General features: G+C 36.2%; 4 protein-coding genes across 4 annotated transcripts; 1 reads left to right on the top strand and 3 right to left on the bottom strand.

Moving 5' to 3' along the window:
* Positions 1–13,303: 13,303 nt before the first annotated feature.
* On the bottom strand, positions 13,304–17,267 carry LOC104225540 (receptor protein kinase TMK1-like). The gene is made up of 2 exons (XM_009777365.2): positions 14,782–17,267; positions 13,304–14,061 (listed from the first exon to the last, which is right to left on the bottom strand). The coding sequence occupies exons 1-2, from the start codon at positions 17,096–17,098 to the stop codon at positions 13,532–13,534; spliced, it is 2,847 nt and encodes a 948-aa protein (XP_009775667.1). The 5' UTR covers positions 17,099–17,267; the 3' UTR covers positions 13,304–13,531.
* Positions 17,268–20,200: 2,933 nt separating this feature from the next.
* LOC104225548 (pentatricopeptide repeat-containing protein At4g31850, chloroplastic) lies at positions 20,201–24,617 on the top strand. The gene is made up of 2 exons (XM_009777374.2): positions 20,201–23,866; positions 24,151–24,617. Exon 1 carries the CDS (start codon positions 20,418–20,420, stop codon positions 23,784–23,786), a length of 3,369 nt encoding a protein of 1,122 aa, XP_009775676.1. The 5' UTR covers positions 20,201–20,417; the 3' UTR covers positions 23,787–23,866; positions 24,151–24,617.
* Positions 24,618–33,953: 9,336 nt separating this feature from the next.
* On the bottom strand, positions 33,954–51,861 carry LOC104246649 (translation factor GUF1 homolog, chloroplastic). Its single transcript, XM_009802508.2, has 22 exons — positions 51,517–51,861; positions 50,735–50,911; positions 48,923–49,009; positions 47,872–47,928; positions 47,625–47,690; positions 45,958–46,020; positions 45,556–45,600; positions 45,300–45,400; positions 44,889–44,985; positions 44,177–44,248; positions 43,497–43,651; positions 43,354–43,411; positions 42,584–42,664; positions 42,396–42,482; positions 41,057–41,128; positions 40,824–40,958; positions 40,426–40,499; positions 39,392–39,479; positions 38,099–38,176; positions 35,656–35,731; positions 35,244–35,284; positions 33,954–34,377 (listed from the first exon to the last, which is right to left on the bottom strand). Exons 1-22 carry the CDS (start codon positions 51,754–51,756, stop codon positions 34,282–34,284), a joined length of 2,046 nt encoding a protein of 681 aa, XP_009800810.1. The 5' UTR covers positions 51,757–51,861; the 3' UTR covers positions 33,954–34,281.
* A 2,853-nt stretch (positions 51,862–54,714) lies between these two features.
* Positions 54,715–60,260, bottom strand: LOC104246651 (ammonium transporter 3 member 1-like). The gene is made up of 5 exons (XM_009802510.2): positions 59,978–60,260; positions 58,768–59,135; positions 56,999–57,284; positions 55,783–56,031; positions 54,715–54,989 (listed from the first exon to the last, which is right to left on the bottom strand). The coding sequence occupies exons 1-5, from the start codon at positions 60,258–60,260 to the stop codon at positions 54,715–54,717; spliced, it is 1,461 nt and encodes a 486-aa protein (XP_009800812.1).
* Positions 60,261–72,089: the final 11,829 nt, after the last annotated feature.

Genomic DNA, 72,089 nt, shown 5'->3' with positions numbered 1-72,089 from the left:
TATAAGTGAATAAAATTTTCAAGAAAACTGGGACGACACAAGCAGTCGAGCAAATGCATAATAGAAAGGGGATATTTGTCTAGGAGCATTGCATCTCAACGTGTAATTATATATGTGTTAAATTCTCAAAACTAACAAGTTTGTTCATTTCCAGAATTCAAGCAGTTAGTTTCTCTAAAGAGTATACTGGCATATTATCATTATCACACGAGATCAAAAGGACGAATACCCGAAAGTATGTCTATCCCAGATGTTGACACAGGTATTGAGCTAGAGGAGATGGATGTCGGGAAAATGAAAGAAGAGATGTTTAAACTCAAACAGCAAATGGCTGAAATGTACCAGGCTTGGTCTACAGGGCAGTTACCCCTATCTTACCCAACTAACCCTGCTCCATCAATGACCCAAACTCAGGATAATATTACCACTGAATTATCCCCAAATTTCCCCATTTACCAACACTACCGAGGAACCACCTCTCAAACACCGCAGTCTCCACCTCCAAAACCAGTTTCATACTTTCCTCCACATGTGACTCCTGTTTTCGTAGCACCTCCCCCGGCTACATTCCACAAATCTCCTAGTGAGCCTACATTCCAGGCCCAGGACAACCAATATTACCCCCGGAGCCCACCCTCAAAGCCTCCGAAATCCATTCAACTGCTCCTCGTTTTGATATCCCAACCGAAATTGACAAGCCAGCCAAAAATGCTGAACAAGAAGAAATGTTCAGGAAGGTCAAAAGTCTAGAACAATCATTCCGAGACATGCAGGGATTAGGTGGGCAAGTCAGTGTAGCTTACAAGGATTTGTGCTTGTTCCCAAATGTACAATTACCAGTTGGTTTCAAGATGCCTAAATTTGACCTATACGATGGGCACGGCGACCCAGTAGCCCACTTAAGGGGTTTCTGTAGCAAGATGCGAGGAGCTGGGGGAAAGGATGAATTATTGATGGCTTACTTCAGTCAAAGTCTAAGCGGATCAGCTTTGGAGTGGTATACACGCCAGGACCATGGGAGATGGTACACCTGGGATGACCTGGCACAGGCATTCACATACCATTTCCAATACAATCTGGAAATCATCCCAGATAGATTATCTTTGACAAAATTTGAGAAGAAACATAATGAAAGTTTCAGAGAGTATGGTTTTCGGTGGAGAGAACAGGCAGCAAGAGTGGATCCTCCTATGAAGGAGAGTGAAATGGTAGACTACTTCCTCCAAGCCTTGGAACCAACTTACTATGCCCATTTGGTTTCAGCGGTAGGGAAATCATTCAACGAGGTAGTGAAGATGGGAGGTATGGTGGAAGAAGGCCTCAAGACAAATAAAATTATGAGCTATTCAGCAATTAAGGCAGCTACTCAAGCTATTCAAGGCAGGGTAGGAGAAATCGGAAGAAAGAAGAGAGAGGAAGCAGCGGTAGTTGGTTCAGGAATTTGGTCGGGACCCAGAGGTTCACCGCCTTACTATAATCAACAACGACCTCGCCAATCAACTTACCACCACAATTCATCCCAACACTACTATCACCTTACAGAGCCCCATTCTTCCATTAACCAAGCCCAAACATATACTCAGCCTCCGGTTCGCTCGCAATGGCGCGCACCGGCTCCCCAGAACACACATACACCACTGCAAAACACCTATTCACCACCAAGAGCCTACAAGAACCCTCCAGGGGTAGGTTTCCGGGGAAATCAGGCTTTCAGAAATGAAAAAATACAAAGAACATTCACTGAGTTAGGGGAAACCTATACTGCCGTGTTCCACAAATTAAGGCAGTTAGGCTTGTTGAGTCCTGTTGAGCCCAGATTGCCAAATCCCTTTCCCAAAAATATGGACCACTCGGTAAGCTGTGAGTATTGTTCGGGGGCTCTCGGTCATGATACCGAGAAATGTTGGAAGTTGAAACATGCAGTACAAAATCTTATTGACACCAACAAGATTGAGGTTCAGACACCAGAGGCACCCAACATCAATCAGAACCCGTTGCCGGCACAACTTGAAACCCACATGATTGAGCTAATGCACGAAGGAGGGAAGCTAAAGAAACCCTCACAAACAGTGATGATGATCCGTGTCGGTTCAAAATAAATGTTAACCAGTGGGAAAACGGTGGTATAGTTGGAAAAGGTGGATAACAAGCCAGTTATGGTGTTGGGAAAAGGGTCCAATGAGGCAGATGTACAGTTTGTGGGGTTGAAAGCAAAAATCAACAATTGAATGGCTACTCCTCTTCCTATACGAAGGGAGTCTTGGTAGTGGGCTCTGATTTTCTTTTTTGTTGTCTGGATTATTCCAGGGTTGTAATCCAAATCTTTCTTGTGCTCGCCAAAGTGTGAAACCTTGCTATCCCGTATTTTAATAAAGTGAAAGTTTTTTTTCCCTCATTCCTTATTTTGTTTTAATTTTTCTTCTTATTTTTGTCTTCTGAACAGTTCTCTTTCTACTGATTCTAATGACATGGCATGCACGACGGATCTTCAACCTAGTCTAAAAAAAGAAATCAATCAATCTGATTTCGAACTTATAGTACAAGATTGTGATGATAAGTCGGAATACGATGAGGACTAAGCCTTCAGAAAAATTAACAGAGAGTTGAGCCAAGTTGAAAAAAAAAAAAAAGAGCCCAACTCAAATGACACGGAAGCCGTCAATCTAGGGGATGCGGATGACATCAGGGAAGCTAAGATAAGCATCCACATGGAACCAAACATCAGGGAAGAACTAATCAAAGCACTTACTGAATTCAAAACATTTTGCATGGTCATACGACGACATGCCGGGCTTAAGCACCAATCTAGTGGTTCAAAAATTGCCCACTGACCCGGCATTACCCCCCGTCCAGCAAAATTCAGGAAGATCAAAACCAACGTGAGTGGGAAGATTAAGGAAGAAGTGACCAAACAGCTGAATACTAAGGTTATTCGGGCCGCTCGATATCCTGATTGGTGGGCTAATGTGGTGCCAAAAAAAAAGGAAAATCCGAGGTATGTGTTGATCATCGCAATCTAAACAGAGCAAGCCCGACGCTTTATGATCCACAGATATCGAAGGGAAATGCGTCGACATGGCTATCAATTCTGACGCAGTTAAGAGATATTATGATTTCTGGTAATTGTAATTGTTGTTTGTTTGTACTTAGCATTTATCAGAGAATGAAATGACGGAGGCAATTCTTTCTTCTATCCAAACACTTTGACCTTTGCTTCCCCTTTTGAGCCTTATTTACTCTTTCATACCCCTCTTTTGGAATCTGTAATGAAAACGAAAAAAGTAATGATAATAAGAACAAAAGAAAAGTCAAGAAAAAAAAACAAAGGAATGGGAACTACGTTTGACCTGATTCCTCAAAGAAGGATACGTAGGTGCCTCACGGCTCGGTCATAGTGTAACATAGTGTGCATAAGGTAACATATTGTGACAAAATAAAAATCCCCAAAGCAAGAAAAACTGGGGCAGAAGTTGGCGCTTGTAATTTTGGCAAGAAAGTTTGATTCCAAGAGTTGTACTATTTTACCCCTAAAAATTATTTTTGAACTTTTGATACCCCCTTCTCCTTTCAGCCATACATAAAAATCCCTATTGATGTCCAAAAAAGACCTCCCGATCAGTATCTGAGAAGTGCTAAGTCAATGCAAATGGAAGTCGGGAATAACACTCTGATCCCCAGCAAAGAAGAAGATCATAAGCTGGAACTAAATTGATAGCCGAAAGAATCCCCAACAGAGAGAGTCATATCGGCAACACTCCAATTCCCAGCTGAAAAATAAAATAAAATGAGAGAGTCTTATCGGTGAAAACCTTCACAGGCACCATAAGGCGACAGGAGTTGAGAGAAATGAGAGAGTCTTATTAGTGAAAACCCCTCGAAGGGCACTATGAGGCGACAAAACAAGATTGGCGGGAAGGATCCGCAAAGAGTTGAGTGCCTGTTTATCCCCAGCAACATGAGGCCGTCTGGAAGGTTGATTGATACAAATAGACTGGGTTGATTAATCCGGAATGCGCGACATGATCGTTGGAATCGGTTATATCATTCAGATAAGTTCTTTTCTTTCCTTTTCCCTAGCATTTGTTCAGAAAGACTTCTTCTTTTTTCTATTTTTTGAAATCATCACTTTTTTATTTCTTGGTTTAAAAGACTTACCTTCCCAGCAGTTTGTTTTTGAAAAGGATTTTCAGAGCTTACTACCAGTTGCCAAAATGATGCAAAGCAAAATGCGAATAGGACACGCCAAATATAAGGCGATAAAGAGAAAAGAAGTTGGTCGCAAGACCAAATGATGAAAGGGACCTAGATCCCAATAGGACCAAATTTCCAGGGGAAGTTGGAGAAAAACAGGAAAACAACAGTTGAGAAAATTGTGGACCTAATTCCAAGAGGGCCCCCGACAGATCATCGAGATGTAGGAGCATCCCCAACAGATTTTCGACCAAGTTCCAAGAGGGTCGGACAACATAGAGTGGGGAAGGGAGAAAGGGAAAAAACCATCCCAGTAGGAGTATCATAACCAACCACCGGGTTTTTAAACTAACAAATTTTGTTTGGTTTGAAACAGGTAAATGGAATGGCAGTGAAGACCATAAGGGAAAATGCAAACTGGGGCAGAAAATTTTCTTTTCAGTTAGAAAATTTTCTGGAAATCAGGTACCCATTTGGGGAAGAATAAAGATAGCACCAAGGAAGTGGTCTTTGAACCAGGGTTTCCCCCAACATAATAAGCTTCCAATGGAGGAAGTTGATCCCCAGCAGACAAAACAAAGAGATGACATTTGTGCTCAGAAAAGCAAAGAGCCATTATCCTCCCCAGCAGCTTCCAGAAGAATGAAGCATCAATTTGAAGGGATAAAATTCCCCAGCAGCGTTATCCTCAACAACGTTATCCCAAAAAGATAACACTTTTATCCCCAGCAGTAAAAAAAAGAAAAAAAATTGAATTTGAAGGAAGGAAAGAAAGGAGACTCCCCAGTGGTATTATCCCCAGCAATCAGGCATCCACCTGGAGAACAAGGATGAGTAGTTGAAGTATTAGTAATCAGGCATCCACCTGGAGAACAAGGAAGAGCAATGAAATATCAGAAATCAGGCGTCCACCTGGAGAACAAGGAAGAGCAATGAAAGAAACAACAATCAGGCGTCCACCTGGAGAACAAGGATGAAGAAAAGAAATAGCAATCATCTGGAGAACAAGGATGAGTAGTTGAAGTATTAGTAATCAGGCATCCACCTGGAGAACAAGGAAGAGCAATGAAATATCAGAAATCAGGCGTCCACCTGGAGAACAAGGAAGAGCAATGAAAGAAACAACAATCAGGCGTCCACCTGGAGAACAAGGATGAAGAAAAGAAATAGCAATCATCTGGAGAACAAGGATGAAGAATTGAATTAGCAGTCAGGCGTCCACGTGGAGAACAAGGAAGAACAGTTGAAATATCAGAAGTCAGGCGTCCACCTGGAGAACAAGGAAAAGCATCAAAACTGGGGCAGAAGATTTTCTGCCATGGTCGAAAATTTTCTCAGAAGAACAAGGAAATCAATTCAAGTTTTAAGAGATAGCAAGACAACAAGATTTGGAGAAAAACAGTCGGAGGTAAGACAATTCCAAGATGTTGAAAATGGGATCATCCGCCCTCGAATAGGATATTTGGGTTCATCCACCCTCGAATAGGATATTCTGGGTTCATCCGCCCTCGAATAGGATATTCTGGGTTCATCCGCCCTCGAATAGGATATTTTGGGTTCATTCGCCCTCGAATAGGATATATTGGGTTCATCCGCCCTCGAATAGGATATTTGGGTTCATCCGCCCTCGAATAGGATATTTTGGGTTCATTCGCCCTCGAATAGGATATATTGGGTTCATCCGCCCTCGAATAGGATATTTGGGTTCATCCGCCCTCGAATAGGATATTTTGGGTTCATCCGCCCTCGAATAGGATATTTGGGTTCATCCGCCCTCGAATAGGATATATGGGTTCATCCGCCCTCGAATAGGATATTTTGGGTTCATCCGCCCTCGAATAGGATATTTTGGGTTCATCCGCCCTCGAACAGGATATTTTGGGTTCATCCGCCCTCGAACAGGATATTTTGGGTTCATCCGCCCTCGAATAGGATATTTGGGTTCATCCGCCCTCGAATAGGATATTTTGGGTTCATCCGCCCTCGAATAGGATATATGGGTTCATCCACCCTCGAATAGGATATTTTGGGTTCATCCGCCCTCGAATAGGATATTTTGGGTTCATCCGCCCTCGAATAGGATATTTTGGGTTCATCCGCCCTCGAATAGGATATTTTGGGTTCATCCGCCCTCGAATAGGATATTTGGGTTCATCCGCCCTCGAATAGGATATTTTGGGTTCATCCGCCCTCGAATAGGATATTTCGGGTTCATCCGCCCTCGAATAGGATTTTATTTTTTAAAGTTGTTGAAATCAGGAGCCCCCTCTGAAGAACAGAATGGCGATGTATTGGTTGAAGAGAGGAATGACATTCATTTTTAAAGTTGTTGTTGAAGTTGGGAGCCCGCCCATAGAACAGAGGCATACATTTCAGTCTTTAATTTTCAAGCATTGAACTTGGGAGCCCGCCCAGATAACAGAGGCATACATTTCAAGTCTTTAATTTTCAAGTATTAAAATTGGGAGCCCGCCCAGATAACAGAGGCATACATTTCAAAATCAAGTCAGAGGACAATAAAACAGAGGGTTACAATAGGAATCCCCAGCAGGAAACAATAAAATTCCCCGGCACCGGGAAACAGAAGGTTGCAACAAGAGGTCACAGTACAAACTCAAGTACATGTGTCAAAAGAAGTAAAGCACCGAAAGAAATGCAAGCAGACAAGGAAGCAAGGCAACAAAAACAAATTGTACTCTAGCCTAGCTTCTTGTTTTTTTAAGCACGGTGTAACAAGGAGATCGGTAAGCAGTAGTAATAGCATGCAACAACAGTAACATTGCAGTCCAACGGTAGTCCCAGCTACCAAAATTTCTCGAACTACATTGACCTGATTCCTGTTTAGCCCAGGATATGTAGGAAACCTTTGAAGCAAAGGTTCGGTCAAATCTTTTTCAAAAAAATGCTTCAACGGAGTACTCGGATGGGCAAAAATCGCTCGCTTTATCTTTGCACGAAAACCCTTCGTGTCTCCGGGCAAAGAGGGGCAGCTGTAAGCACGTGATTTTTGCCCTATATGAGAATTACTCCCAAAAAATTCAAAAATAAAATGATTTTTCTTTGGTGTGCAATTTTGTGATATTTTGAAGAATTATTTGTATTTGTCTGTGCGTGTTTATTCGCTAAATTAATAAAAAATACAAAAATATGTCGCATTTTGCATGTAGGATTTAATTCTACAATTGTTAGTAATTAAAATTGTTTTACAAAAATTAAAAATTACAAAAATAGGCATCGTTTGCATTTTTAGCATTTAATGTCCAAATATACAATTTTATGCTTAATTAATACTTAATTGTGCGTTAATTGTTATTGGGAGTTAATTTGCGCCTTTATAACTTAATTTAGTTCTTAATAATAGTTTAAGTATTTTTATAATTTAGTTTTAGAAAAATAAAAGAAGAAAAGAGAGCGAAAATATAAAGAAAGTCGGAATTGGGCCTCTTCTTCAATTTCAAGCTATAGGCCCAAAAAATGGCCCAATCTACCCTACGACCCAGTCCATTTCGAACTGGGTCGACCCAGTCCATTAACCCAACACCCCTTCTTCATTTTTGTCCAACACAAAACAAAACCAAAAAAAAATAAAAAATAAAAAGTGAATTATCACTATTAATAGTTTTATTTTTTGTTTTTTTATATATATAAAAAAATCCGAAAATATTTTATTTTATTTATTATTTTTATTTTAAAAAATATATATATATATATAGTAATTTCGGAAATGATTTTAAAAAAATAAAAAATAAAAAAATAAAAAAGTAAAAGAATGTAGAAAATTTAAAAAAAAAAGTAAAAAGTTTTAAAAAATTTAAAAGTAAAAGAAGGTTGGAATTAAAAAATAAATATAAAGATATCTGAAAATTTAAAAAATTTAAAGTAATTGAAAGTAGCATTTTTAAAAGAAAAAGAAAAGATAGTGGTTTATTTTTTAAAGAAAAGTTAAATAAAGTGAGATTCTCTTTTAAAAAAATAAAAAGTGGGATTTTAAATAAGATAAAGTAATTAAAGTTGGAATTTTAAAAATAAAAGTAAATAAAGGTGGGATTTCTTTTTCTAAAAAAATAAAAGCAATTTGTAAGTGGGATTTCTTTTAATTAAAAAAATAATAAAATAATAAAAAACAAATCTGAAAATTTCGAAAATTTTGCTATAAATAGAAGAGAAAATTTAGGAAGAAGGGTGGAAAAAAAGAGAGGAAAAACTAGATAGAGAGAAGAAAAAAAGAGGGGGCGGAGTGAGAAGTATACACCCGATATACATTCTGTATACACTGAATATACAGGGGCAGAATTCATTTTGGAGAGTTTTGAAGTTGAAAAAAAATAGTTACTGCTTCATTGCCTCGCTTAAGATCTGAAATAGTCAGAACCTTCCTGCCTTTTACTTCTTCACTATACTTGGAGTCGTTTATAGTCTCCTGGGTTTTCTGCTATTCCTACTGTACTGGTTTGCGATGTTGCTGAATCTGCTGTTGCTGTGTTATTACTGCTGCTGACTTCTCCTTCTTTTGTTCTTGTACTGCTGTTTCCAGGTACACATTTGTACAATCTCGGCTTGAAGCAAAAAATGAAATATTAATCAGGCTTTGTTCCTGTTGAATTCCTCCTGTTTAGATTTGTGGTTGAATATAATTTTTCTTTCTTCGTATAAAGATGTAGTTGAATGATTAATGAATAATGAGGTTGCATATGTATACTTTCTTCATCTAATAATGTTAGTTTAAATTACGGAGAATAATTAATCTGTTTTGATATTATGGTCAATCTCATGTTCTAGTATTATTGAATAACAGAATATAAAATGAAAGCAGTTTTTCTTTGTACAAACTCGATCGCAATTTTCCATTCGCATTAGCCGTAAACTAATAACTAATAAGTTACGTTTTTCAGCATGTAAATAATTAAGAGATTTTCTTTTAGTTTAGAGACGAACTTAATAGAAAATATAGTCATTGTAGGTTTATCCTGTAAAAATAAAAATGAGACGAGCCTCGCCAAATAAAACGTATAGATTGCGGGGCCCTCACAAAATGTATGGTTTAATTAGAATTCGGAAGGACCGTTTAGCGAATTTCACGGTCTTCCCCAAAATAATAACGCGATAGTCTCTTTAGGCGCGTGTTTAATATTTTACTTTCTTAAGCCTGGGTGTGCATTTCATGTGACCCGAATCCAAATCCCAAAACATCAAATAAAACGTGTTCCGGATTGTGGGTGCATTTCATGTAACGCAGTCCAAAGACGTGTTTTAAGCGATGTTCATATTTCTTTTAAAAACAATAATAATAAAGCGGTTAAAAGATAAAATTTGCACATAAGTTCATATTTGTATAAAATCAGACAATCAAGCCGAATATAACAGTTGAGCGACCGTGCTAGAACCACGGAACTCGGGAATGCCTAACACCTTCTCCCGGGTTAACAGAATTCCTTATCCGGATTTCTGGTACGCAGACTGTAATATGGAGTCATTCTTTTCCTCGATTCGGGATTAAAATTGGTGACTTGGGACACCCTAAATCTCCCAAGTGGCGACTCTGAAATAAATAAACCAATCCCGTCTCGATTGTCCTTTAATTGGAAAAACTCCCTTGCACCCTCGCGGGTGCAGAAAAAGGAGGTGTGACAGTGATTAATAGTGAAAGAATTGTTATGCCATGATTAATAATGAAGGAATTTTAATCTAAGGGCATTTTTGTGTTTAAATAATATAATTCCCGTATTATTAATACACATATTCTTACATCACATTCTATTCTACACAAGCAGTGGCGTACATAAGATTTTTCATAAGTGGTGTCATATTTAAAGAAGTGAAAAATGACATCTTCGACACTGCTTCAACCGTGGTGCATCTGCCGGGTGTAAAACTTATACTTAAAAATACATTTTCTCCCCCTTGATTAATAGATTCATCTTGAATCAAGTACACTCATAAAGTAAAACTATTTTAAAAAATTCTAAAAAAAAAAATAAAGAACGAAATAATAAAAAAGTAACAAAATAACTTACATGACCAAAAAAAAGAAACGAAAGCCGGAACAAGAAACACTCTCCATTGCAAGAGATTCTTCTCTGAGTAGTGGATCAAATCCTTATCCTATTTTTTTTGAAAAAATAATATTGTATAGCCGCTGTAAAAATAATAACCGAAAAATAGATAAAATTTGTATATTTTTTGTGTATATATACAATATGTATATTATATACAAAAATATATAAATTATATAAACTTGTTCGGCTATCAAATGTAAATAGTTTTTGGCGCAAGCTAAAAGTAATAATACCCCTTTTTTTTTCCACCCCAGCCCAAATCCTCGAAACAAAATTGAAGATATGAAACCCCATAAAGCATGTTCTATCGGGTGAAATTCAAAAATAGCCAGATTTACAAGTGGCAATTGAAAAATAGTTATAGTTTCAAAAGTAATCGCAACTTAGCTACTTTTCATGTAAAGATAAATCTGAACGAAAATATTGTTCAAAATTCGAAAAATATTCCAGCATAATATATTGGAGTTCGAATTTTTTACATGTGAACTTCCAGCATAATATATTGGAGTTTCAGCATAATATACTAGTCCAGCATAATATGCTGGAAGTTCATACATAGGTGCATCAATCCCCAGTATATTATGCTGGAACTTTTCATATTGCAGCAAGATACAGGGGCGGATGTATAGCCGAAATTACGGGGCACGTGAACCCATGGTCCCTCCGTCAAACTAAGTATTTTATGTATATATTTTCTAGAATTGGTCGACTATTATGTATTGACACCTATACTCCATAAAAGTTAAATGGTGCACTTAGTTCAGTACTTAATTATTTACTCAAAGAAACAAGGATCAACTCTCACTTAACACTTTTTCTCCTTCTTTCTTTAGTGGTGCACCCATGTTCTTGAAATTCTAGATCCGGCTCTGACAAGATAGTGACTATTTTTCAATGACTTTGCAAACGATGACTATTTTTCAATTATCAGTCTGAAAACTGACTAGCCCGTGCTATTTTTACAGTTTTATCCCCCCAACCTTGCCTAAGAAAATCAGGTGCTACACCAACTGCAAAGAGTTTGATGGCAAGTGGTGTCACATTTGTTTATATTTGTACGTTATGTGGGATTTTGCAAATTACTTATATATATTTATATATATATACACGTTTAACAAAGAATTACGACGAATCGATATCACGTGACACCGCATCATTCCCATCCGCATCCGCCCTTGCACATAGGATATCATGTCAATACCTGCCAACATATAATAACTCTTTCATTTTTAATCACTGCATAATTATGTGCATTATAATCCTGGTATAACTAATAATTGAACCAAACAATCCATAAGAGGTACTTTCAAGTTATACACATTGAGATTATTCAGAATCTTTAGTTATATATTTAAAATAAATAGCAATGTTGCTCCTTGAGTTACTATTTTATTTCGATTTTGATCCATGTGTTGTTAAGCGGTATCCGTTTGATTTTTAACTAACCTAAATGTGTCATTTTTAGTCCTTGAGCAAATCAATGTTAAATTTGTTTAACTGAATCACTATATTACGTAACATAAAAGTTAAAAGAAAAAAGAAAAAAGAAATTTTTGTGAGAGTTTTTTTTATACCATAGTTGAATCTTCCACATCAACTATGAAAGTTTCTATTTGAACTTTAATATGCAAATGTTATCTTTTTTCTTTTTGTTGTAGAAAGTTTCAAAAGAAATGAATGATTATCTTAAGGATTAAATATAAGCAAAGATAGACAGTTAAATAAAACTAAATTAAATGTTAACTATTTTAAAAAGAGATTTAAACCTTTCAAACAGATCAACCACAAGTTTGAGTAAAAACTCAAATTCTTGGCAAAGAATTCAATGAATAACCTAAATCAAGAAGGAAATTATACCCACTAAGGGATCGTTTGGTATTGAAGACAAGTTATGCTGGGATTAGTTATGCTGGAATTAGCTATGCTGAGATTAATTATGACGAAATTAGTTATACTAATATTATTCTTTATTGACTGTTTGATAAGTCGTATTAATCTTGGGATTGTCAATTTTACTCTTGGGATAACTTATCTTGCGATTATTATTCCACTATATAGTAGGTATAAGTTATGGCAATACCATTTTTAATCCTGAGATAACTTGTCTCGGAATTAGTAACCAAACAAGGAATAAGACAGTACTAAATTTTTATCCCAAAATTATTTTTGCTTATCCACCATACTAAACGACCCTAAAAATATATCTTTATTGATGAACTCATGAAGTCTACCATTTACTCTATGAACCTCTCAAGTGTTCCCATTAACAACCATCCAAACTTGGCAATATTACCAAACAAATAGTACTAGTATTTTTAGGATTTCAGAAAAATGGCCTAATTAATCCCCAATATAGAAACCTAACAGGCTAAAAATAGAAAGAAGTCCAAGATGGAAAATCTAGCCAGAAAGAAGCTAATATTCATAGCCTTCTTGATCAACAATACACTCAAACTCCCTGTAACAACCTCGTTTGTTCCAAAAAATTTAGGTTGTTATAAAGAGCATATATTACAGTCAAACCTCTGTATAACAGACTCATTTGTTCCGATAATTTTTTGGCTGCTATAGTGAAGTGATGTTATAGAGGATATATATTAGTATAACATAACATAAAAACCGATTCCGAGAAAACATAGCTTTTGTAGTGAATGATTGTTATAGAAAGGTCCGACTATGTAGCATAACATGAAAGATTGGTTCCAAGAAATCTTGGCCGCTATAGTGAAATGTTGTTATAAAGGATGACTTTTATAGAAAGGTCTGACTGTAATATGCAGTTGACCCGTGAATCTCTGATCATAAGTAAAACTTTAAGTTTGACAGAAAATGCACGCTTTAGCCTTTAAGAAAAAGGGCAATCCGGTGCACTAAGCTCCTGCTATGCGCGAGGTTCGGGGAAGGACCAGACCATAAGGGTTTATTATACGCAGTCTTACCTTGTATTTCTGCAAGAGGTTATTTTCACGGCTTGAACCCGTGACCTCCATGTCACATGGCACACTTTAAGAAACAGCAAACTTTATCATTTGCAACAAATTAGGGGAGTCAAAAAGCAACAGAAAATTTTAAACTCCTATACACTACATCCAAAATTATGAATGATTAACCATTCCCAGATTCTAGACTACATTAACTGACTGGAGTTAAGATTAAGGAAAAGAGATAAAAAGGGAAAGTAAGATAATACAAAATGGAGTGAAAACAATGTTTGCTTTGAGTTACAGCAAAGAGCAAGAAGCAGGGAGAATGAACATTGGAACGTCGGACAAAAAAGCTTTGACTCATCTGCCATCAGAAGATGTGAAAGAGTCCGCGAAGCCAGAGGGCCGGGTTGGTATACTAGTTTGAGTGTTGTCCAAACTTGGAAGGTACGACGAAGAAGATGAATCCATGTGACTTCTACCTTCATAAGCCTGCCACTTCTTAAGAGCCTGAGGCAGTGACATGTCGAGATCAATACCATATATGTCCTCTGAGCATTGATCGGATGGTCTCCATAGCTCCACTAGAGATGAAAGAACATTAACAGCATGACCCATGTCGGGTCTTTGATATGGTTCCCTCGCACAACAGTGTCCAGCTAGCTCGGCTACAGTGTTGATGCTGGCAAGCGTTTCCTCATTGAGGTCAATTGTTGGGTCAATTGCCTTTCGGAATGTGTCCTTATTAATGTGCATTCTTCGGAACCACGTTACTAGATGCATGCTCTCCTCGGGTTGGCTTTCGTCAAGAGCCCTTCTTCCCGTTATGAGTTCCATCAAAATCACACCAAAACTAAACACATCCACTTTCGTTGTTACTCTTCCAGTCACTGGCAAACAGACGGAAGAAATCCCAGTTTAGCTTATTTCTTATCTACAAATCTAGGTTTAGCTTATGCCTTATCTATAAATCCAGGTTAAGCTTATGGCTTATCAACATTTTGGGAAACTCTTTCACGCTTATCGTAAGAAATATGAAGAAAAAACTGACAGAGAATTAAGTATACATAATCTGGTTTTAAGAGGAACTTCATTTCACGCTTTATCAGTACAGGGGTTTTTTAAACTCCAAGGCGGTGTCATCTCATTCCTTCGACCTTGAAGGAATACATTTACCATTTTTAACTAAGTAATCACAATGTCAAGTGGTTTAACACAGAGCAAATGAGTGCATGATTCATCAGTTCTTGCCGATGGATTTGAGCATAACTCAGCCTGACTAAGAAATTAGATAGAAAGATAAATTTCGGATACATACTTCATAGGAGAAGAAATACACTAATATTTATTAGACCAACTGGTAGATTTAATAAACTAATATCAAAAGGCTAGATCTTTGGATTAGACTTAACCACTAATCATCTAACATCTGAATGGTAGAACGATAGCTACCTATAACCAAGTTTTTCTTAGATCCACCCATCTAGGTTCAGTGTTCATGCTTTAAAGGTTGGCGATTGAAATCATTTATATATAACCACAAGCAACATAAAACGACATCAGGAAATTTAACACAATCAGATGCAAAAAGAAAACGGAAAAAGATATACCTGCATATTCTGGTGCCAGATATCCAAATGTCCCAGCAATCCTTGTCTCTATGGATCCTTTTCCTTCTGGAGCAAGTCGAACAAGGCCAAAATCTGCAACCTTAGCCCTCGTATCATCACCTAGAAGAATATTGGACGGCTTCAAATCCCTGTGAATGAAACTCTGGTGGGCCAAACTGTGGAGGTATTCTACTCCCCTAGCAACATCTAATGCAATTGTCAACCTATTTGTCCATTCCAGCGGTTTCAGCCCTTCCTCTGCCCAGTTAAAAAGATGGCTGCTTAGTGTCCCTTGAGGCATGTATTCATAAACAAGAAGTTTTTCATTCCCGTCAAGACAGTACCCGAGTAGAGCAACGAGATGCCTATGCCTAACCTTGGTCAAAACCGCAATCTCAGATTTGAATTCATTGAGTCCCTTCCCAGTGATAACTCCACCTTCCATTCTCTTGACGGCAATCTTCGTCCCGTCGTGCAACTCCCCTTTGTAGACTGTACCAAAACCTCCCCGACCTAGTATGTTATCTTCACTAAAATTATTGGTCACAGTCCTCAGGACTTGAATGGAAATCACCATATTTCCACCTTCGGCCATTGGAAGGTCACTTGTTTCACTAATAGAAACAGTATGAGTCTCACCAACTGCACCAACAGTGACACTAGATCCTGCAACTGTGACCTTCACATTATCATTGTCGTCGGAACTAGAATGGCGTGGATGGATGACCATTGCATTAGGATTCTGCAATCGAGTAAAACGCTTTTGTTTGCTTCTATACAGATAGAAAGCTGCTATCGCAATCAAACAAAGCACCAAGATGCCCCCAATTACAGAAAATACTATAATTTGTATCCAGCTTTTGGACTTTGTATGCGTAGCTTGTGCAGTTATGTCACCGCCAGAACCAGAGCCCGGAGAACCTGATGTACCAGGAGAAGTAGTGCCTTGGGAAGTTGAATTAGCATTGTCCTTCCCTATATCAGGGTTTCCACTAGTTTTCAAGATCACATTATTCCTAAAAGAGGGTAACTTACCATATATTTGGTTGTTTGATACATCTAACTCTGCAAGACCTGCCAAGGTCGTGAGTTCCTCGGGAATTGAACCTGTGAGGTTATTATCTGCAAGAACTAATCTTTGAAGTGACTTCAGTGAAGCAAATTCAGGAGATATTATTCCTGAAAGCCCCATATTCTGGAAATTTACGATGGTAATGTTCCCGTTATTACAAGTTATCCCAAACCAGTCTGCACAAGGATTATTTCCCTTCCAATTCTCCCCAAACTTCCTAGGATAATTCATCGATTTCACAATTGAAAGCAATGTATTGACTCTCGGATCACAATCGCCTGGTACTGGTAAACAAAAACTATTGGTATCTTTTACCAAATCCATAGAAACTGAATCTTTGAACTTGGGAACCGGTCCTTGAAACAAATTATTAGTCAAGTTAACAACTTTCAAAGATTCTTGATTCACCAAAGAAGTCGGCACTGGTCCCGTAAAAGAATTATCTCTAACACTCAATGTCTCCAAAGACTTTAACCCCGAAAAGTCGGGTAAAGGGCCTGAAAATCCATTGTCATTTAACCAAACCTCCCTCAAGAATGTCATATTCTGTAAAACATCAATTCCTCCACTAAGATTCTGTCCATTTAACCACAAAGACTCAATCAACGAACCCGAAAAACTAGAAGGCAATTCACCCTCCAAGTTATTAAGAGCTAAATGTAAGCTCACTAATCCAGGAAACTCATCAGCTCCTAAAAATTCAGGAATTTTTCCAGTAATATTAGCTGAATTTGCTGAAAAATCGTGAATTACTGAAGCATTTTTAAGGCTCTCAGGTATACTCCAACTAGCAAATGGATTATTATCAATATTAACTGATATTAATGAAGTCATACCACTAAAGAAATCAATAGGAATTGAACTAAACTGATTATTACTAATAATTAACACTTGCAATGAACTTAATCCATTTAAACTAGGCAAAGGGCCAGAAATTTTATTCCATTGAAGCTCTAAATGTTCAAGTGCAGTAAGTTTAGCCAGTTCTTGTGGCAAAGTACCTTCAAGATTTTGGTGCCCAATTTGGATCCGGGTGACCCGTTTGCCCACTGAACAACCCACATGGCTCCATTTGCATGGATCCGGATCCAACCAGCCCATTTCTTGAGGTGGATTTAAGCTTTTTTTCAAAGCCAACATCACTGTGGCATCATTTTCTTGAGATTTTACACCAGAAAAAAATGCAGAAAAAAAACCAAGAACCAAAAAAGCTACAAGCTTTAACCCAAGATGGGTTTTTTTCATCTTAAACAAAAAAAGATAGAAACTTTAAGCTTTTTTCTGTATGAAAAAACAAGATCCTTGTTTTTTTAGCAATTTTGAAAGATGGGGTTTTTCAAGATTTTAATTTAGAGGAGCATTTAAGAAATGTGGGGTTTTTGCAGGCAAGGAGGGAAACAGTAAAGAGTAAGCAAAGCTTTGAGAGTAGCAAAAGTTGACTGAAAGCTATAAATGGGGGGAGCTGGCAAGAAGAGAGTAATTACAAAAGTTGGATGATTCTTGCTTGGGAACATGGTCCCAGGCATAATAAGGACAACTTGCAATTCAATTTATGTTTGGCCATAAATAATTAATTATTGCAAAAATTTACCCGTTTACACTTAAAGGGTCCGATTGGTTGCCTGTTAGAGCTACGCAGATATTAGTTATACACGTATTAATTATGCAGGAATAAGTAATATAAAGATTAGTTATGCATATTAGTTATACATGAATTAGTTACACAAGGATTATTTTTTTAAATATTTAATTTGTTGTATTAGAAATTGATATACATTATATAAATTTTAAAGTTAAATACTTATTTACTGATTTTATCTCTAATAGAATGAGAAGAGGAATAGCTGAGCAGTGTGGCATCAATGCTCTCCAAATGGTTTGATACCGATCAATTTATCGAAAGAAGACTTTATGTGAAGTGATCGAGGTAAATTTGTCATTTCAATATTTTATACATGTATTCGTTATTCCATCTTCTATCTCGCATAAAATAATACACAAATTGGCTTATAACTTATACATGTATTATTTATTTAGAATGTAAAATGATAACCAAACATGGTATTAGTTATGCTGAATTTTGTAAAAAATAACTAATGGCTACCAAACATTGTATAAGTTATGTTGCCCCCAATACATGGATAACTTTTCTCCTTACCAGCTATCAAACCTTCGTTTGGTAGGGTGTATAAGAATAATGATGAATAAGATGTATTAATAATCGAGGGATTAGTAATGTATAGGTTAATAATATAAGCATTAGTTATACATGGATTATTTTTTATCCATTGTTTGATGTAGTATATTAAATTAAAATGTATTGCATAATTTTTAAGAATATTAGTCGTTTAACAAAATGCTGTTCATATTCTGTAACTGTAAGGGACTTTAAGGAAAATATAGTACGTCTTACTTTGCTTTTTAGTAATCAATGTCTCTTTTATACTCCCTCCATTTCAATTTAAATTATACATTTTCCTTATTAGTCCGTTCCAAGAAAAATGATATATTTTTATATTTGAAAATAATTTAACTGTAAACTTTTTATTTTACCCACTTTATTCATAATGAGAAGTTTTTATAGTCACACAAATGTCATAACCCCACTGTTTAACCAAAGAGTATAAAACCTTTTGTTAAACTAATTAGATAAGAAGATAACAGATAAATCCTAGTTAAAAATAATAGCTTCTAGATCTAAAATGTGTTTATATGGATAACGTGGGATTGCATTGAAACAGATTTAATGCGATGTATATTATGATACAGTTATGAATGAGAGGCGAATAATGACAAGCAATGGATACAATTAACGACACTAAATGTAAATAGAAATAATTCACTCAATATTGAATGAGGGGATGATTCCTCTCTCTAACAATGATGTAAGACAAATGAATATGAGAATATAAGAAGCATTCTCGAATCTGATGCAAGAAATGTGGAATAAACAACAAATCGAATCTCTTTGGATGTTTGTATTTTACTAGAGAACCAAATTTTCAAGAGAGTGCTTATCATATAGAATATTACATGCCCCTTTTATTCTCTCTACCTTTCTATTTATATGGGACATGCCCCTAACCTAACCTAAAGTACAAGTTCTCCTGAATATCTTATTAAAAACTAGCCGTTATTGCTGGCCTGAACATTCGACCTCAACCCTGATTAACAAATCGCCAATAAGTTCTTTTAATCATATGTACGACCTCGGCCTATTCGCCTCTTAGTAATTTATCCTTGTATCGGGGCATTTGCCCTTTAAGCTTTTAGAGCCATATATTCCAAAAAGTCTTCTTTTAAAAACAAAAAATAAAAATTGTGCGAAGTCCTTAATTAAAACAGATGGAGTATTTAGTAGCTCTCTTACTTTAATTTTTTACTCCCTTCGTCTCAAATTATTTATGGTATCTTCTGAAAATAGTTGTCTCAAATTATTAGTCATTTTAGAAATTAAAAACAAAAATATTATTTTTTCCTCTATTTTATCCTTAATTGTAGCAATTGTTCTTGAAGACTAATTCTCAATTATAGAGTAAATAGTCAATGATGAGAGATTATATACTAATACATAAATAAGGGTAAAATAGTTAAAAATTACTCTTAATTAAGATTTTTTTAAGGAGCGTGTAAAATGAAAAAACGAGAAATAATTTGAGGTGGAGGAAGAACATGATATATTTAAGACCACAAGATCCAAATATATTTTGGTACATTTCTATATTTTTAGTTTAAGACCACATGATTTGAAAGTTTTTATTACTTTTTAAATCTTTGAGTTAATCAAATTAAAATACATAAATTTAAATAGAGGAAGTATGTGGGGGTAAATTTGCATCAATAGTTATTTATTATTTGCAAATAATTCAATGTTTATTACTAATAAAGATCTGTTGTGAATATTGAACTTCAATACTAGAACTACTGGTAAAATATACTCTTTTCGGTCTACTTTAATTGTTTTTTTTTTTGCTTTTTTTTTTGTGGTCCATAATATTTAACTTTTTAGAATATAAAAGAGTCTTAGAGCATTGTTATATGTTCAATGAACAAATTAAGGCTAATATAATTAATTTTATTATTAATTAATTCTAAATAATGAATGCATTAAAACATTCGAAAAATTAATTAAAGTAAACCCGAGGGAATAGTATTTAAGTAAAATAATTATTTTCAATCACCAAACTTCTACCTTTCTTTTTCTTTTTCTTTTTTTTTTTAAAGAGAAAAAATTCCCAACTTTAAAATATCTACATCTTCCTCAAACCCAACCTTAATTTTCCCATCCTTTCCTATTTTTTTTTTTTTTTTAAATTTATTTCTACCTGAATTTCATTTCATCCCACACAAACCATTTTAAAATATCTCTAGTCATCCTCAAATCCTAAAATCCTAACCCACAGTTAAATTTCAGCTCAACTCCATAACCAACTCTTAAACGCCTCGCTTGAAGATTCAACTGAAAAAGCATTTTCTTTCCTCATGATTATACAATTCCTTACCTAGGAATTGTTAAAGGCATGTAAATTTCACTGATTATTCTTATTATTATTATTTTTCATCCATGGCTGTAATTGTACTTAGCTCCTCAGCAATTTGCTGCAATAATTTCAATTGTATATCTTTAACTGAGACTAGACAATCTACTAATAGTAGTAGTACACTACATTTATCAATTGGTTATAACGGATTAGTTAGAGGAGGAACATGTTCAAGAGTCTTGAATTTTTTTCCTTGTGGGTATGTGATTAATTGCAAGAAAATTAGGAAAAGAAATGTGGGGTCCTCAAGATTTGTCATAAAAAGTTCAAAAAATGATGTTTTGTTAGTGAATGGGAAAAAACCTAGAAACAACATCTCTGCTGAGGAAGTATTGAGGGACTTGAAGTCGATTTCGGACCCGAATGAAGCTTTGTGTTTGTTTAAATCTGTAGGGGAAATGCCTAGGGTTGTGCATACTACAGAGACATGTAATTACATGCTGGAGTATTTGAGGGTTCATGAGAGGATTAATGATATGGCTCAAGTGTTTGATTTGATGCAAAAACAGATAATATATAGGAGTTTGGATACTTATTTGATTATATTTAAGGGTCTGAATATTAGGGGAGTTATACGGGAAGCTCCATTTGCTCTCGAAAGGATGAGAAAGGCAGGGTTTGTGTTGAATGCCTACTCGTATAATGGGTTGATACATTTGATCCTTCAAGCGGGGTTTTGGAAGGAAGGTTTAAAGGTTTATAGGAGGATGGTTTCGGAAGAGCTTAAGCCGAGTCTTAAAACGTATTCTGCATTAATGGTCGCGTGTGGTAAAAGAAGGGATACTGAGACGGTCATGACATTGTTAAGCGAGATGGATGGTCTGGGATTAAGGCCGAATATTTATACTTTTACCATTTGTATTAGAGTGCTTGGAAGGGCCGGAAAAATTGACGATGCTTGTGCTATTTTAAAGAGAATGGATGATGAAGGTTGTGCACCGGATGTTGTTACTTACACGGTTCTCATTGATGCTCTTTGCATTGCTGGGAAGCTGGATGTTGCTAAAGAAGTCTTTGTCAAGATGAAATCTGGGTGCCATAAACCTGATCGAGTGACTTACATCACTTTGCTAGACAGGTTTAGCGATCGTGGAGACTTGGACTCGGTAAGGGACTTCTTGGACAGGATGGAGGCTGATGGTTATAAAGCAGATGTCGTTTCTTTCACCATACTTGTTGATGCTTTGTGCAAAGTAGGAAAGGTCAATGAAGCATTTGCTACATTAGATGTAATGAGGGAAAAAGGGATTTTACCTAATCTTCATACTTATAATTCATTGATTAGGGGCCTGCTAAGAACTAACAGAGTCGATGAAGCATTGGAGCTGTTTGATAGCATGGAATCTCTTGGAATTAAGCTTACAGCTTACACGTATATCCTGTTTATCGACCATTATGGGAAGTCAGGCGAGCCTGACAAAGCACTTGAAACATTCGAGAAGATGAAAGTTCATGGAATTGTTCCTAACATTGTTGCTTGCAATGCATCTTTGTATAGTATAGCAGAAATGGGAAGGCTTGGGGAGGCGAAAAGTATATTTGATGGAATTAGAGAGAGTGGATATGTACCGAATTCTATCACCTACAACATGATGATGAAATGCTATAGTAATGCAGGGAAAATTGATGAAGCTATTAAATTACTCTCTGAGATGATAGAAAGTGGCTGTGATCCTGATGTGATTGTAGTCAATTCATTGATTGACATACTTTATAAGGACGGTCGGGCTAGTGAGGCGTGGGCAATGTTTTACAGAATGAAGGAGATGAAACTGGCTCCTAGCGTTGTGACCTACAACACTCTACTGGCCGGATTAGGAAAAGAGGGAAAAATTCAAGAGGCCAATGAATTATTTGATAGCATGACTCTTCAGGGGTGTCCTCCAAACACAATCACTTATAATACACTTTTAGATAGTCTTTGCAAGAATGGCGAGGTTGATAAAGCCTTGACGCTGCTTTATCAAATGTCCGGACCAAATTGCTCTCCAGATGTTTTCACTTATAACACTGTCATTTTTGGGTTGGCTAAAGAAAAAAGGGTAACCGAAGCATTTTTGCTTTACCATCAGATGAAGAAGAAACTATATCCCGACTGTGTAACTGTGTATGCTTTTCTTCCTACTCTTGTGAAAGATGGTTCAATTGAGGATGCTGTTAAGATTGTGGAGGGTTTCGTTAACCGGGGTTTGAATAGGTCGGAGAGATCCTTTTGGCTACACTTGATGGAAGGTGTTTTGGGTGAAGCTGAATTAGATCATTCCATTTCTTTTGCAGAAAGACTTGCATCTAATCGTCTTTGCACAAATGATTTAATAATAGTACCTGTTATTAGAGTTCTGTGCAAGCAGAAGAAAGCCCTTGATGCTCATGCACTTTTTGTTAAGTTCAAGAATGAATTCGGAATTCGTCCAACACTAAGATCATATTATCCCTTAGTTGAAGGACTTCTGGATGTTCATCTTAAAGAATTGGCGTGGAATCTTTTCAAGGAGATGAAAGATGCTGGTTGTTCTCCCGATGTTTATACCTATAATTTATTTCTTGATGAACTTGGTAAGTCGGGGAAGATTGATGAACTTTTTGAGCTGTACGAGGAAATGCTCCACAGAGGATGTAAGCCGATCACGATAACTTACAATATTCTCATTTCTGGTTTGGTGAAGTCTAATAAAGTAGAGAGAGCAATAGATTTATACTATGATCTTGTAAGTCTAGGCGTTACACCTACTCCTTGTACATATGGTCCTCTCATAGATGGGCTATTGAAGGTTGAAAATTTCGACAAAGCAAAGTACTTCTTTGAGGAAATGGTGGACTATGGATGCAGACCTAATTGTGCTATCTACAACATTCTCATAAATGGGTTTGGGAAAGCAGGTGATCTTGAAGCCGCTTGTGACCTCTTTAACAGAATGAAGAAAGAAGGAGTTAGACCGGATTTAAAGACTTACACCATTCTTGTAGATTGCCTATGCACTGCAGGGAAGGTGGACGATGCTCTGCACTACTTTGAGGAACTGAAGTCAGCTGGCCTTGATCCTGATTTGATTTCTTACAACCTTATGATCAACGGAGTCGGGAAGTCTGGTAAAATGAAGGAAGCATTGTATCTTCTTGATGAGATGCAAAGCAGAGGAGTTACCCCAAACCTTTATACCTATAATTCCTTAATACTCAATCTTGGGATTGCTGGAATGTTGGAGGAGGCCGGAAAGATGTATGAAGAACTTCAGCGGCTGGGTCTTGAACCCAATGTTTTTACATATAATGCTCTTATTAGAGGGTACAGCAAGTCCGGTGATCCGGATGGTGCATATGCCATTTATGAGAAGATGATGGTTGGGGGTTGTAGCCCAAATACTGGGACTTTTGCTCAGCTACCTAATTAAAGCCGGTCCCTTCTTTAGGTTCTTCTTTCAAAGTGAAGCTTCTGAGATTGAGTTCCTAAACTCCACCTTGGGCTGCTAAGGTATTTCTGTGCATGCTAAATATTCAGGCGAGCCTGCTGAAGAATTTAAATTATTTCTGTGCATGCTAAATATTCAAAATATGCTTGCCAAAAGAAGTTTTTCAAGGCATAATTGCTATATTTTCTTGTTCCTCAAATCATCGTGTACCCTCCTCTCCAATTTATGGTGTTTCCTTTTCCATTGACAGAACAACAATGCGTACAAGCTAGAAGTTATTATCTTGTCAAAAATGATAGTTAGCTTGGCTAATCTGTTAACCTTAATTTCCTTTTCTTTTCTGCAGGGCTTACTTCTGCTGATCGGACGTTGTTATTTAAGAAGAGAGGTAGAGTTTATTCACTTGTTTGCAGCTCTTAGATGTGTGCCAGGTTTGTTAGGCTCTGCTGTGCACCTCAAAGGCTTCGGAATTCATTTGTAAGGCGCTCTGTAAATTCCAAAATGTCTATATAAAGTGTCAATATTTGATTGTTGTAGGTTTATCCCTGTGCATCTTGTAAGAATAGTCAACCTTCTTAGCAATAACTGTAGCATCTCTTATGCTTGGTCAGAATACATGGTTCCAAACTGTAGATAACCAGCCAATGTGGAGGGAAAACTCTTACTAAAGTTTTGATTCGTTCTTCGATTTGCAATGTTAGTCTTGCCAAGAAATGTAGAGATCTCCTTACATTGTGTTTTAAAGTGTACCAACTGCTGTTCCAATGTATCTCTTATCATCGATTCAATTCAGTTTTTCGATTCAACTTACAAGCTTTATTTTGAATCCATTTATGCTTTCCATATCGCTTCTGCATTTACAACTTTCTTGAGCCTTCAACATTTCCTTTTGGAAATTGACTGTTGCTTTCCTTAGTCGGACCTCCAGAAGTGAAAAGTATCCATCTCTGAGAGACATAGCATATCTCTTGGCTAAAATCGTTTGCAATGAAGATAAAGAAATATTACCACTGTATCTAATACAAACAGTATTTGCTCCTGAATTACAAAAGGCAAATAGTTAATAGGAAGAATGGTGCATAACTAGCACCCCAGTGACCACAATGCTCGTTATGTGGGTGAGACACACGTCATGTTTTTTGAACTCATAGGGAATTCAACAATTTATGTACGATAATTTTGTTTTCCGGCAAGGAATTCAATTGACTCCTCTTGCTTGAACCTGGCTATGCCCCTGACATTAATGGCAGGCTCCTGATAAAAATACTTAGTATCCGGCCCTTCTTCGAATCCCGCGCATAGCGGGCACTTAGTGTACCGGGCTGCCCTTTTTTATAGTTAAAAAGTATTTTTTTAACCCCATCAAGGATCTGTAGTATTCCCACTTACCCTTCACATGACTCGAACCTTCAACTATTAGTTGGTAGTGAGGGTGCTTAACCACTAAAGCAGACCTCAGTAGGCACTATAGCAGACATCACTCATCGTTTTTCTTTCCCTTCCAACTGCTGAGTATCTCATATATCCTTTTACCTTTTTTGTTGTTCAACAAATTAGTGATGGTGAGGGTATTACAGCAACAACAAACCCAAAACCCAGTGTAATTTCACAAGTGGAGTCTGGGGGTAATTTGAACGCAGATCTTACCCATAAAGTAGAAAGACTGTTTCCGATAGAATCTCGACTCAAGAACCGTGAAAGGAAGCAAGTGATGATGAGGGCATTTGTAGTCTTAAAAAGAAAAGGAAGAGACGTGCTGATTAGGTTAATGGTGCATAATGCTGCTCGGTGGGCCGGGCCTGAACCGGACCGGACCGGGCCCGCGGTCCTAACGGGCCTGGTGGGCCTGGTGGGCCGGTCCTGGGTGGGCCGGTCTTGGGGGGCCTCTGAGCCCGTCACGGGCTGGTCTCCATGGTTGAGCCCACGAGCCCGGGACCGTTTGGCCCGGGACCGGCAGGCGGGCCTGGGCCGGGCCTGGCGGGCCCAACGGCTATTTTTCAAAAAAAAAAAAAAAAAAAATCAAACGGCCATATTTAAAATCTAGCCGTTTGGGCTGAAAATATGACCGTTTTTTAAGTTAAAAAAATGGCCATTTGGCCCCCAAACTTTATTTTAACCCCAAACTTTATATAATTACACTTTTCCCCATTTCTCAACTATAAATACCCCCTCATTCTTTCATTTTTATTCACCAATTCATCAATATCTCTCAATATCTCTCAATCTCTCTCAATCTCTCTACTACAATTACTTAATTTATTGTTGAAATTTCGTGAAAAATTGTGAAGTTGTTGAATTGAAGTTTTCAAGTGTTCAACGATTTTCAATTTTCAAGAAGTTGTTCGGCAATCCGGTAAACTCGTTTCAACTCTTACGTTTTTAGAATATATTTTTGTGTGGTTTAGTTTGCATAATTATAATTAATATGGCATTTACTTTGAAAAAAATGTTTGGTAAAGGAAAAGATAAAACCGGTGAAAGTAGTGGCCAACCAACTACCCTTCCCCCGGCTCCCCGACCTAGAAAAGATAAGCAAGTTGAAAGTAGTCGCCAACCTAGACGTCCTCCTCCTTCCGTAATTCTTGATAGTGATCACCCTTGTTTTCAATTTACCGATAGTGAATTTTATCATAATGTTGCACCAGGTGATAGATTAGATGATGAAATTATGAATGCTCTTTATCCTAATGAAACCATCTTAGAAAATAATGAGGAAAATGAGGATGATGATGAAACTCAAGCACCGGATTTAGATGATACACCTACTAGTCCTCTTAATAACCCAAGTGATGCACCGGTCGACCCACCTGTAGAAACTCCTACTTTTAATAGAGAACCTGCTAAACGCTTAGAAACATCATTAGTTTGGAATTTTTTTACTCAAGTAAGAGAAAAAAATAAGGCTAAGTGTAAAACTTGTGGGAAATTAATGTCGCATAAATATGTAGGAGACCGTAGCGGCACAGGTAGTTTGACTAGGCACATAAAAACACACCCTAGAGATAAGGCTAGATTTTTTCAAATGAAAGCGCATCTAGAGGGGACAAGTGTAGATTCTGCGATTAACCCTAGTACAGGTTCAAATCTAGTTCAACCAGGAATTAACACTGTCACTGGAGGTATTTTATATTACGATCCAAATAGAGATCGTGAAGAATTAGCAAAGATGATTACTGTTATGTGCTTACCTTATACTTTTGCTTCTAATCCTAATTGGGTTCATTATATTAGAAGAGTGTTTAATCCTACTTATAAAGGTTGGCCTCGCGCAACAGTTAAGAGTGATATTTATAAATTCAAACATGAATATGAACAATATTTGCGTTATTTATTTACTCATATACCTAATCGGATTTCTATTACTACTGATATTGGTAGAAGTGGTAATGATTGTGATTACCTAACTGTTACAAGTCATTGGATAGATGAAGAATGGATAATGCAAACAGTTTATAATGCTTATCAACTTGCCTTAGAGCATGCTAGGCCAACTATTCCAACCCCTACTTCGTCTAGCTCACAATCCTCTAAAAGAGTTGCGGGCTTAAAAGCTCTTAAATCTTGGACGGAGTTCAGGGGGTCTCAAGGTGAAAATTATGATGAAACTTCACATCTAAATGAGCTTCAAGTTTATTTGTCTCAGGGACTTGAAAAGGAGAATCCAGACGGCTCTTTTGATCTTTTGGAATGGTGGAAGGCAAGGGAAAAACATTTTCCTGTTCTTGCAAGGATGGCTCGGGATATTTTATCAATTCAAGCTTCAACTGTTGCATCAGAGAGCGCTTTCAGTCAAGCAAGACTGCAAATAGGTGATCATAGAGCGTCTATGAGGGATAGCTTGGAAAAATCAGTATTGTTTAGAGATTGGATCCGCTCGGAAAGAAGAAACTTTGGAATTGCAGAAGCACAACCGGCGATAGATGAAGCTTATGAAGAAATGATAGCGGAACTTGCGGAGGATTCGGCTTCGCCCGGAAGTGGTGATGAACAAGCTTCTTTTCCACCACCACCAACGCAACCTCCTCCGAACCTTGAAGGATTTATGAGATTTGTTAGAGATAATACATAGAATAATATGTAACTTGTATTTTGGCACATCTTCCTTAGTTTTTTTCCTTCTAATGGTGGTATTAGTACCTTGTTGTGCTCATTCCATTGGGGGAAGGATGACTAAGAAAGATATGTCATTTTTTGGTAATAAAATTTATTGCTTCTACCCATGAGCTTCTTTTCGCAATATTTCTTTGTCTATACTTAGAATTATTTATAAGCTACAATATATACATAATATACAATATATATACTACAAGAAAATATATAAGAGAATATATATACATAAGATACAATATAATATACTACAAGAAAATATATTATGCGAAAATATATACATAATATACAATATATATATACTACAAGAAAATATATAAGAGAATATATATACATAAGATACAATATAATATACTACAAGAAAATATATTATGCTACAATATATACATAAGATACAATATATATACTACAAGAAAATATATTATGCGAAAATATATACATAAGATACAATATATATACTACAAGAAAATATATAAGAGAATATATATACATAAGATACAATATAATATACTACAAGAAAATATATTATGCTACAATATATACATAAGATACAATATATATACTACAAGAAAATATATTATGCGAATATATATACATAAGATACAATATATATACTACAAGAAAATATATAAGAGAATATATATACATAAGATACAATATAATATACTAAAAGAAAATATATTATGCTACAATATATACATAATATACAATATATATACTACAAGAAAATATATTATGCGAATATATATACATAAGATACAATATATATACTACAAGAAAATATATAAGAGAATATATATACATAAGATACAATATAATATACTAAAAGAAAATATATTATGCTACAATATATACATAATATACAATATATATACTACAAGAAAATATATTATGCGAATATATATACATAAGATACAATATATATACTATAAGAAAATATATAAGAGAATATATATACATAAGATAAAATATAATATACTTCAAGAAAATATATTATGCTACAATATATACATAATATACAATATATATACTACAAGAAAATATATTATGCGAACATATATACATAAGATACAATATATATACTAAAAGAAAATATATAAGAGAATATATATACATAAGATACAATATATATACTTCAAGAAGTGATATTTATGCATGACAATTTAGTGTTTTACTATTGTTTTGTTATTTTCTTTTTCATCAAGCACTTTAATAATTAGATATACATATATACTACATATATATTTTTAATATAGCCATGATACTACAAGAAATTGTCTAAAAAAAAAAAAAAAAAAGCCCGCTAGGCCCGCGAAGCCCACGAGCCCGGCCCGTTAAGCACAGGACCATGTGGGCTTAGGCCCGTCACGGGCCGGTTCCACCCATTAGGCCCACGAAGCCCGGGACCGCCAGGCCCGGGACCGCCAGAGCCCGGGACCACGAAGCCCGGGACCGCGAGGCCCGGCCCGTTAGGCCCACTAAGGCCCGGGCCAGGGACAAAATACAACATTAATGGTGCATTCACACGAAAATGTGTGTGTGTATTACTACCTACTCTGCCACCAAAAGCTCAGTCAAATCACTAACCTAAGTAGATATAAAATCCACGAAAAAGCAGAAATGACAGAACACGGGCAAAAAGAATTCAACCAAACAAATAAACAGTAAATTCAAAATTTATTCAGCAGCTCATAATGAGAATATATCAACTAAATTGATTAGAACCAAAAATTCTCTGCCTTCTCTTTAGGAAGAGAAGGAATAGTATTTTCGTCACCATTTTCCGGCCATAATTCCGGCATCCGGTGGCGGATTGTCGCAAACTTGGTGTCAAAAGAAGCATCTTCTCTTTGCGCACAAACCCCAATTGTTTTCATACTCAAATCTGTAACCAATTGGTAAGGATCTTAAATTTCATTTTGCGGTTACTGTAGCAACCAAGCATTCTTCATTAATTTCTTCTGATTCTTCACGTTAATGGAGTGTTGAAGAGTTTCATGTCTGCTGCGTCCTCTCCCCAGCCTTTGGCTGTGGGAGAGCCATCTATTAAACCAACATATGCTGCTCAGATCCAAACCAAATCACCAACATAAATTGCAATAAAAACAGTGTTGAAATCGATTCAATATGTACATGGCGAACCAACTTTTTGTTTTACCATGGAAGAAAGGCGTGAATTTGCAATGGAGGAGGGGTTACACCAATCTGTTGTTTTTAAACTATCTTCAGGTGCACCGGATCTCAAAGAGCTAAGAAATTTACTGCCCAAACATCTAGGAACAAAAGGTCGATGCCTCGTAGGTTCACTTGCACCAAGGCAAATTTTGTTAAGGTTCGATCAAAATGAAGATTATGTACGGGCCTTAGCTTGTGCAGTAAATTACCTATCATGGAATGGCAAAGAACACCAGTATAGAGTCTTTCCATGGACAATTGGATTTAATCCAAACGAAGAAACTACAATGGCAGTAGTTTGGATTTCGTTGCCGAATCTGTCGCCGGAGTTATTTGCTATGCGTTCGTTGCTATCAATTGCTTCTGCTGCTGGAAAACCTATAGCCATTGATAAAGCGACACAAATTAAATCCAGACCAAGCACAGCGAGGGTGAAGGTAATTTTGGACCTGATGAACAAGCATCCCAAGCGAGTGAGAATCTAAAGTTTGGATAAAAATTCTGGAAAAATTGTTGAAGTTTTTCAGGAAATTGTGTATGATAATCTACCTTTGTATTGTAATTGCTGTAAACATCAGGGCCACGATGAGAAAACATGTCGATATATATCGAAAAGGGCACACCAAAATGATGAGATTGAAGATGTAGAAGTTTTTCAAGAACCAATTGATCAAGGTCCTGTAGAACAATATCAAGGGGATTTAAGGCAATTGTTGAATGCAAGAAAGATGCAACAGGTTTTAGAAGGCAAAAGTGTGGATCCAGATAACAATTTTGAAAATAATTCCCTTGTTTATCATCAAGGAGCTGATGTAAATAAGCAGAATATTGCAGCAACTCAAGCTGCATTGACTGATGGTCCACGACCAGCTGTTGTTAAGGGCCAACTACAGAATGATCGAGATACTACAACTGCGCGTGAAATAATTGGAAAACCACCATTTGTTCAATCTACTGATGTTGCATTGAAAAATGTTGTTGCATTGAATACAAAGTTGAGTGATATCCCTGCTTCCACAGTATTTTCAAGGATGTATGAAGCTACTGCTGTTTCTTTAAAGGCAGTTGCTAATCGAACTGATAATTCAAACAACCTTGATATGTTTAAACATGTCCCTGGGCCATCTAGGATTCAAAGTGAAGTTGTGGTTTCGGAGTGTGCAACTACAGGTTCCCAAATGTCAGCTGGAGCAGAACAAGATGCTTGTGGGAGTTTGAAAAATGTTGTGCAAGAAAAAGTGGAGACCAAAACTACTGGGAAAGCAAATGGTAGTGCAGAACCTAAGGATACTTTTGTTGAATTAACTGATAAAACAACAAATGTTGATGCTACTAATGAGGAACATCATGTAGATGTTATGAAATTGGAGTTTGCAGCATCTGATACAAAGGGTAACAAGAGTAACAACTGGACAGTAGCTATTGAAGCAGCTGCTGCAGCTACTATTGTTTCGAAGCTGGATTGTACTGTTGCTTTGCAATCTCCTGTTGATCGAGCTGTATCTAGGAGTGATAAACATGATGCTGTGATTGATCTTCTTGAAAGAACAACAAATCCTATGGATACTGATGTTGCATTGAAGGCAGTCCGAGCTGATACCTCTAACCAGCCTGATATGGTTCAACAACAAGGTGGTGTGATTGTTTCTATAGGTACAGCTGCTGTAGATGTCTCTAATGCTGCCTTAGTTCAAGCAGAGTTTGCTTTAGAAGGGGCTGAATCTGAGCGATCAAAACCTACTGATGCTAGACAACATACAAGGGAAGCTGGACAACATATTACTAACGATAATTGGACATCGGTTTCCAGCAAAAAAAGGACTCCAAACAGCAAAAAACTAATGCAGATCGCAAAAAAGAGTCCAAATGTACCAAAAAATTCAAACTCATTTACTGCTCTTAGCAATGTGAATGATGATGATGGGAAGTTGACTGGAGAGAATTTACAGCTGGTTGAGAGTTATAAGGACCAGAAATTGGATCAAAATAGCTCATCGACTCCAGCGGCATTGAATAAAGCTCTTGTTACTGTGAATCAGAATGAAGGTACGACTACTTATCCAAATATGCAACTGCTGGCCCATGATCAAAATGAAGGGAAGGTAACTCCTACGATACATTTCTCCAGTCCACATGTGGAGAAAATTATCAAAGATTCACAGATTAAAATGATGTTGGATGCCAACCCTATGTTCAAACAACCGTTGGTCACCTTGAACACATCGATGTATGATATTCCCTCTCAATCTTGTAAGTCAATTGGTGAGCATGGGGGTGAATCTGGGCAACCATCAATCTCCACTGCCAATAACAAAGGAATAATTCAAGCAAAGGTGAGGGAGATGGTTATTAACTCGAAAGTGTGGAATGACCTACGAGAGTATGATAATGAGGAGGGCTGGGGTGACGGAATTGCTGGTTTTTCATCTGAAGAAGATGACCAAGAGGATGATTAGGATAGTGCAAGAGAGGACATTGATGCTCCAGTCAAGCCAAAGTTTCAGGGGAAATCGGCAGCACCCAAGAACAATTTGAATTGTCATGCACTTGCGGCACCTGCAGCAAGTCCCAACAGCAAGTTGAACCATAATGCTCCAGCTTTTGTTCCAAGAATTTCTGCAAATGCAGAAGCAACAAATTAGGGTCAAAAGGCAACAAGAGATAATGTGCAACAACAATGCTCAGGCGAAAATTTTGCTGGTGATCGAAAAGCAACATTAGTGCCAAACTCTGGGCAGAATCAAATTGTAACAACTGAGCCACTCATTTCATTGGAGGAGAGGAAACTTTTGGATGCAATGGTAAGCTCTACTCCTCTAAAATCCTTAAATCCTGCTACGCTTAGCACTGGTCCTGTAAGTAAGAGCAAGAAAAAAAATGCAAAACATTGGACAACAACAAAGTAAGACAATCGTGACAATGACACAAGGAGGAGATGCCTTAGTGACACTCGATATCGTTCAGAGTTCTCCACAACTTGTTAATTTGGGAGTGAATTTTTTGAACAAGGAGAAGAAGAAGCAATGTTACAAGAATGTCGTGCACAGGCATCAAGAAAAGGGGATCTATCACCAAGGCATAGCGGCAAAGGTAAAAAGACTCATACAAGGAAAAATAGTTGGGACGACAAGGTTAGTGATTTTTTAAATGTTAGGCGACCTCCAATGAGAAATGCCAAACAAAAGCAGGTCACCCCAACTACATAAACAAGGTCCAATCGTTCTAAAAAGAAATCATGAATTTTGAATACTTCTTGAAGAATTGGGAGTGTGATGAAAAAGAATTACAAATTGAAGAAATTACAAGTTTGGACAAGAAGGGACAACATTTTAATTCCTTCATCATTTTATTCTACCATTATGTTAGTATTCTGATTTGTAATATCATCACAGAATATGTTATAAACTCTGTGGTGATCACTGAATATGTGATTGTAGCTAGTTCTTTCGTTTTACATGCTTGCTAGTGAGGCTATTTTATGCCTCAATAGGATTAGTAAGGTAAGGTTTAACCCGGTTTGTGTTATATGGGTAACAATACCGGTGCTATTGTCCCCCCTTATTTCTACTTTTCCTAATTGTTGTATTTTTCTTTTCTGTTATTAATAAAAAAACTAACCTTAGGCGCTTGCCTAGCGGATTGCCAAAAAAAAAAGAATATATCAACTATTTGAATTATCAGAGGTATCTTACAAATAATTCTTCATCACTGCTTGATAGCAACAACAACAACAACAACAACCTAGTGTAATCCCACTAGTGGGGTCTGGGGAGGGTAATACGTATGCAAACCTTACCCCTACCCCGAGGGGTAGAGAGGTTGTTTCCCTGAGACCCTCGGCTCAAGAAGGAGACAAGAGACGATATATTAGTATCACTGCTCGATAGCAAAAGCTGTAAAATTACCTTGTAAAATAGTAGCACTTTGTTGCTAATTACACTGGTATAGATACCAAAACTAACTGTAATTAACAAAAGAAATTGTGTCCCTCTATTTACAATGTCACTACAATGAGAACTTCTCAATCTGAATTGCTATTCATTGATTGTAACTCTGTTTTTGACGAAACACAAATCGCTCAAAATTCCAGAACCCATGGCTATTCACATGATATTTGTATCACAATTTGTGACAATGTAGTCATCACTTTCTTAATTGCACTTTTCCACTGCCAAAAATCTTTACTGAAAATGAATTATAAGACCTCTTTTTCAAGTTTTAATACAGCCATGAATGCTTCCTGAGGTACATCAACTTTACCAATAGCTTTCATTCTTTTCTTTCCTTCAGCCTGATAAAAAGATAGAGAAATGAATCATAATGCATAAACTGTGTAACCCCAGTTTACATACAACAAATAAACAAAACCACCATAAGAAATGACATGAGTACGCAAGCATAGTTTACCAGCAAGAATTTCACAAGAAATATATTGAACAGTAAGCTCTGATTACCGCCTCAAACTAATAGATGGGGAAAGAGTCTGATCAATATAACCTGTTGATAAATAGTCTTGCGCCTAGGACATCAACTCTTTCTTCCAGATTAAAAATTTCAAGTAACTAATGGAATAAATCATAACTGAAGGCCCAATTGCAATTGGAAAGGATGACCAGGCTATTTGCTAAAGAAAAAAAAAAAAAAGAAACAAAAGCTAAACGATGATGCCCCCCAGGGCTTAGTTCAAGTGGCAAAAGTTGAGGAATTTGTGCCTTAGGGCACAGGTTCGAGCCCTGAGCCATGTGAACTAAGCCTGGTATTTAAGTGGAGAAGGGTAGAGGTGCCCCTTTATCCCTGAGTTTTGAAGGCTGTGGTTGGTCCTACCCGGTTGGCCCCAAACGGATTTCTCAGTCTTAAAAAGAAACAAAGAGCTAAATGATGATGTAGCACCACAAGCCAGAAGAGAGAGAGGTAAAGGAAAGAAAAGTAAATGGGGGAAAAAGAGAAGTAGGACCGAATCAACTCTGTAGATGCCGGAATATGCAAATATTTTTGTAAACGGATTTGATTTTCTTGCACAGCTAAGCATGACACTAACAACAGCATATGCAAATATTTTTGTAAACAGAATACAGCCTAAACATTCATTACGAGTAATTGTAACTAACAATAATATTACATAAGGCATTTGTTTCCCAGGAGAGGGGTGCAAGGTACCTGTTTCTTGAGCAGTTTCTTTTTTCTTGAGATGTCACCACCTACACGAACAAAGATGAAATGTAAAACAAATTATGAGATCATACCCATGTAAAAACATGTCTTAAGTTTTAAGAGAGTTTAAGATGCTGCAGGAAACATCATAAATCCTGGATCCTCTGCAGAAGCAGAATGAAAATTCTTGCAAGGAACTTTGATATGTATATCACTCTAAGAAACAGATCATTAAGATAAATGAAGACGAAAAAGAGACAATCAGGATATTCTGGAAAGCTTTCATTTCAAAACATGGAAAAAATACTAAGAGACCTTAACAGCTATAACATAAAAGGCACTTCATTGGCATGTGAAACAGTTCAATGCAACTCTAACCGTAGATTATCATACTGTTGGACTCATCTTGTAATCTTACCATAGCACTTAGCGAGAACATCCTTCCTGATAGCAGATATAGCCTCGCTGGCAATAACTTTTGAGCCAATGGTTGCCTGTCATGACAAATTAAGCATTCACTAAAACTAATATGCAAGGAATATGAAAGATCAAGACAGTATTACAGAATTTAAGTAACGACTTCCTATTTAGTGCTTGAACTCATTAGCAGAAAATAATAGCACTATTCCTAAATAAATCGAAGGCACTGTATCACCAAGTAAGAAAGCTTGTTACAAACCAAACTTGAAGCAATTTATTCAGATACGGATTTCCTTATTTCAACTAACTTCAGAGAACAATGCAAAAGCATCATGCAATGATTTAATAAGTGAATATCCCGATAACTAATTCCTTTCTATGGATAATTTATGTGGTGTTCATTTATAAAACAGAAACAATGATTTTGGAAAGAGTAAAATGGGAGACCTACGTCTTCCGGACCAGAAAACCAAAAGAAAAAACAAGTAATCAACAAAAGCAAAGGTACCCAATATCATTGTTTTCCTTTTCCATCTCTTTTTTTTTTTAAATTTTGATAAGGTATTATCCAATATCATTGTTCACTAAGGGAAGTTAACTTATGAAATAGACTAGTTGCTTTAGCCGTTAGGGATCATTTGCCGACTAGTTGGACACTCTAATTCTTTACCAAATGATGCACGCGCAGTCTTTATTCTCGTATCATGTCAACTCCTTGCAAATTAAAGCTTCCATGCATTTGCTACATTAGCTTCTGTCATATCCACGACATTACTACATGTTACACCATGTTAGCTATTGGTTTATTCAAGCGGCCATGTGTTTTGGCCCCTAAGTGCATAATTTGGGTTCGCCATATTGGCCTTTTTTCATATCTTGTTACAACAATAAAAGTCCAAATCGCATGAAAGCTCTAGTTCTAATTTAGTCTTTTTACCAGCATTAATTAAGTAAAAGGCTCAAATATCTTGTAAAATCCTCAACTACTTTTCCCTTATCAATTGGTTTTTGGCTGGAGACAGCTCCTTCAACAGTAAAGCAACCACTAACCAGAAATCAAATTGAAGGGACACATTGGTTCTAAGAAGTTCCTGCATTATCATTCTAATAGTATTCATGAGGTAACAGCAAAATTCCTACCGCTCTATTGCAGTTGAGCGAAAACAACTTCTCGTTCTACTCCATTTTGAATGTCTTGATTTGCCTTTGCATGACAATTTAAGGTGAGTTCAAAATGTAAATGGTTACTATAGGATAGAGGAATATGGGATGCTGCAAGTATTTTTTGTTACTTTGGGAGAAGAAAAGAAAAGGAGTGATATTCAAATGTGAAAGAAGCTGCATCTAACACTATGATTTGTTCAATATAAGGTAGAAACAGTAACATGCTCTAATCGGATGAGCAAGTACAGCCCGATCAACACGCACAACATTGCTTCACCTTGAATCCAGGCCTACGAGATACTTAAACACACAATAAAACATAGTTTAAATTACTGATGGCTTTACACTATAACGTGCATGCATGTGCCCATTTGTAAAATATCTTTTGGCTTATTAGTAGCACAGCGCTTCTCTTTTAAAAAATTCTGCTGCTCATACAAAAGTCTCCGTGGATTTCATATGCTTTCTGAAAGTACACATTCAAACAAGCACATACCCTTTGTAACACATAAATCAATATAAAAGTCTGAAAAATTAATGCAGCACTCGAAGTTCAGAGACAATTTGACTGCGCTCTAAACGACACAGCAAAACGGGAGTGGAGAGGAAGAAATTGACTTGTTAATGAGAACGCAAGATAATGTCATCAAATATAGCATCGACTTAAACTTAAATCTCTCAAAAGATAACTACTTCAAATGTATAGTACATTCTACCACCGATAAAAACACTACATTTCAACGTAAAACTCAAAAAGCAAAAAGCAAAAGAGTTTGTGGACTACACAAAACTCTTACCCAAGAAGAATGAAGACACCCCTGAAATCAGATTGATGTGAAATACATACCAAATAGTGACGCACTACTCTAGTGCAACACTCATACTAATTGATGATGCACTACTCTTCGAGTTCACTTAAATACTTCATGAAACAACCAGCAAAGAGCAACATGAAATCAAGAACTAACTGAATTCTTTTCATATAATGAAGGAAAACATTGTATAATCCGTGCACTAGAGTCTTCCAAATGGATGGCCACCGATATAGGCACTTTGGATAGTTGTAGGAGACTAACCAGAGTAATTAAGCCTTTCTCCCTAAGAAGCATAGTGATGATACTAACGCTATATATCATTGAATGAGAACTCCAAGAATAAACGAGAAATTTTTTTCCTCTTGTAATGAAGAACAACAATGTGAAATATGAAGGCTCTTAAAAATTACCATTATCACGAACAACATAAAAGATGACCAAGTAAAGAAAGAAATGTCGTACCTGAATTGGCACTTTAAACATTTGTCTGGGTATTAGTTCTTTTAGCTTTTGGGTTAAAGCCCTTCCCACAGAATATGCCTGAAAAGATGCAAGTGTTACTTCAAATCTATGCAAAGGCAATCATTTGTACCAGATAAGATGGAAACCTTTCACATTGGTAAACGAAGGAGAAGGGAAGATACCAGCGAACAGTAGACTCAATAAATAAATGTTTTTATTTTTGCACAATCTATGAAGATTTAAATTTGCTCGAACTCGGTGCAGGTGTCTCATACAGGTGCGGATCTAGAGGTCGGATCCTTCATGATCTAAATTTTAAGATTCGGGCATACGGATCCAGGTAGGGATACGGGTGCAAGGATTCGGCTAAAAATAATTCAAATATCTAAAATAGAGTTCCAGTCTATTAGAAACAACCTCTGTATCCTCACAAGGTAGGGGTAAAGTTTGCGTACACACTACCCTCCCCAGCCCCACAGTGTGGGATAATACTGGGTATGTTGTTGTTGTTGTAGAGTTCCAAAAATATGTCAAGGTATTCCAAGAATGAGAAAACATTGATCAAGAGGAGAATCCTAGAAGGAGATAAAAGGAAAAGGACTGACTTAGAAATTTCTATATACAAGGTATTCCATTTTCTTCAATTTCACCCTAGCTTTTATTTTAATTTCAGAAATCATTGTATATGTCCCAAATTTCACCATTGATTTTGGTCAAAGTACCCAAAATCGGTTGACCTGATCCGGTACGGATCCCACACCTACACCCACATTGTGCCGACACGGGTGCGGCACCGGAAGTGAAGAGCCCGAGCAACAATAGATGATAAACAGTCAAAAAGATTATAGGAGAAGACAGCATGGATTCCATCAATAACTAAGAAAAGAAAAGCAATAGATTATGCCTGCCAGTCTATTTTCAGGTAGCTAGTGAATGCTTGTGACTTGAAAAATCCTTCATGTCAACACATGGAAGACAAAAGTTCTATTCTGTTCACCTATATTCATGAGGCAACAACTCTAATACTTGTGCAGTTCTTCCGAGTTAAGTGCATAATGTGGCTGACATTGAATGAAAGCGATTTAGTTTTTACATCATGTCCATGAGAAAAAAGCTCCAAAATCTTGTCACGAAGAAAACACAATGCTAGCGGGGAAAAAAGAAGTATCCCAACACTGTCACAACTGTCAAGCAAAAGTGCAGCAGAAGAATTTTATGCAGTAGGTTCTTTTCTCCCAGATGAATTTGCTTTCCATTTTAACCACATATACATGTCATTAGACCCTTTGTTACCTTGTCTTTATGTACGATTGTTGCCAAGGGTTCGACACAATCACCATTAATGAGAATATCAAGCTTTATCAGATCACTTTCTGTATACCTGGCAGGCACAATCAGAGTAAATAGATCTCATTAGCAAGTTATCTGCAATTTTATGAACTTCAACAACAATCTTTGGACGCCAATTAGACATTTTAAACAGTTTTTCCCTTTCTCAAATATGGAAAGAAATCCACTAATAAGTAAATGCAAACAGAAATGGGATTTAACTGACAATCATCAAGCTAGAGAACCTTTTCTTCAAGCTAGAGAATTGGAAATTGGTACTTCTGTAAAAGATTGGAAAGCAAAGAACACATTAACTAGGTTCCAATTACGTCTTACAATTGGGATCAGTGTAAAGACCATTTCACGCATCCAGATACGCCATTGATTTAGCAGTGCATCGAACTAAATGTTTATTTAACAGTGAGCACTCATGACAATAATACCAACTGTACGCCTGATTCAGAATATCAAGCTAAAGGTTTGCCTTTGACACGCGCAGCAGAAATAGTGTGAGCTCTCTTCAGATAGATATCCATGGAGGGCAACAGTAAAAGGGCTCATAACTTTAGAATATCTACCTAACAACTTGTTACAAGTTGTTCATGGGAAGAAAATTGGGATCTTCTTTCTGCAATAAAATCATTTTGTACAAATTAACAATCTTTCTGCAAAAGAAAAAGAAGCTACATAGGCATTTTATGAGGAAAGAGATTTCATATATTCTCCTTTAACATTTAGAACTCCTCCTATTCCTCAGACATAAGAGGAAGAGGAAAGGTACAAAAGAAAACGTGAATACAGATTTGTCTCCCTTAGCTTGGAAAAAAAATGAACCAACTTTCATCACCTGAATCAATTCAACCGTACTAGAAGCATGAGACAATTTAAATTGAGAACAAGATATGTAATTAATATTTAAAAAGTGTGTGCAAGTTCCAAAATATTAGGAGATCAAATCATTGAAGATAGATTTGACACTGCATAATATGTTGTCTTACCCGATAAAGGAGTATTCCATGCTTGCATAACCTTTGCTTCTTGACTTTAGCTGATCAAAGAAATCTCCAACCATCTGATGAAGAAAATTGAAACATCATGACTGGACAAAGAAAGACCCAGCTCAACATTGGTAGACGTGCTCACAGAAAAAGAATAGAAAATTGATATTATTCCTTACTTGATCAAAAAACAAAATAAAATGAAAAAGAAAACAAAATTCAACATGGAATCCTTAAGAAAAATGAATACACTACGTACATTGTGAAGTACCAAAAAACAACTAGTAAGCAAAACGACAGCCACCCATATTTTAAATCCTCCAGAAATGTACTTTTTGTACCCTAATCCTTTTCCAATCCACAAGAGCTCTACATCAGGGCACTGGTTAACTAGTTACCTCAGCAAGTGGCAATTCATATATGAGTGATGCTCTATTCTCGGTAATATATTTCATCTCTTTGAATATTCCTCTTCGATCTTGAGCAAGTTCCATAAGAGCACCAATATAATCTTTTGGAGTAAGAAGCTCAATCTGCATGGAGAAGAATCACAAGCAGATGTCCAACTAGTTAGAATTGATACTGCATATGAAAGACAAATTTGAAAATAGTCATGAATTCAGAGAGCAACCTTAACAAACGGCTCCTCAATGGACCGTCTTTTTCCAGGTTCAGGAAGCAAAGATGGATTTGAACACTCAACCTGGATCAGATCAGATGCATGCATATAAGACCATAACATGGAAAGACAGGCTCCAATATAAAAACTGCAATACTGGAAGATAAACATAGACTACTTCAAAGAATGAAAAACTTAAAAGATGAAAAATAACACCGAGTTATCAAAGATAAACTTTTGTCAATTAGAATGACCTTTCTTTCTAGTGTATCATAAGTTCCCCTTGTAATTTTTTATATTACACAACCTCTCTAGTCTTGGCTAACAGTGATAACTTCAAAGTATCTCTGTATGTCCCAAACAATCTCACTATGAAATCAGTCTTTTATTTTTGAAATAAGACTTTGTGAGAAAGAAGCATACTGAAATATTCTAGTAAAGAAGTCAGTTAATCCCGATGGCGCTTTTAGGTCGATACTGTCTTTTTCTTTTTTGAAAATGGTAACAGTAAGGATGATACTGTTATCCTGGTAGATATCATGTTGTTTAAATTTGTAGTTCTTCTTTTCTTTAAGTCAGGAGTGAGATGCAAATCAATATTTTGTACAGAAAGAACAAAGCAGCAGGACAGTCAATGTTACGCAGCAACAATATTAAGGTTAAAAGAAAGTACACTTGAAGAAAGGCAAAAACAGCATTGAACAGTTAACCTATGGTGAGGTCTGCAGAATGACACTTTTAACTAGAAGTGGATAATTATACATTTATACTAGCAACTGCAGTAAACTAGAATGGTATTAATGGCTTGACACAATCAACCCCAGGGATAAACACCTTCCTAGCTACCTGTGTTTAGTAGATGCAAGTACGAATACTAGCTCATTAACCTGACAAGTGACAACCACGATAAATTTGCAAAAGGATGCAACTAGACATAGGGGAGTAAAAGAATGCTTAAAGCAGCAGAATTTTTTTTTCTATTAATTAACCCATTTATCTGTCTCCAGATGACAACATCAAAATCTGATAGTCCTTTCATTAGCGGTTAAATAAGGAAGAGATTCTTGTAACTGCTCTACTGGTAAAAGCTATCGTATTTCCTATCATGCTATCTGGAGTAGAGAGAATATAAAATCCTATGGTTTTAAGAATGCAAGCAGATATTTCACAGGGTTGTCTAAACCCATATAATTTTAAAGAATGCCCAGTCAATTTCCCACACCAGAAATACATTATCCCATTTATGATACCCTTGAAAAAGTCAGCATTAGAGCTAAGCTCTGACAATTTCACTGGAATAAAGAGGCACAACTCAGAATAAAAAGCTTGAGTGCAGGACAAGAGATGTTACAATATCACCGTCTATGCAATTGACTCGGTAAACGACACTCGGGGCTGTAGTTATTAGAGACAAATCGTACTCGCGCTCGAGCCTTTCCTGTGAAACAAAAGTATAATAGAGCACATGACAAGCACAACCGTCAGGGTAAAAAATAATCAAGTTACTAGCAGTGAAGTTAGCATGAACATTATTCTGACCTGAACAATTTCCATGTGAAGAAGACCCAAAAACCCACATCGAAATCCAAAACCCATAGCACTTGAAGTCTCTGGCTCAAACTGCAAATTTGGAATTATGAGAGAAAAATCTTACGTAAATTTGCAACTTCAAAGTTTTTGAACAATATCCATAATAATTGCCACATCTCCGGTTATTTCTAACAAATTATAAGTATAAAAGGAAGATAAAATGGTTAGCAGACAAGAATATGCATAAATCTGCAAATTCAACAACAACAACAACAACTACCCAGTATAATCCCACCAGGTGGGGTCTGGGGAGGGTAGGATGTACGCAGTCTTACCCCTACCCTGGAAGGGTAAGGAGACTGTTTCCGAATGACCCTCGGCTAAAGAAAATAAAGGAAGCCCTGATAGCAAGACAAAGGTCTGAAGCTCTGCAAATTCATTAAGTAATATTGGTCAAAGGATTATAATGGGGTCGACTACATGCAAACGCATAAATTTGAACAAAACTAAAATTTCCAACATCAATGATTAAGACCACAAGTTTCAAAAGTCTTTATTTCTTTCTTAAAACTTCGTGTCTCTTCAAACTACGCCACATAATTGAAACATAGGGAGTATATCATAAAAGCCAGAGTAGAACAAAGGACACATGATACACAAGATTCTGAACACTGACTACAAAAATAATGCTCTGACAAGTTTTCAAAAGCATTGCAATGAGAAAATTCAGGAACTCGTCAAAAACCCGTCAGTATTTACATTGCGAGCATTATTTTTACCTTCAATGCAGCATCATTAAGTTGCAACTTCTCCAATGCATCACGAAGCTCACTAAACCTGCAGAAATGTTGACAACCATTTGCAGTGGCAAATCTATTTGCATCCATATATATACATGTAAAGTATGAGAATAGAAATATACTGGTCGGCATCAACTGGGAACAAGCCACAAAACACCATTGGAGTCGCCTCCTTGTACCCCGGTAATGACTGTTCTGCTTTTCTATTGAAGTGTGTTATAGTGTCACCCACCCTAGCATCAGCTACTGATCTTATGGAAGCTGAAAGAAAGCCCACCTGAAATGATAAACTGAAAATCTTAAAATCTCATCAGTTAAAGAAAATTGACCTATTAAAATGAAGATTTGAAGGTACCCCATCATTATTTGTCGTTGTTTATCACATCAGTTATATTAGTTTCTTTTTCATTTTTCCAGGATTTGCAATAATTTGACGCTATGATTTCTTGATAATTTTTTATAAAAGTGGTGTCTGGTCCAGATTGCGAGCACCTCGACTATTCCACAAAGTACTTGCTATCCCTCACTAGCACAGTACTGGGTAACTCTGCCCACCAAGGCTTAGGCAGATGGGAAGAAATCACCTAGTGTTAATGTCTCTGCTGAGCCATTTCTCAATAATTAACTGTAGAATCAAATCCATCTAACTTGGTCATCAAGGATGTAGCAGATTGGGAACTCTAAATGAGAACTGAGAAGCGGTAAATAATTGCTTATTCTGCTTTGGACAAGAGGTAGATCTTTTTTCCTGATAAATAAGAAGAGAGATATTAGAATTAATTAGTCAAATAAGATATTCTACCTCTCCGGCGTATAACTGATCAACTTGCAACTGGTTAGGAGATAAAACTCCTAATTCATCAGCAAAATAATCCTGCATTTGTTGTAGTTAAGAATAAGCCAACAGGTATTTTGATCTATCTATCAACCAAATAAGAGAAAGAGAAAAATTCAGAAAATTGAGAAGGTCATATCTCGCAGGTAAATAATGAAAAAAAATCTTGTATATAAGAAAAGAGGATTGAAGTAGAGATCGGTACAACACTCCCGAACAAGATGCCTTCAAAATTTAACACAGAGAATGGTATAATTCTTTAAGACATCAGGAGGTCAATGACATTATTTTATCAGATCCAAAGGATATTGAAGGTTCTAGCAATGGACTCCTAATTCTATGGGTTGAAGCTTACTATTTGCTGTAAAAGATTTCTTTTAACACATATTAGTGATTCAAGCATTGAACCCCTAATTGTATTAACAGAAGCTTATGTTCTTTAAAAGATTAGTTTTTCACACACAAAGGCTGAAGTTGTTGACTGCCCATGTAATATTCTTGCCGTATATTCTCCTTGGGCAACAAATAAGGTCTTTCTTTTCGAACAGTAAGTCACAGTATTATTCTCAACAATACAGCACCTAGAACCAGCTACTATATCACTGAATGCTAGATGATGATTTTCCAAATGATCACTTGGACAAAAGAAAAGGCAAAGTATATGATTAAGAAACTATACCTTCCCACTGGCCATAAAAAGCACTCTATCACCTTTTTTAATAGTCCCATCAATGACTCGAAAATAGACAATAACACCCCGATATGGATCATAATAACTGCATAAAGAGATAAAGGGAACAATTTCAGTTAGTTATGATGTGCTATCCCAGGTTTTTCGTCAATGCATGTTCACAGCTTTTAAATTATTTTCATAACGTTGGTATTTCTCTTGCTAATATGTGTAACATCTTCCAATGTAAAAACAGATAACATCAGTAATATTGAGAATAGTAACCAATTTCTTAATAATGGATATTGCAAATGCAAGATTAAAATTTTTAACGAGTATTTCCATGCATAAGCTTTCAAACATCTGTAAATAGTAGTAAACTAACGCGAATATATTCAAAGGGCTGTCAATCAGATATACCTGTCAAATATAAGAGCCCTCAGAGGCCTTCCAGCAGTATCACCTGGTGGTGGAATCTTCTGAACAATCGCATTTAGAATTTCCGTAATACCTATTCCTTCCTAATGAGGAAAACACACATCAAATTCCGCAAGTTGTGGTAGGGCTCAGTTATTCAACCATTACTTTAAATTTTCTTCTATTTGGTTAAAAATAGAATCTGCCATGCATTCATTGAACAGAAAGAACGGAAAATGAGAATTATGAAAGAAATTACCTTTGCTGAGGCGTGTATTGCATTGCTACAGTCCAGGCCAACAATCTATACAACAAGATGAGTTGATTCTATGGTTAATTGTGAAGTTACAGAAGCTTCAAGTATCTTTTTCCTTCATTCATATCCAGACAGCTAATACAGAAAACCATTGACACCACAACATGTAAAAACATGACTTATCAATAAAGGCGATTTAGAGGTCATCTAACCTTAGAGAAAATTTGCAAAAATCATATAAAGCAAGTAATACTAGTAATAGTGAGAATGACAACCAAAGCCATAGCAGGAATAATAGCCATAGCTTATTCATTAATGGTGCAGACAATCACAATGGCACCAATAATAGTAGCTATACCTCTACAGATACAAAAATCCTAACTGTATTTATCTCAACAAGCCAACCTCTTCTATCTCTTGAGCAACACGACTTGGCTCAGCCCCTGGAAGATCAATCTTGTTCAGAATCTGAAGAGAAGAATCATCACTCTTGTCAGCAAATACATAATCAATAAATATGAAACAACATGATTTGAAGACGATGACAAAAGACTGGGGCGTCATGACTGATAAAGAAATGATGATAGCAAAAATGCTCCTGCATCCCTAGCATGATATAGAGCACATTTAAAAAAACTGCAAACCAGAGAGTCATAGCTTTGAAGATCTGCGCACCCAACCTAAAACCTTAAGGCAATGGATAGAGTGGCACAGGGCATTATAAACCCTTTAGGAATCTTTCACGGACAAGTGTAGCAATTAGAAGCTCCGGTAACATGTAAAAGGAGAGCAAAGAAAAGAGAAAAAGCTCGTAAGGAATTTGGTTATTGAATATATACAAGAGTGGCTCCTTATAAGATTCTTAATATACATTTTTTTGTTGATAAAGTACTAACTTAATATCATATGTTTGGGCACAAAAATGCTCATATACAGTGAGAATACCAAAAAGTAGAAAAGCTACAAAAAGATATGGTCTTCTACGAACAAACCCAATCTTCTATACATAAAGGAACCTCATGGGTGCACCAAGAGAAAATAAGGAATAAGAGGTTATTCCTCAATTGTAGAAAGTTCATCTCTATATTTTCAAAAGCTCTCCTATTTCTTTCTCTCCAAACAACCCACATAAGTGCTAGTGGAGCAACATTCCATGTCCTACATCTTCCCATTCTCCGACCACAATTCCAATTAAACATTAGCTCTTTCACAGTGCCTGGCTTCACCCAAGATATTCCTAACCAACACAGGATTTCCCACCATAATCTCGAGGCTACCCAACAATCAAGGAGGAGATGGTCAACATCTTCAACCGAGCACTTATACATGAAGCACCAACTATTGTATGTAACCTTCCTCTTCCTCAGATTTGGCCTTCAATATCACCCCTCTTGTTGCTAAACAAGTGAAGGAGCACACTTCTCTTGGTAGCTTAGGGATCCAACTAGATCTATGTGGAAATGAAACCTCCTCCATAACTAGGAGCTACTCATAGTATGACTTAGCAGAAAACACTCCATTGTCCCCCCCCCCCCCCACTTCCATACATTGTGGTTATCCTGTAGTGTTCCATGTTTGTGAAGCAAATCGATTAGGTTTTGGAATTCTGCCATTTCCCAGTCATGAAAGTTCTTCATGAACCTCAAATCAATTCTTAGTATATGTACAATAAGGTAAGCAATTAATTCTTACAAATTGAATATAGTATATCCTACAGAATATTCTTCATAAGATTCTCTACTCAAGTTCAATAAACTCAGACATGTGGTGAATGCAGACACATTTTAATATATAACTTGGTAATTTCTCTCGACTTTCAATAGTTTTGGCAGCATAAACTAAGCCAATTTCAAAATTTTCAAAAACCTAGATCATCTTTGAAAGAGGACGCTATCACCTATCAGACATCAAAATCATCAGGAATTGCTTGAAACTATTAAAATAAGAACATCCTGTAACACCAGAAAAAAGCTGTTGACATTTGCCTTAGTTGAAATGTCTGATATAATTATGTGCTCCGTATGTAATTCATGATATACCTATGATACACAGTAGCATTCCAACAAACGTACCGGGATGATCTCAAGATTGTTTTCCAATGCTAAATACACATTAGCCAATGTTTGCGCCTCTACACCCTATAGCATAAGAACTCAATTCAAAATCGGACACTGCAAAAAACTCCATTTATTGTAATAGGCACAAAATATGACAGTTCATTTTCATTACCATATCAACTAATTAGAACTGCAACCTATAATCGTTACATGTATTTTACGAATAGATTCTGAAATATACAGGAAATAAATGTTTTTAAACCTGGGATGCATCAACAACAAGCAGAGCACCTTCACAGGCAGCAAGAGACCGAGAGACCTGATATTAATGAAGAATTAATATGGCATAAAATGGAAATCTGTTCTGTGCTTCACAGGAAATAATTCTACAAATAAACCACCTTCGCCACACTATAAATGCATTGTGCATTTTGGTAACTTTGGTCTGCTAATTTATAGCATATCGGGTGATTCCAGTAATTTAGATCAAAGTACTTGAATAGTCACTAGAAAACGAAGAGCTATATCTAAGTGAAAATGCATTATTTACATATTCAATACCAATTCTAATAGCCAACGGGTCATGTCAATAGAGCTCGTATATATTTGAACATTTCCAAATCCAAATTATAAGAATCGCCAGGGAGTGGTGTATTTTATAGCCGGACCAACGTATATTTGGACCCAAACTTACTAGATCACCCCCTACCACCCAACTCAAATTGAATCAAATGACCAGGTAAGGATTTGGAGGACATCGTATCTTAAATTAGATAAATGCTAAAGTAGTATCAAATTGTTGGTCTCCAATCGCCTTCAAGATCAATAAAAGCTGTACATCATAGTGGGCTTAACTTCTCCATTCTCTTTTGCTTTTGTCGAATCTTTTAGGATGGGCCAAATTAGCAACAACCACTAATAAGTGACATATGTCATGGTGAAAACAACTTACAATGTTGAACCCTTGATGAGAAATTCATCACCCAAACCAAAAGAAATTGTTAGATAAGATATGAAATTTGTTCAAGTTATGGACCAGGTACAGCTTTGTGACATGAAGTCTTCAATTATGAGATGCTGATGCATTCATTCCACATGTATAGAAAATTTCACATGACTGCGACACAAATTCCTTACTTTTTTGACAAAATTAACATCTTGCTCACTTATCCCGGTATATAAACCATGAAAACAACAACCATATGCATACAGAGTTTCTACCTTATAAGATCAGGATGGATGGTATAATGTAAACCAACCAAAGTTGAGGGTTAGCACAACACTTTCATGTTAAGACCGTTCCTGCCACATACCTCATATGAGAAATCTACATGACCTGGAGTGTCAATCAGATTGAGGCAGTATGGCTCATTTTCATAAATGAAACGCATTCGAGCAGCCTGCAGCAAAAAGTTACATGAATTTCCTAGGAAAGCATCAGAATGATCAATACTGAGACAAAGAAAGGTTTCAAAAGCATATAAAACTTCCTCAAAACACAGACTGCAAATAAGAGCTATGCTCAACATTCTTTTCTTCCTCAAGCAAAAGTGAATAGACTAAAGTAGTGAAGGTCACAATACATTTTGCAGGAACTGCGAGAGACTTAATGCTAACTGGTATCACATGGGTGCTCCAAAAATTTACAAAAGAAGTATTTCAACCCATTCAAATGCTTTGTCTCTGAACAATCAACAATAGCACCACATGGGCTACCTCTCGTGCTACACTTCTTTCTTTTCCTCCAGAACTTTCATCCTTTTAGCATTTCCTTTGTGTTGGAAGGCGTTACCCCCTCAACTCCACCCATCTTCCAAACTAGGAATCATAGCCCATCTGCAACTGGGAAGTGGAGTAGAAAATGATATCCCCACATGCCTTCTTGCACATGAAACAGCTAGATGTATACTTTCTTTCCCCAAGTTCTCCGGCATCAGGACAGCCTCACCTGCTGCTAGCCATGCAAAGAAACATAGGTGCTCTTGGAATTCACACTGAATAATTAGGAAAGTCCCTTCCTTCTCTTCTCATAGAACTTTGATAGCATAATCTTACTACGAAGAGACCATCTCTCAATCCCGCCCATATAGGTGGACTTTGTTCTCATAAAGTGTTGAAATTTTTTTCGAAACAACTTTTTGATTTTTCCGACCAAATACCATCGAGTTTTTACATTTTTTGCAGAAACTGAAAAACTTTTTACTAGTGGCAAAAACTGAAAAAAATATCCAGAAACAAACACCACCTATGATATTTTGCCAATATAAAGTCCACGCCAAACTCTAAAACTCAACCTCCTAGTGTGGCAAGTTTCTCCTAAATGGAGGTCCTATACAGTTTTTGCTTCCTGTACCCTTGATATATTATTTTTTATTTTTTCCTGGGAACTGATATTACTTTAGCCCATCATACAAAGGTCTCGCCACTATCATCCAAAAACATACACTGATGCCAGTCGATTCTATTAGAGATCAAAGAAACCAACTATTACTATGTCTCTATCCCAAGCTACTGGAGTTGGCAATATGAATCGTCACTATCGATTCCGCTCCATTTGGATCCATTTTATCCAAATATTTAATAGTTTGGGGGTTCTCTAACACTAACGATTCTCTATATTTTCTACTGACATGCAAGTTTCTAAACAAACTAAAAAGACTCCTAATAAATATTGGACATAATGTAACATACCAACATGTCTAAACCTTTTAATTGGTATCATCTACGAATCTTTTGCTTCCATAATGTTCTATTTTCACTAAATTTGCATGGATTCCAAGATATTTTAGGTCTTTAGAGAAAACTTCCTCTTATGTTATTTTAGGCATACCTCTATCTTCTTTTAACACAGTCGAGCATCCTGGATCCACGCCTACAAATGAGTGCACTTGGAGGTCTATGCAGTACATGACAAACTGTCTCAAAATATATTCTCTCATTTATCCTCTATGTCTGCTACCTGCAACCATTTCTGGTCTTGACTAATATTGTATAACTGCACACATATTACATATGTACTATCAAATTACTGCAACTATACCAGAAATTTTACTCAAAACTCACGCGTAAACCAAGTAGAACATTTTTGTTTCTTGTTGGGTTCTAGATTAATAAATAATGTGCACCTGTAATTTGATAGTGATGCCTCTTTCTCTCTCCAAATCCATATTATCCAGAAACTGTTCCTTCATTTCTCGGCTCTCTACAGTCCCTGTCATCTGCAGTAACTTATCCGCCAACGTCGATTTTCCATGATCAATATGTGCTATTATGCAGAAATTCCTTATATTCGAGATGGGCACCTACACACATACAAAATAGCAAACGCCAATTCATTCTAACGAATTATCACAAAACAATGAAAAAACAAAAGATATAAAAACCAAAAGATTTAATATGATTACTTAATAAGTGAACTCATCTTTTAAATATTTTTTGTACCTTCAGGCGCTTCAGCGCATAAATCAAACTCAAAAACAAAAGGTGAAACAAACTTCTCATCCACCAAAAAACAAGGATTTAAGTTATATACACGGACAATTTAAGATTGTTTGCACTATCAAGGAATTTTAACATGTGATATCAGGTTAGTTACTAATTTCAAATTTTAATATGTGATAGCCAGTTAGTTACCATTTTTATTATATAGCCAATGTCATACTTATCAAAAAATTTACATATAATTACTTAATCGGTAAAATGAATTTTAACACGTGATATCAGGTAAGTTACCGTTTTAAAAAAATTTATCAATGAATGCTTAGCTTTAATTTCCTAACCAGGTCATTTACCTATAATTACTTATAATTACCTATAATATGATTACTTAATAAGTAATCATATTTTTTACTTAATAACCGGTGCATAGAACTTAAACTAAAAAAAACAAAAGGCGAAATAAACAGACCTTCAATAGACGGTCTTTGCCGGCGCGGGCAGCGATCTCAAGCTCAGTTGCAGCTGCTTGGCAATGCACGCGCAAGCTACTACGCCGCCGTCGTATGGACTGAGCTCCACTGCGTTTGCTTTTCAAGTTGTGACTGAAGTAGAGTTTTGAGGCAAGGTGAAAGCAATTGTGGTGCTGCTGCTGAATTTTAGCGTTTGGGTATTGAATGAATTTGGGGCGGCAAAAATTCGTAGTGGCCATTTTCGAATGGCGCACTCTTAGAAATTGTACAGGAGGAGAGGCTATATCCTCTTTTCTGTTATTGGGGGAAATTCGCTGGCTTTTCAGCCACAAGATGAAACGATAGGCGTGAAATTTTTTGCTCTGTATCTTCACGCGCGTAATGGGTAGTTAATTTGCTGGTTTTTCTTCGTTTGGACCATTGGATTAGAAATTTAAGTATCAATTATCAACAACAACAACAACAACTCACTATAATCCCACTTAGTGGGGTCTGGAGAGCGTAGTGTCTACGCAGACCTTACCCCTACCCTGAGGTAGAGAGGTTGTTTCCAAATAGACCCTTGGCATTCTTCCCTCCAAGAACTTCTCACCTTGCTCTTGGGGAGGCTCGAACTCACAACCTCTCGGTTGGAAGTGGAGGTTGCTTAAGTATCAATTATCATCGCAATTAATCGAGTTAATTTTTTGTATGACAACTTTACCCCTATAGTCGTACAATTATAAAACAATTTTTTTAGGGAAAAGGTTCAAATATACCTCTTTACTTTTTGAATATTATCTACAATTAATCTCTATTATACTATACGGTCAAATTTACCTATACCGTTATACTATCCAGCCAAATTTATCTCTACCATCAACAAATTTTTAAAAATTACCCATCAGTTCTTCAGGTGACCCAGAATCTCTCAAATCATTTTAGTTAAGTCACTTGTTTTTCTTGATCCACTATTTTCAAAATAGTTGGCATTTACCTGTTTTCTTAATTTAAAAAAAAAAAGAAATAAGAGAAAAAATATTAAAATAATATAGCAGTTAGTAAACAAAGTATAGTAAATTGAAGAATCTAAATTAAGTAGCTTATTTAAAATTTTAAAAGTATTTACAACACCCTAGCTTTAATGAATTCGTTCCACCAAATGTATGAAGGCTTTGTAAGTATTAGTGATAGAAGTTGAAGTTCCTTAGAGATTTTGTATTGTCGAATTCAACCTTGCTTTAATCAAATGCCGACACGTTGTGCACTCTTAAGTTAATCGACCAAACTCTATACTAACTAGACAATTACAAAATTTATTTGAATATACATGGAGCAGGCACATATAATACATAACAAATGGACCCATAGAATTTTACGGTGTGCATATGGTTGAAAATTATAAAACATTTAAATTAGCTTCAAAACCATTATCACAATAAGAGAAGTGGGTGCAATGGTAATTAAAAATATTCATGAATAATTTGTATAATTTAGTACCTTTAGCATTCACATTAATACTAGTAATTTCTAAAAATAGTGGATCAAGATGAAGAACAAGTGATTTAAATAAAATGAATTTGGAAGATTTTGGGTTAGCTAACGGACTGAGAGATAACTTTTAAAAGTTTATTGATGGTAGCGGCAAATTTGGTCGAATAGTAAATGATAGAGGTAAATATGGGAGAATAGTATAACAGAGGTTAAATATAGACAATATCCGAAAGTAAATTGGTAAATCAAACCTAATAATAAATGTGTGAATTGTTCAGAAAATATAAATGTTGTACAATTATTTTTTATTGTGACCAATATATATGTGAATTGTTTCAAAAATATAAATTACCAAAACAATATATATGTGAATTGTTTCAAAAATATGAATTACCAAAATGTTAAATTTAATGATCATTGTATGTTGTATCTTCAAATCATTTGTATATTTTAAGCCGAAAATTTGATTTTCCAAAATAGCTTATTTGAGCTTTTGAAAAGATGAGATGCAAGGGAGAGAAAGATAATCTTTTGAACCTGAAATTATATCTTGGTCTATTTGAAAATTATTATTTTTTTAATCGTAATTAAAGATGTTGGTGGAAAGTAGAAGGATGTTAATTTGGTTGGGGGGCGGGGAGAAAAAATATAATTGTTAGAAATTTCACGCGCTCAAGTGTGAAACGCTCATTTTGCCATGTCAGCTCGGGATATTCACAAGACACACACTTGTGTAAAGTTGAAGTGTCTAGATGATCATCGAGAAAATTGGAATATTCATTGACAATGAGGCCAACTTTACGTGTTTATTTATGTATTTACCTATTTTATAAGTACATGATGTAAGGGTCACTTAAAATTCTGAACAAGCTAAAACGGAAATTAGTGAATTAACCCCTCTAATTTCCATGCATGTAACCATCAAGGTTTTGGGATATGATATTTTTTTTTTTTTTGATTTCTCATTCGGTATCCGGAATTCACATTGGGGCCCGACTAATTCAGATTCGCACACGAAAGTCTCACATTGAGGGTAAAGCACATTGGGATATGATACATTTTTCCATGCATGTATCCATCAAGGTTTTGGGATATGATACATTTTTTTTTTTTTGATTTCTCATTCTGTATTCGGAATTCACATTGGGGCCCGACTAATCCAGATTCGCGCAGGAAAGTCCCACATTGGGGGTAATCATTCCCTAACAAAGGCGACTCCATACTCAAGGCTCGAACTCGAAACCTCTGGTTAAGGATGAAAGAATACTTACCACTCCACCACAACCCTTATTGGTGAGATAAGATACATGAGCATGCACCATTATCACCCGAAGAAAATGAACCTATTACAAGACATTGCATGCAGTTTAGACTGTTTTGCTTGTTACATAATTCAAATTGAACACAACCTTTGTCGTAAATACTTACTCATATTTAGTACAACAACAACAACAAATTCACCTCAACAATACTAAAAGAGACAATAGATAATTAGTAGCAGCAACATAATAACAACGTCATAAGAGCCCGAAAATAAATGAAAAGGCCATAACAATAACCAGTAATAAAAGCTCAGCACAACTTACCCGTACTTAGTATTCCCACTAAATCAAGTAATTTAATAAAAGAAACATGTTTTGCATTCTTTATTTTGGTGTAAATGTCGGATGCATATAAGTTTTTCACTCGACCATATACTTAATTATTCAATTTTCCTTTTTTTCTTATATCATTTCTGTAGTCCCTCTGGCTAATTTTCCATGTGTAGTTTTATCTGGAGATGAAAATCCATGCTTAGTTGGATCATAAACCTCTCCATCTCCCCACAAAGCATAAGCTTCTTCGCCATGGACAGCATCATCTCCTATCTTTAGTTGCTCCTCCGACATGCGCAATGGCATTAAAAAGCTTATCAAATAGCAAATGATCGAAGTCACAACGACGTTCCATCCGATAATAAATCCACCACCCACAATTTGTTTCATAAATTGGACGCCGCCTGTGTTGTAGAAATGTCGAAAAATAATATAAACAAGTTAAATTGTGCAAGAGATTTTTTTATGAGAAATATGGAATGAATGTTACAAGGCGATTTCAGGAAGAAAAAAAAATTTAAGAATTGAATGATACTTATGTTGTGGAAAAATGAAAAAAAAAATATCTAAAAGAGTGAAATTGCGCAAAAGAATTTTTAGAAAAAAAAAATATGGAATGCTGATAATCAAGGGTTTTACGAAGAAAATGAAATGAATGTAAACAAGGCTTTTTCAGGGAGAAAAAAAAAAAGAATTGAATGTCACGTGTTGTAGAAAGATGAAAAAATTATCTTAAAAAGTGAAATTGCGCAAAAGAATTTTTATAAAAAAAATATAGAATGAGGATAAACAAGGGTTTTATGAAGAAAATGGAATGAAGGTAAACAAGGCGTTTTCACGAAGAAAAAAAAATTAAGAATTGAATGTCACGTGTTGTAGAAAAATGGAAAAAAATTATCTAAAAGAGTGAAATTTGCAAAATAATTTTATAAAAAATATGGAATGAGGATAAGCAAGGCCTTTGTCAAAAAACCATCTTAGAATCGGATGTAACATGTGTTGTAGAACTATTGAAAATAATCTAAAAGAGTGAAATCGTGCAATTTTCAATGTACAGATAAGGTTTGCGTACACACTAGAAATTACACTGGGTTTGTTGTTGTTGTTAAATCGTACAAAAGATTTTTTATATAAAATATGAAATGAGTATTATAGCCAAGGCGTTTCAAGAAAACTATCTTTAAGAATTGGATTCACCTAAACCGCCGTAAACGCCACCCCTCGTGTTGGTCACGGGCAAAAAGAGGTTGCAGAGGACCGGCTCGGCAAAGAGTCCGGTGAGCGTGCCGCCGAGAAAACCGGCGACAGCGTGCGTGTGGAAGACGCCGAGCGTGTCATCGATTTTCTGGAGCAATGGCCACCTCTTGTGAACGATCATCATTGTGAACCATGGTACACTTCCTGATAGGATTCCCATTATTATAGCTGCCCATCCTTGAACTAGACCTATAATTGTAAGAACAGATTAAGTATTATCAAAAGTATTTAAAAGTAGCTTTTAAGTAAGGCCAAATGTACATAATTTAAACACTTCAACAATTGAGAGCAATGTAACGCTTCACTTCTAACCAAGAGGTTGTGAGTTCGAGTCACCCCAAGAGCAAGGCGGAGAGTTCTTGAAGGGAGGGATGCCGAGGGTCTATCGGAAACAACCTCTCTACCCTAGGGTAAGGCTTGCGTATACACTACCCTCCTCAGACCACACTGGTGGAATTATACTGAATTGTTGTTGTAACGTGTTAGATACCTAAAGTACATTCAAAGTGTGTCTTAAACAAAATGGACAATGCAATCTTAGTGAAAGATAAGGCACAATAAACGAAAAAGATTTACATAGGCGATTAAGGCGGATCTAAGATTTGAACTTTATGGGTTCAAATTAAATTTTAAAATTCTACTATATCATGTCTAATTTACTGGGTTCAAAATTTGTTTTTGCACTTATGTAGCTAGATTTTAATCTATATATAAGGCCTAAGCCGAAGTTACTGGATTGGATGAACCCATAGCTTCTTCATTTGCTCCGCCTCTCATAGGCTATACCAATTAGTGGAAAGTATGTTTTAGTCATGTTGATGATTACGTTTACTTTAGGTCTTATGCTTTCTTGGAACCTTTTCGTCCTATTAGGGATTTTTATACCACTAGAAAATATATAAAGAATTTTTAGTACTTTTTATTTTTCTTTTGTATAATGTTTGCCCATGAATTTAAATGAAGAGACCACTATTGAGAATTCATATAGTCAACCGCCGTTATTATTGTTGGTATTAAGGCTATTATTGAGAATTCATAGAGCCAATCCAACTTATATCCAACTTATACAGGACGGAAACGACCATTGAGAATTCATAGAGTCGACCCAACCTCTACAGGATTGAAGCGCAGTTATTATTGTCGGTGTCGAGGTTACCTGCACCAGGAGTGATACAAACTAGGCCAGTAATCATTCCTTGGACAGCACCAATGACAGAAGGCTTTTCAAAGAAAATAACATCAAGCCAAGTCCAAACCAGTAAACTTGTTGCAGCACAGATATTAGTGTTGAGTACAGCAATGGAGGAATCAATATTTGCACTGTAGGGATCTCCACCATTAAAACCAGCCCATCCCATCCACAGTAGCCCTGCTCCTGCTAACATTAATAAGATATTGTTTGGTGGAAACCTTTCTCTGTCACTTTTTGTCCTAGGACCTACCTGAAAGGCAAAGAAGAAGAAAATGAATAAGAATATGATCGATTTGTCTTATATTTGCTCTCATTTCTTTAACCGCTAAAAGGGAGCCTTGGAGCGACGCTAAAGTTGCATCCATGTGATCTATAACTCACGGGTTCGAGTTATGAAAGCAGACACTAATGCTAGGATAGGCAGTTTGCGTCACACCCCTAGAGATGCGACCTAGCCACTAATGCTAGGGTAAAAGCCTTGGAGCAACGATAAAGTTGTCTCTATATGACCTATAGTCACGGGTTCGCGCCGCGTAAGCAGCCACTAATACTTACATTAGGTTAGGCAGTTTGCGTCATACCCCTAGAGATGTGGCCTTTTCCTCCAACCATGCATGGATGCGGAATACTTTTTTCGCTATTATTTAGCTTGACCAAATATTTGCCCTAGTAGAGCCACGTATACAAATAAAAATCCAACCTATCCCTAAATTATCAAACTAGTTTATGTATACTTTGTGCAACGATTTGAAGTATACCCCTGAACAATTGAAAACATTAGAATTAATATACTTATAAACAATTATAGAGGTCCAAATATACTCCTATATATGACTTGGCCAATTTTTCTCGATGAAAAATAGTGGCGGAGCCAGGATTTTCATCAAGGAGGTCAAAATATAAAGAAATAAACTTACCGAGAAGTCAAAGGGTGTCAATACATAGTATATATACATATTTTATAAAAAATTACTTAATTACACAGTGTAATTTTCGACAAAGGGGATATTGGTTGACACTCCTTAAGTGCATGTGGCTCCGCCATGGATTAAAAATCGTTAGTAGGAGGGAAATATTTGAGACGAAAGATAGCACGGGATTCCACGAAAGATAAATGAAAAACATATTTCAGAATTCAGATAAATCACAAATGTTGGGATATATTTGTATATTTTCGCTTTAGACAATTCTCTATCTCTGGGTCGTTTGGTATAAGGTATAAGTAAATATACTGTTGGTATAAAAATTTAATATCACCTTAATACTTTGTTTAGTTAGCAAACCTAGTATAAGTTATTCTGGAATTAAAATTAGTACCGGGATAACGTATATCTAGTAGGGGTTAATTAGAACCGGGATAGTTTATACCTTCTTCTTAGAAATTATGCAAATATCATTTTTAATATAACATACCAAACAGTGGATAAAAAACAATACCAGGATAACTAATCTCAGCATAACTTATCTCAGCATAAGCCGTATTCAAACCAAACGACCCGTTAGTGTTTCTTAACTTCCGTATCAAATCAATCTTAGTCTAGAGAGAGTCTTCCTCAGTAAACTTGGAACAACAACGACAATAACAACGACGACTCAGTAAAATTTCACTAGTGAGCTTTGAGAAGAATAGTATATACGCATACCTTACCCCTACCCAATGTAATCGAGAGGCTGTTTGCTCAGTAAAATGTGAAAAAAGCAACTAGTTAGAAAAGAAGGCAGAAGATACTAACCCAGTAAGCAGCTGTAATGCCAGCAATCCCAGAAGAAAGATGAATAACATAACCACCAGAATAATCAATCACACCCCAATGATACAAAAATCCACCACCCCAAAGGCTAAATGCCCCGACTGTATAGGAAAAAGTTAGCCACAAAGGCACAAACATCATCCATGCCCTTATGTTCATCCTCCCAAGCAAAGATCCAGCCAACAGAATCAGCGCTATCGCCGCGAACACGCACTGGAACCAAACCATGGACGCCATTGGGTAAAATGGCGTCGCCATGGCTGTTTCCACTGTTGTGTGGTCGCTGAAGTAGTGGGTAGTGGCCGGTAAGGCGGCTTGTTTGATGAGGAACTTCTGGCCTAAAGCCGGACCTGTTGAAGATATAATTAAGTTATAGTATTAAAGTGTCTCATGTCTGACAATTTAAATTTTTAGATAAAATTGTCGCACAATTTAATACAGGATTAGTGCATGCAGAGGTTCTTTGATTCAAATCTTACTGTCAAGTTCTTGATTTAAGTCTTACTGTCACCAAGTTCTTGATTTAAGTGTATTTTGTCTAACCGGTTAAGCTTTTAGATAAAATGATAATATAAATTAATAGGACTCGCTTTAGTGGAACATAGAACTTTTGAATAGTGGGTTCAACTGAATCAACATTTTTCAACATGAATAGAGGCGGTTCCAAGATTTAAATATTATGAATTTGAATTTGCAATTTCACCGTACCTATAGCCCACTAATTGTTGGGTCCAAGCTCTATATAATTTGTACTTATTTGGTGAAACTTTTGACGCATATAAAATATTAGAGGCCACGGTTTATACTAAGTCTGAATACACCCGTACTTATGCATTACATCCGTTTTTTGAACATAGGTTAGATATACACATGAAAACTCACTAAAAAGGGTAGCCCGGTGCATTAAGTTCCCGCAATCTTAAGGTAGCCCGGTGCCGGATCACGGGAAGTTTATTGTACGCAGTCTTGCCCTATATTTCTGCAAGAAGTTGTTTTCACTGCTCAAACTCGTGACCTCCCGGTCACATAACAACAACTTTACCACTTACGCCAAGATTCCCCTTCGTGAAAACTCACTAAAGTTCAACATATATTAAACTTTGAACCATAATATTAAAAGTTTGACGAGTTTAGTACTAAAAGCATTAAAGGTTTGAACATATCAAATTTAAATTCTGAATCCGATTCTGACCTGCTTTGCCCCAGAAAGGAAGGAGTTGTTCCCCAAAGGACATCTTATAAGCCCATGCAACCCAACAAATGATCACAGCAGCAAAGGCATAGAGAGCCATGAAAGCAGAGTTAACAGCCCATTTCTTCTTCACTATACTTCCATACAAAATTACCAGTCCGGGCACGCTCTGCAATCCAACCAAAGTAGCTGAAATCAATTGCCATGAATTGTCTCCTTTGTTCAACCAATCTGGTGCTGTAGATGTATTATTTAGATATGCCTGTGGCACCACTGTATCCATATTGGTATATTCACAGTATATCTGTTTCTAACTCTTTTTGGGCAGTTGAGACGTAGGAGCTGTTTTTATATATGCAACACTAGGTAGACTAGCTAGTTTACTTAGTTGGCGTTTGGACATAACAACAACAACAACAACCCAGTATAATTCCACAAGTGGGGTCTGGGGAGGGTAATATGTACGCAGACCTTACCCCTACCCCGAAGGGTAGAAAGGCTGTTTCCAGGAGACCCTCGGCTCAAAAAGCAACAGAAGACGCTATATTAGTATCATATAAATGCATAATAAAATAACAGCAATACAATAGATATGAAATACAGAATACAAAATACGAAAAATATGGCTGGTATAGTAAAACTAGCAGGTAAAGCCCTGCATCAATAGACGACCAATGACATTCTTAGTCTAACTCCTAACTGGCTAGTCTCACTCTATTGTGCGGCGTTTGGACATAAGAATTGTAAAATTCCGAAAAAAGTGGGGAAAAAAAATTTAGTAAAATTTTTTAATAAAAAGATGTATTCGAAAATTAGAGTTGTGTTTGGACATGAATATAATTTGGAATTGTTTTTGAATTTTTGTGAATGATTTAATGTGAAAATTTTGAAAAACAATTCTATGGAGTTATTCAAATTTCCGAAAAATTTCGAAATTTTTACTTCCAGTGAAATTTGAAATTTTTATAGACAAACACTAATTCCGGAAAAAGTTTAAAAAAAAAAACGAAAAAAGTGAAAAATTTCTTATGAGCCAAACGGGCCCTTAGTATTTGTTTATTTGATGTATATAGATAACAGTTGTCAGCGAAAATTGTATACAATGCTTTCTTTGGAAACTACAGAGAATGATGTGAAGTTTTTATGGCCAGCTTTTGTTTGTATGTTTAGGAAGATCATAGACTTATTTGTATTGTCTGCTTATGGTTTTCTCTCACAGCTTTTGCTTTTGTTTGTATGCTTAGGACAAGAGGGGTTGCTCTGATGGTAAGCAACCCCCACTTCCAAACGAGAGGTTGTGAGTTCGAGTCTCCCCAAGAGCAAGATGGGAAGTTCTTGAAGGGAAGGATGCCGGGGGTCTATTTGGAAACAGTCTCTCTACCCTAGGGTAGGGGTAAGGTCTGCGTACACACTACCCTCCCCAGACACCACTAAGTGGGATTATACTGGGTTGTTGTTGTTGTTGTTGCTTATGGTTTTCTCTCGGATGATTACTATAATTATTTAGGTGTTTTGTCAGGAATCGTACGGGGTGTGATATAGATAACCTACCCTAATGCAATTATTAATGACTATTTCCACAGCTTGAACCCGTGATTTATAGGTCACATAAAGACAACTTTACTGTTGCTTTAAGACTCCCTTCTGAAAAGAAATTCGAGGAAATTTATATAAATTTATATCATACACTATAAATTTTTTTTAGTAGAAAGCGCTTTCTCTTTAATGTGTCAATTGTATAAGTGAGTTTAAAATACTGAATGGTTTAAAAAAGACATATAATTAGTAAGTCAAGGTAAGGATCATGCACCTTGAGCAAGAGAGTATGGCAAACAATATAATATTTCATTGAGAACTTACAGTAGTAACAAGAAAAAAATATAAAATAATTAAAATATTAAATGATTTTGTAGAGATTCTCGAAGATTCCATAAAACTGTCTTAGGCTTGATAGCACTAATTTGGAGTTTGGAGGATAAAAGATGGACAAAACTTGTCTTTGTTTCTTAACTCGTTTGGTAAGTAGGATAAGGGATAATTAATCCCGAAATTAAATTTGAGATGAGTTTATTTCATATTTGGTTAAGATAAAATCGTGATATAACTAATTCCGGGATTAGTTATAGATTGTAGTATTTTTTTTTTATCCCTATGGAAGGGTGGTATAACTAATTCCAGGATAATTAATCCCGGAATAATTAATCATGGAATAACTTGTTTTCCAACCAAACGACCCCTTAGTTTTTATTTATTTATTATTATTATTATCCTTTCATATTGTCTCTTTCTTTCCTTTAATGCATATACATATTAGAATTTATTGTATGTTGTCCTCTTATATATATTTATTTATTATTAGAATTTATTTATTTATTATTATTATTATACATATTAGAGGTTGTGAGTTCGAGTCTCCCCAAGAGCAAGGTGAGAAGTTCTTGGAGGGAAGGATGTCGGGGGTCTATTTGGAAACTGTCTCTCTACCCTAGGGTAGGGGTAAGGTCTGCGTACACACTACCCTCCCCAGACCCCACTAAGTGGGATTATACTGGGTTGTTGTTGTTGTTGTTGTCCTCTTATACATAAGTTAAAGAAATTTTATTAACATTGTATTAGAGCAAGCTGGGGTTATAATTCAAGTTTTGATGTTACATATCTCTATTTTTTTTTTAAAAAACAAAAATTACGTGTTTGGACCAATCAGAAAAAATGTAAGTCCACAATTCTGGCATCAAATTATTTTCTTTCGCTTAGAACAATTTTGCTTTGTATTAGTCCTTTCCTTTATTATGGCATCATAGTATTGTTAACTTAGTGGGCGTTTGGACATAGGAATTGTCAAATTCCAAAAAAAAAAAAGTGAAATTGTTTTTTAAGTGAAAATGGTATTTGAAAATTAGAGTTGTGTTTGGACATGAATATAATTTTGGGTTATTTTTGTGAGTGATATGAGCGAAAATTTTGAAAAACAGTTTTTTGGAGTTTTTCAAATTTTCGAAAAATTCCAAAATTCATCTTCAATTTGAAATTGAAAATTTTATGGTCAAACACTGATTTCGAAAAAAAGTGAAAATTTTTCGAAAAAAAAATGAAAAAATTCTTATGTCCAAACGGGCTCTTAGACTTCTTGAACCTAATATTTTCGGAAGTATTTTAGCCAGAAAATTTATTATTTTGAAGTATTTTCAAACAATATTTATATTTTTTAGTTTTTTTTTTTAAAAAAAGGTGATAAATTAATCTATAGACGATCTATAACTAGAAAACTAAGCAAAACTTTGTTATTGTCGGACGTCCAAGCTGAGAAAATATAATAATATGGAATTTCCAATTATTAAAGTCAATATCATAAAAACCTATCAGTATCATCAATGTCAAGAATATAGCAAAGCTGTTTTTTGTCATTTCTTTTTTTTTTGACATATTCATATGGCTGGGAAAAAAAATGATATCTACAATTTTTTTTAATTTCCGGTCACTAAATTCTCCCACTAACCTACAAAAACTGAACATAGCTAAATCAGATTAAAGTTTAACGATCTTCTTTTTCTCTCGATTGACATATTACAATATGGTGGCACAGTATGTTTGTGGCGGATCCAAAATTTTTAAATCACGGTCGCTCAATTATTCTTAATTTGAAAATTAATGTTTAGACTGAGTGCTTAGTTAATATATTTGTATAAATTACTAATTTTTTTATATAAGTAATAATATTGGTTTTTAAAAGCGACGGGTGCTTAGCACCCATAATAGATAACGTGTGTAATAAAACAATAAAAGTAGAAGAACAATATTGTAGAGAAAGAGAGAGTAATTCTTATTGAATTTTGGGATGATTTACAATGGGGTAAGACCCCTTTAGTTATAGAGGAAAATGACTTAGCCACAAAGTAAAACTCTCTACAAGATAGACATTCACTCTCAATAGAATTCTATTCATAACACTTCCCCTTGAATGTCTACTCAATAAGTAATGTGTCTCGTTAAAACCTTAACTAAAATAAAACCCAGTGAGAAAAAAAATTCTAGAAAAGGAAAAAGAGTACACATCTTCAATAATACGTCTTTTGGTTGCCTCGTTAAAAACCTTGCAAGGAAAATCTAGTGAGACAAAACCTTGTAAGGGAAAAAGAGTGCAACGCGTATTAAAACTCCCCCTGATGAGAGCATCATTTCACATCCTTGAGCCTTCGCATCCCAATCTTATGTACTAGCTTCTTGAAGGTTGACGCTGGTAGAGATTTTGTGAACAAATCAACCATATTATCACTTGAACGAATTTGTTGCACATTAATATCACCATTCTTTTGAAGATCATATGTGAAAAATAACTTTGGTGAAATGTGCTATGTCCTATCTCCTTTTATGAATTCTCCCTTCAATTGGGCTATGCATGTTGCATTATCTTCATACAAAATCGTGGGTAGTTTGTCACACTTCAAACCACATTTGTCTAGAATAAGATGTATTATAGACCTCAACCACACACATTCTCGACTTGCTTCATGAATAGCAATTATCTCAACATGATTAGATGAAGTAGCCATAATTGATTGCTTAGTCGATCGCCAAGATATGGCAGAGCCTCCACATGTAAACACATAGCCTATTTGAGATCGAGCCTTGTGTGGATCGGATAAATACCCAGCATCGGCATAACCAACAAGATCAAGACTGCAATTATCACCATAAAATAAGCCCATATCGGTAGTTCCTTTTAGATACTGCAATATATGTTTGATTCCATTCCAATGTCTCCTTGTAGGAGCATAGCTATATCTTGCAAGATACATTAGTGCACCAATTACACTAAGATATGGTACTTCAGGACCAAGTAGCTCTTCATTCTTTTCTTGAGGTCGGAATGGATCCTTATTCATATCAAATGATCGAACAACCATCGGAGTACTTAATGGATGTGCTCCATCCATGTAAAACTGTTTCAATACCTTTTTTATGTAGGCAGATTAATGAACAAAAATTCTGTTTGCCAAATGTTCAATTTGCAAACCAAGACATAATTTTGTCTTTCCGAGATCTTTCATCTCGAATTCCTTCTTTAAATAATCAGTTGCCTTTTGGAGTTCTATAAGAGTTCCAATAAGGTTTATGTCATCAACATATACGGCAAGTACAACAAATTCCGATGTTGTCTTCTTTATAAAAACACTTGGACAAATGGCATCATTTATATAACCTTCCTTTAATAAATACTCACTAAGACGATTATACCACATTCGTCCTGATTGCTTTAGGCCATACAAAGATCTTCGCAATTTGATTGAAAACATTTCCCTGGACTTTGAATTATGTGCGTTAGACATTTTAAATCCATCGGGAATTTTTATGTATATCTCATTATCAAGTGAGCCATAAAGGTAGGCGGTAACCACATTCATAAATGCATGTCAAGCTTTTCATGGACAACAAAACTAATGAGATAATGGAACGTTATAGCATTCATAACGGGTGAATATGTCTCTTCATAATCGACACTAGGCCTTTGTGAAAATCCTTGTGCAACAAGGCGTGCCTTATATCTTTGTACCTCGTTTTTCTCATTTCTCTTGCATACAAAGACCCATTTATAGCCAACAGGCTTAACACCATTAGGTGTTTGAACTACAAGCCCAAAAACTTCACATTTCACAAGTGAATTCAACTCTGATTGGATTGCTTCTTGCCATTTTGGTCAATCACGTCTTTGTCGGTATTCTCCAACAGATTGAGGTTCAAGATCATCACTATCTTGCATAATGCTAGATGCAACGTTATATGCAAAAGCATAATCCATCACTATATCTAATCAATTCAAATTTGTCTCAATATCGATTAGATATATTGATAGTTCCTTATTTTCTTGAGTCTCGGGCTCAGTGGATTCCTCATGAATCTCAGAATTTATTAAATCGTGGATTTCTTCATGAGATTCTTTCGTAGTGTCATTTTGATCATTTGTTTTCCTTTTTCTAGGATTTCGATCTTTGGAACCTAATGGTCTGCCACGTTTTAGGCGTGCTTTTGACTCATTAGCTATGGCACTAGAAGATTGTCCAACATGGACATCAATACAGATTGGAATATTCTCTGCATGGATATATGATTTTGTTATCCTTTTCAGATCTGTAAATGCGTCTGGCATTTGATTTGTTATTCTCTACAAATGAATAATCTTTTGCACCTCTTTTTCACAAATAGAGGCACGTGGATCAAGATGAGATAATGATGGATTTTTTTACAAAATTTTCCGTTTGGTTTCATCAACTTCTCCCCCTAATTTTGGGAAAAGTGTCTCATCGAATCGACAGTCTGCAAATCGTGTAATAAACAAATCCCCCGTAAATGTTTCGAGGTAGTAAATAATCGAGGGCGATTCAAACCCAACATATATTCCTAACCTTCTTTAGGGACCGATTTTGGTACGATATGGCGGTGCTACATGCACATATACTGCGCATCCAAAAAAATTAAATGGGATATATTAGGTTCATGACCAAAAACTAATTGCAACGGGGAATATTTATGATAATTTGTTGGTCTGAGACGAACTAGCATTGTTGCATGTAAAATGGCGTGATCTCAAACAGAAGTGGGCAACCTCGTTTTCATGAGTAACGGTCTTGCTATCAATTGCAGACATTTAATTAAAGACTTTGCAAGGCCATTTTGAGTGTGAACATGAGCTACAGGATGTTCCATTTTTATCCCAATTGATAAGCAATAATCATTAAATGTTTGGGATGAAAACTCAGCAGCATTATCAAGTCTAATAGACTTAATTGGATTATCGGAAAATTTTGCCCGTAATCTGATTATTTGTGCCATTAATTTTGCGAACGCCAGGTTGCGAAATGACAATAGGCACACATGATACCATCTTGAAGATGCGTCTATTAAGACCATAAAATATCTAAACAACCCACTAGGTGGGTGAATAGGTCCACAAATGTCCCCTTATATACGTTCCAAAAACGAAGGGGACTCAATTCCAACCTTTGTTGGTGATGATCTAATAATTAACTTGCCTTGATAACAAGAAGTGCTAGAAAATTCATTATTTAAAAGAATCTTTAAATTCTTTAATGGATGCCTATTTGAGTTTTCTATAATCCGTCTCATTATAATTGATACAGTATGTCCCAATCGATCATGCCAAAGTACAAAAGTATTGGAATCGGTAACCTTTTGGTTTACAATAGAATGTGCCTCAATTGCACTTATTTTTGTCCAATACAGACCACAAGATAAAGATGGGAACTTCTCAATAACCCTCTTTTGGTCAGAGACATTCTTGGTAATGATGAGCTATTGAAGATTATTCTCATCTATTGTATCAATATGATATCCATTTCGGCGGATATCTTTAAAGCTCAACAAGTTCCTCTTGGACTTGGAGGAGAACATTACATTATCTATGATAAGCATTGTTCCCTTAGGCAGAGTTATAGTAGCTCTTCCAGAGCCTTCAATTAATTTACTACTACTAGAAATTATAGTAACATCTGCCTTACACATACTTAAATGAGAGAAATATTTCTTCTCTTTGAATATTGTATGTGTAGTACATGAATCAACTAAACAAATATTTTTACAATTGAACGTTGATCCAAATTTGCTTTATGAGATATCCATATTTGCTTAATCTTCTCAAAAAGCTTCTTGAGATGGTAGAGTCTCGTGCTGATAACGTGTAATAAAACAATAAAAGTAGAAGAATAATATTGAAGAGAAAGAGAGAGTAATTCTTATTGAATTTTGGGATGATTTACAATGGGGTAAGACCGCTCTATTTGTAGGGGGAAATGACTTAGCCACAAAGTAAAACTCTCTATAAGATAGACATTCACTCTTAATAGAATTCTATTCATAACAACGTGGATGTAATTCTACAATGAGAATAGGTCGTTTCTTTGAATCTCAACTTTAAGAATTTAACTAATATATATCGGCATTATTGTATATGGGATGTTGAAATTAGGGGAATGAGCACCTTTTTTTATTATAATATAAAGGAATTTTTACCTCATATAGCAAAGGTTAACACCTTATTTATTTTAAATAAATACCATTTAAAAAAAATATATTCTATAGATACCTTTTAAGTTTTATAGCAAAATATTTAATTTTGGTTACTTCCTAGCCCTAAGCCACTAAATACGTTAATCAGTTACACTATTTTCTTTCTCTCTCTACTTTGATACATCCCAATATCTTCCTCCATCCCATTAAAATTTCCGATCTAGCGACAAGGACTCTAAAGCAGGAACACAGCCTGGGGAAGGGCAATACTTTGCCGATTTTGTCCAACAACAGAGGAGGCATCTTCCTTCTCTCAATTTACCCTAAATAAATCGTTCTTTCCTTATTTTTGCAGGATAGGACAAGGTAATTTACTTTTTTATTTGCCTTCAGATTTAGTTCTTAGGCATTGTGAGCACGTGATTTTTGCTTCACGGACACTACTCCAAAAAGAAATTGAAAAAGAAATAAAACAAGTTACCTTCGGGTACAATTTTGAGAATTTGTGTGACATTTTGATAATTGTTCTGTCCGTAAATGCTCGCCTTGCTATAGTTAAAAGTACAAAAATACATGTTGCATGCATTTAGGAATAAATGGTACATTTAGGAATTTATTAACCATTATTTGGTTTTAAAAGCGAAAATCACAAAAAATATGCATTTTTATTCTATCTATTGTCATGGTAATTTTATTAAATGTTTAATTCGTGCGATAATTTTTGTTAGGTGTTAATTAATATTTGTGTAGTTTAATTTTGGTTTTTAGGAATTTTTGTTTAATTATAAGGAAAGAAAATACCGGATTTGGGCCAAAAATTCAACTGAAAATCAGGTCCAAACCAATTACAATGACCCAGTCCAAACCAGGTCTTCTAGGGACGCCCCCCCAAACGACGCCGCATAGGGCGTTTGATTTGAGTCGTCCGTCCATTCTAATCTAACGATCCTAGGGCCTTCCCCAGCACCCGACCCGTTTAAACCTTAGACCGACCCAGTCTCATTTAATGCAGACGACGCCGTTTCCTATTACAAAATAGATCCTGGCCATAGATCCAACTCGATCCAACGGCCGGGGTCTAATCTCCTACCCCATATATAAACCCCTCATCACACCCCCGCGCCCCCTATCCGAACACCCCCCTCTTTTATCGTCTCTCTCAAGAGACTAACCTAACACCCCTTTTCAAACCCTAGCTGCCACCCTTCACCCTCGTCGTAAGCCCGGCAACCACGACGCTGGTGACCACCAAAGTAATACCCCTGATGCACCCAACCACCCTGAACACGAATCCGTTAGCCTCTTGCCTCGAATCATTCCCCATCGTCTCGAATCTTCGTTTGAAGGTTCGAGCAAAACCCCGATATACACCAACCCACCCCAGATTCACACCGATCATTACCCTGGCCTCACTCGTGACCAAACCAAGTTTGGTTTGGTCCGAATCTACCCACAAACCCTCAAGCCCCGAATTAGACCGTGTAAACCCTAGAACACAAGAACTTTGGGAATCCGGCCAGTTTAAGCTGAGGGTTGGGGTATAATAGACCTTAATCGAAGTGTTCTCGGTTGAGAACACCTCAATTAAAGTCTGTTCGACCTCAAATGGTCAAATCCAGTCAGACCTGGATCGTTTGTTGTTGAGCTTCCAAAGTAAGTTTTCCTTTTCTTTTATGTTTTTGTTTGAATGATGTTTATGTTTGTTAACATGATTAGTTAGTTTGTTGATGTTTCTGATATTTTCTTTCAATTTTTCTCCATCTTCGTTAGACCCTTTTTATTTGGTCGATTATTCTTCTGTTTATTGTTAAATACGTATGGTGAGATACATGCTCGATTTGATCAGTGTCGTCGAGTGTTTCATTCATGTTGTTCCCCTGTTTTGTGCAAAGCTGTCTGAAGCCATTTGGGGCCATGTTCGTGTTATTTGTTTATCGACTGATTGTTCTATGTTATAATTAGTATAGTAGATTAGATAAACGTCGTTGATTAGTTTTACAGGGCTGAATGTTCAAATGTTCTGATTCTGATAAGCCTCACATGATTGATCGAACCATTGTAATTTAGCTGAGTGCTTGAATTTATCTGTGAATGGTTTGTAGCTAGAACTCAGTTTAGGGCAGTTGTTGAGTTTGAACTTCCATAAGTTCAAAATTCAGTCTGTTGAAGCTTAGGGTAAAACAGTAATACACAGGGGTTAAAGGGGTAGTTTGGGGATTGAAAAATTCACAAATTGGTTAGTTTAAAAGAGCTGACAGTAAGGTACTGAAATATGATTAAACTAATACAATAGTGGGGAACAAAACTTGATAGCATGGGGTAATTGAATATTGTAGTCTCCTCATACCTTTTGGGTACATAACACATGAGAGGGCTGTCAGGAGGATGGGCATTTTGATTAGTTTAAGGGGTATGGGCAGAATAGAAAAAGGCAACTGGTGCTTGCCCTTTTGGCTATAAAAATCAGACTCATTGAGAGCAATAGAAAAGAAGGGATTTGAGAGGGACTGACTGTGGAGGGACAATTTTAAGTGTTGAGAGAGAAGAGAAAAGCAAAAACAAGGCTGGTCTTTCAACCTTGTATAAGTCAGTCTAGTTTCAGAGTGATATAGAGTGAGATTGTGCTGGATTTTTGAACATAACAATCAGAGGCTACTGCTTTTGCATCTGTTTCCTTCTCTGCCTTGCCTGTATTTGTTTGGGGGGTGCTGCTGGGCTACAAACTGGGTTCCCTGTTTTGGTTTTAAAAAATCTGACTGCTGGGTTGTGTTGCTGCTGAGTTGCTGCTTTCCTGTTTGCTGTGTTGTTGTGTATGCTACTGCTTCCACTGATCACTCCTCTTCTTCTTTTGCTTTCCTATACCAGGTACACAACTGATACATTGGTCAATGTAGGCTAAAATTTGAAGCACGAATACAAAAAATGAAGAGTTGAAGTTATTTTGAATTCACTTTAGAAATATACTGAACATTAGTTGTATGTATGATAGTTCACTTTCTCTACTAGAACCATGTAGTTAGTTGTGATGTAACTGAACCTTTATACATATCATTTAGTTGGAGAACTCTATGTTTTGCTTCTAATTAAAAGGGACTAATGTTGTAGTAGCCATGTTCTATTAGTTCATTATTGTTTGTCAAGAAGCATGTGAGGTACCCAATAGTTACTTCTTGAAACAAATGGCCTGTTTTCAAATTGGTAGAAATATTGCTTGATTAGACAAGCAGTACTTTGCATTTCAGCCCCCTTATAAATGTCAAACATATACAAAATAGGTTAACTAGGCCCAATTGGAATAAGGATGGCCCAGGTCGAGTTTCACGTTGTGCACATTGGGCCTGGGCCCATAATATCTAAACGACTGCCCATACACGCGTTCATGTTTCGGATTTTGCAAATCATATTCGGAACCCGACTATAACCAACTTGTAAGCATGTAAATAAAGTTGGACCGTTCTTCTTCTTTCATTATTAGAGACAAACCCAATAGAAAACATAGTCACTATAGGATGACCTTTTAAATAAAGAATGAGACGAGCCTCGCCAAATAAAACGCACAAATTGCGGGGCCCTCACAAAAATGTATGTGTTGATTACTTAGAACTCGGGATAGGCCGTTTAGCGAACTCCACGGCCTTACCCAAAATAACAATACGTTAGTTTCTTTAGGACGCGTCTTGATTAATCTTACTTTCTTAAACCCGGGTGCACATTTATGTGACCCAAATCCAAATCTCAGCGGAGTCGAAATGTGTCTCTAATCACGGGTACATTGATTGTGATGTGGTTCAAGATGCGTGTCCATGACGTTGCAAATTCCTTTAAAAATAAGAATGAGATGAGTCTCGCCGAATAAAAATACAAAATCGCGGGGCCCTCAGTAAATATTTGCTTTAAAATTGCTTAGACTTCGGGATGGACCGTTTAGCAAAATTTCACGGCCCTACCCAAAGTAAATGATACGCTAGTCGCTTTAGGCGCGCCTTTAATAATTTAATTTTCTTAAACTCGGGTGCACATTTATGTGACCCAAATCCAAATCTCAACGGAGTCAAAGTGTGTCGACGACCACGGGTACATTGATTGTGAC

Source organism: Nicotiana sylvestris, chromosome 4, assembly GCF_000393655.2.
Source record: "Nicotiana sylvestris chromosome 4, ASM39365v2, whole genome shotgun sequence".
Lineage (NCBI taxonomy): Eukaryota > Viridiplantae > Streptophyta > Magnoliopsida > Solanales > Solanaceae > Nicotiana > Nicotiana sylvestris.
Note: the sequence above shows the minus strand (reverse complement) of the source record. Positions and strands in the feature narration are given on the sequence as shown.

Excerpts from the sequence above, each read along its gene's own strand:
- LOC104225548 (XM_009777374.2), top strand. The coding sequence starts at position 20,418 with ATGGCTGTAATTGTACTTAGCTCCTCAGCAATTTGCTGCAATAATTTC.
- LOC104225540 (XM_009777365.2), bottom strand. The coding sequence starts at position 17,098 with ATGAAAAAAACCCATCTTGGGTTAAAGCTTGTAGCTTTTTTGGTTCTT. Across the intron at positions 14,062-14,781 it reads TCTGGCACCAGAATATGCAG|TGACTGGAAGAGTAACAACG; the intron begins GTATATCTTTTT and ends TCTGTTTGCCAG.
- LOC104246649 (XM_009802508.2), bottom strand. The coding sequence starts at position 51,756 with ATGGCCACTACGAATTTTTGCCGCCCCAAATTCATTCAATACCCAAAC. Across the intron at positions 44,249-44,888 it reads TTTTTATGGCCAGTGGGAAG|GATTATTTTGCTGATGAATT; the intron begins GTATAGTTTCTT and ends CAACAAATGCAG. Across the intron at positions 39,480-40,425 it reads ATGGAATACTCCTTTATCGG|GTATACAGAAAGTGATCTGA; the intron begins GTAAGACAACAT and ends TGTGCCTGCCAG.
- LOC104246651 (XM_009802510.2), bottom strand. The coding sequence starts at position 60,260 with ATGGATACAGTGGTGCCACAGGCATATCTAAATAATACATCTACAGCA. Across the intron at positions 56,032-56,998 it reads TTGTATCACTCCTGGTGCAG|GTCTAGTTCAAGGATGGGCA; the intron begins GTAACCTCGACA and ends TTACAATTATAG. Across the intron at positions 54,990-55,782 it reads TGGCGTTTACGGCGGTTTAG|GCGGCGTCCAATTTATGAAA; the intron begins GTGAATCCAATT and ends TCTACAACACAG.